The sequence below is a fragment of the Schistocerca serialis genome, chromosome 8 (genome assembly GCF_023864345.2).
Source record: "Schistocerca serialis cubense isolate TAMUIC-IGC-003099 chromosome 8, iqSchSeri2.2, whole genome shotgun sequence".
In the NCBI taxonomy this organism is placed as follows: Eukaryota; Metazoa; Arthropoda; class Insecta; order Orthoptera; family Acrididae; genus Schistocerca; species Schistocerca serialis.
This window is the reverse complement of record NC_064645.1, coordinates 64,300,587-64,372,675: the sequence shown is the minus strand read 5'-3', so window position 1 is coordinate 64,372,675 and position 72,089 is coordinate 64,300,587.

Sequence of the window (72,089 nt, the reverse complement as noted above, 5' to 3'; positions counted from 1 at the left end):
CCACCTAAATGCCGGAAGGGAACCTGATTAATATGCTTTAATATGAACGTGTCCACTTGAATAGGATCTACGAATTCACACAGAACACACAAATCTCAGAATCAAAACGGCGGTACGCAACTGGGCCGAGGTAACATGGAAAGTATCAACTAACCAATCATGTATATCTACAGATTCGGACTGCATGTTACGTGTCAACTTATCAAATGAAAAACTCACAGTACCTTTTCGTGGAACACACCCAATGAAGGATAACAAGGGACCAGCTTCTTGTATAATGTAGAAAGCTCAACTTTTTTAACGATCTTTATTGAGACTAGCTTATTTGCTTGAAAAGTTCCCAGTACTTGTCGAATGCTAAGAAGCTGTAGAGACCGATGACAGCTGACCCACGATTTCAGCCCGTGTTGCTGAGCTATCGTTGCTCCCACGGTAGGAGTGCTGAAGAAGGGACTCCGTAATATGTACCTTGCACAAGATCCTGGCCATCAGGGGTGCGTAGGAGGGTCACTTAGTGCCTGCGACGCGGTCGCGCCAGGGAGCGGAGAGGGTGTCTTCCCTCTCTTGCTTCGCGGCCCCCCAACTAGTTAGCACGTATCTTTTCCGCCATTCTGTAATACAATACGCCCGTGCGGATATTTAACGTCCGTGGTTGGTGCACTGACTCGACTGAGTGTAATTTTTAGCCGGTTCCTCACCTCAGACAACACGTTACGCAAACCTAAATCAGGCAGCAGCAGCCGACCGAGACAGACGCAGCAACAGGGAAGTTACCAATTTTGTGACTTTTACGAGTTCCTAACCAGTAGCGAATTGTATAATATCATCTGTGAGCTCTAATAGTTTAGTTTCTGCGTGTTAATTTAATATCTAACAGGTACAGTTCTCGCGTTTTCGTTTGCGTCGGAAAGAAAACCGATTTTGTGACACATTATAAATTCCTAATCAGGGGCGAATTATTTAGTTACACCTGAGTTCTTCGGTAGTTAGGTTTTTGAATTTCTGCATACTAAGATAATCTATTAGACACAGATGCTGCGTTTTCGTCAGGGTCTACAGTAGAGCTCCGTAGCAAATCCCGATAGTCCGTTTATCACAGAATTTTACTTTTCCACGGTCTTTAGTATGGATAGGGACTGTGATTGTTGTGTGCGAATGCGAGCCGAATTGGTGACACTTCGCTCTTAGCTTCAGGCTGTGATCGCTTCGGTTACACAGCTTGAGGCTGCAGTGGATGGGCACCACTGCTGTGGGCCGGCCATGGTTATCCAACAGACCTAACGCACATCCAAGTCCTCACTGGTGGCCAGCCCAGTTACCGCTCGCACTGAGGTTGCCTCCCCCCCCCCCCCCCCCCCCTGTGATCGAGTGGGAGGTCGCCCAAGGGCGTAGCAAGCAGCGAAAGATTACCTAGGGGGCCGCACTGAATGCCTCGTCGGTTAGTCTGACAAACAGGTTCGGGGTGCTGTCTGTGACTGACACTGTCGCTAGCCAGATGCTGTCGCCTGTCCTGTTTCAGAGGAAACCACTCAGCCTGCAAGATGCGGGCAGTGACAGAGGTTAGGATTATTGACAGTTAGGAGCTTCAACGTTAGGCGCGTTGTAGGGTTCCATAGGGACATGGCTGCCAAGAAGGGGAAGAAAGCCAATGTGCACTCCATGTGCTTACCGGGTGGAGTGATTGCAGACGTGGAATGGATGCTTCCGTATGCCTTGAAGAGCACAGGGTGCAGCCAACTGCAGGTGGTGGCTCACGTTTGTACCAATGATGTGTGTCTCTTTGGATCTGGTTTCGAGCGGCTAACATAAGTGTAAAGATGTATATGTTGATGTAGACAATAACATTCAGAACAAAGTTAACACGATTCGCGGACAGGTGGTGCACACCACTTCCCTGCCGTAGGTAACTGGGAACTGAGGCAAGAAGAACACTTTCCGGTCGCTAAGTTGCATAAAAGTAAAACTGCCAGAGCTTGAGCACAGCAGAGCCCGTATCTAAGACAGGGTAATGCCAAGGAAAATTAGTTAGTTTCTTATTCCCGGGATCATTTGCATTATGATTCGTAATCTGGAACGAGTAATTTTATATTCACATCACAAATTATTTTTTAAATATGGCTACATGCTGATCATTTTCCTAATACACACATGAGTTAGTAATTCCTACCCACTACCTTTCACAGATTACAATAATACAAATACTTCTAGGGAGTAAAAGCAGTTGTCAAGAAGAAACTTTTCCAGTTTTCTCTAGCGTAAAAGAGCCGCATGGTGCGGCTCTTTTGAGCTAGAGAAAACATTACTGTGCGGTAATGTATGTCATTTTCCTCTTCTGGTATGGTAATTATGTACATCATTGTTTGTTTCGAACTGCAGAGGGTTACTTACAACAAACTTCGAGACGGAATAAATCCACTGTGAAGCAATAGTCAAACAGCCTTAATTCCTGAATCAGATATCTACACTCCTGGAAATGGAAAAAAGAACACATTGACAGCGGTGTGTCAGACCCACCATACTTGCTCCGGACACTGCCAGAGGGCTGTACAAGCAATGATCACACGCACGGCACAGCGGACACACCAGGAACCGCGGTGTTGGCCGTCAAATGGCGCTAGCTGCGCAGCATTTGTGCACCGCCGCCGTCAGTGTCAGCCAGTTTGCCGTGGCATACGGAGCTGCATCGCAGTCTTTAACACTGGTAGCATGCCGCGACAGCGTGGACGTGAACCGTATGTGCAGTTGACGGACTTTGAGCGAGGGCGTATAGTGGGCATGCGGGAGGCCGGGTGGACGTACCGCCGAATTGCTCAACACGTGGGGCGTGAGGTCTCCACAGTACATCGATGTTGTCGCCAGTGGTCGGCGGAAGGTGCACGTGCCCGTCGACCTGGGATCGGACCGCAGCGACGCACGGATGCACGCCAAGACCGTATGATCCTACGCAGTGCCGTAGGGGACCGCACCGCCACTTCCCAGCAAATTAGGGACACTGTTGCTCCTGGGGTATCGGGGAGGACCATTCGCAACCGTCTCCATGAAGCTGGGCTACGGTCCCGCACACCGTTAGGCCGTCTTCCGCTCACGCCCCAACATCGTGCAGCCCGCCTCCAGTGGTGTCGCGACAGGCGTGAATGGAGGGACGAATGGAGACGTGTCGTCTTCAGCGATGAGAGTCGCTTCTGCCTTGGTGCCAATGATGGTCGTATGCGTGTTTGGCGCCGTGCGGGTGAGCGCCACAATCAGGACTGCATACGACCGAGGCACACAGGGCCAACACCCGGCATCATGGTGTGGGGAGCGATCTCCAACACTGGCCGTACACCACTGGTGATCGTCGAGGGGACACTGAATAGTGCACGGTACATCCAAACCGTCATCGAACCCATCGTTCTACCATTCCTAGACCGGCAAGGGAACTTGCTGTTTCAACAGGACAATGCACGTCCGCATGTATCCCGTGCCACCCAACGTGCTCTAGAAGGAGTGAGTCAACTACCCTGGCCAGCAAGATCTCCGGATCTGTCCCCCATTGAGCATGTTTGGGACTGGATGAAGCGTCGTCTCACGCGGTCTGCACGTCCAGCACGAACGCTGGTCCAACTGAGGCGCCAGGTGGAAATGGCATGGCAAGCCGTTCCACAGGACTACATCCAGCATCTCTACGATCGTCTCGATGGGAGAATAGCAGCCTGCATTGCTGCGAAAGGTGGATATACACTGTACTAGTGCCGGCATTGTGCATGCTCTGTTGCCTGTGTCTATGTGCCTGTGGTTCTGTCAGTGTGATCATGTGATGTATCTGACCCCAGGAATGTGTCAATAAAGTTTCCCCTTCCTGGGACAATGAATTCACGGTGTTCTTATTTCAATTTCCAGGAGTGTAGTTGAGATGATGGCTGCTGTATTGGCGATCTTCGCAACATCGATCGACAACCGTTCGGGCACCTCTGCCACGCGTGCAGCCTAGGCGACCCCTGCACGACTCAGCATCACCAACTCGCCGTGTCGCAGTGTGCGCAAATTGAGACGCGTACAGCGCGTGTGACGCAACACGACACCATAACGCGACGCGCACGTTCCGCGCGTGTCGCACTGGTCCAACGCATATTGCGACGCGTACACACACTCCGTACGCACCGCTGACAGAATCACTGAAAATATTTGATTTTTGTCTTACTTGTAGCGTTATATGCCAGCTTCGTGGCGAAGTGTCCATCATCTCGCTAATGGCCATGCTTATTGTGATATATACATTTTAGTAAGACGCTACGCAAAACTCAAAAAATGCGATGAAAAATAGGGGTCGCTACGATTTCCTTTTGACGCGTACTGCACCATATGTTGCTGCGTATGAAATTTAGCTAACGTACTGAATTTTGGTTTAGGCTTGGGAGGAGGTCTCTATCTGCCTCCGATCTCGAGGAAATATATCCTATGTAGTGCATTCAATCCCGACCTCACGCCCACGTGAATGAAATATTCTTACATCCCTCGTATCTCCTAAACCGCTCGAGACATCGAAACGTTATTTTGGCGAATGATGACACACAAGGAGGGGAGTATTTTGCCACTTCGTAAACACACTGAACTTTATTAGCTATGACGATGTATCAAAACTTGTACTTTCTACTTTATTTTTCTCAATACAGTGACTGTAATTCTTTAAGAGTTGTCGTTAGCTAGTGAGACAAGAGTTTCCTAGTATGAAAATAAACATGAAATTTCTTCTCTTATGTTACCACAAACCGACACAATGAGATCTTCAACATTTGCAGTCCTGTCTTCCTCAGTTGCGTGTAATATTACGGTATATTGATAATTTTTACTTATGGACCGTCTGACAGCAACTGAATAAAACACAATTTTAGTGCCATACGCGTTTCGCCTTTATTTTCTGCAAGGCATCATCAGTGGCAGAAAAACATTGCATTAAAACAAGCGTTCAGTGCATAGTGCTGTGGAATGTGGAAAAAACCGCAAATTGGCGTTCATAAGATGAAGAACAACACCAAAATGCAACAGGAGCGTAATATGTAGGAAATCGTCCACGCAACCTGCCACTGATGATGCCTTGCAGAAAATAAAGGCGAAACGCGTATGGCACTAAAATTGTGTTTATTCAGTTACTGTCAGACGGTCCAAAAGTAAAAATTATCAATATACCGACACAATGAGGTTTTTCGTAAGCTATTGAGCTCTCTGGTCGCCAATTACTTGTTTAATGAAACACTCTGTTGCAGAATTCTGTCACAATAGCTGCTGCAAAAAATGATTTTGTGCAAATTATAGTGTGTTTTGGCAAAAGAAGTACTCTCAAACTTGTCAACAAGAGAAATATGACCGCTACTCGCAAATGGTAATGCTTCTTCGAATAAGAAAAGGTCAATAATTCACACAAAAATAAATCGCCAATTCTGTTGGAATTTCGGCTGAATCCCAAAACCAATCGTATTTCTAACACTGACCGACTGCATTGGAAACTTACCAAAGGATTTTATTCCTTTTCTTCATCTGAGCAGCAGCAAAGTAATGACGAGCTTGGCGGAATGACACTCACTTGCCTGATGCTGGTCACTCACGTACGCCTTGCCAAACTCATGATGCGTGATTCGCGATTAAAATAGTTGTTATTGATGAAAATAAACAATTGATACGTGGCACAACACAATGGTCAGTGTATCGTCAGCAGCTGAGAATAATGCGCGCTACAGGAATAGGGAAGTTAGCCAGTGTGCTTTGTGAGAGGAAAAGTTCACGTCGTTCGAAAAACATTATCTTGAAAGTAGATCTGCCTTTGTCAGCAAAACATTTCAACAAAATAAATGTATCAAATCACCACACTCTTTCAGGATACTCATTCTTTTGGAATAATACCGACCATCGCTTCATTTGTGCAGCCTGTTGTGTAACTAGTTTATTAATGCTCATATCGTATATGGAACAACTGAAATGCTTTTTCCCGTCACGACGAGCCGATTAAAACATCGTTAGCCTTGAGGGCTTTTCAAACTGTTTCTAGCTTGCAGTGGAAATGTGATGTCCACGTCTACGTAGTATAATGTTGTTGTATGTTGTATGTTAACCGGGGACCTAGAAACGACGGAGAGGCTCTGTCCCCGCCATAGCTCCAGTGGTCCACAACCCCACGACGACTACCGCAGTCCACATCACCCCTCCGCCGCAACACATCGCACCCAGGGTTATTGTGCGGTTCGGCCCCCGGTGGACCCCCCAGGGAACGTCTCACACCAGACGAGTGTAACCCCTATGTTTGCGTGGTAGAGTAATGGTGGTGTACGCGTACGTGGAGAACTTGTTTGCGCAGCAATCGCCGACATAGTGTAGCTGAGGTGGAATAAGGGGAACCAGCCCGCATTCGCCGAGGCAGATGGAAAACCGCCTAAAATCATCCACAGACTGGCCGACTCACCGGACCTCGACACAAGTCCGCCGGTCGGATTCGTGCCGGGGACCAGGCGCTCCTTCCCACTCCGGAAAGCCGTGCGTTAGACCGCTCGGCTAACCGGGAGGGCCACATAATGATAGTCAAACGTATGTGTTTCATATCTCGGACGCTTTTTACCAGGAGCACAAAGGTGTCATACCTGTGGAAATTACGTATTTTCGACTTTTTGTAACAGTTCCTAGAGAAACGTCAGCATAATAGGCAGCAAATACATAAACTTGTTTTACTTTCCTGCCTTGCTTCTAGCTCCCTTGATTTTATAATATTACTTACTTCCTTATTCACTACCCATACGATGAATCGTCTGTCCTTCTTACTATCCACAATGGAAGCAGAAGTTGTACTTACAGTGGCTAATGGCTCATCAGTTACTGAACTATGCATTGTTCTTGACAAAAGATCAAACAAAACAAAAAAGTATACAGTTGTACGTAACTGAAAACTATTATGAACTAACGGAAAGATATGGAGTGCTTAAACGGCGAAAAAAGAAACACTACTGAGTGGCAATAAAACTCAGTATACCTTAAGGCTGATTTTTCGGATGGGCAGTAATTCCGTTGCCCGTATGCGCCATGCCGAAGTGAGCATATGGCAGGGCTGCCGCCCGCACCCCGCCTTACCCCTCTGGCGGTGCTCGCGCGACGCGCGGAGTGAGAAACTGTGCCCCAACCAGAACGCCGCGCGACCTGGCGCAGGTGCGTGTCGCGTCCCAGTCGCGTCGCGTCGCAATTTGCGCGGCCCCTTTTGAACCTGTCAAGTTACAAAAACGCGCGCTACGCCGTGCCACACGCGCTGTACGCGTCTCAATTTGCGCCTAGAACGAACGGACACCAGGCACCGTAGCAGCGTTAGCAAAGGCCGCCACTTCCAAGGGACCTATTCGTGCCCACCACACACGTGACCAGAAAATAGTGCCGCGAGTATTGGGCAGCCGACCGCTATGAAGGTCGGCGCTGGAGCTACAGAGCTTGGTTCTTCAGGCTTCGAGAGCCTCCGGTCGGCTGCTGTTCACCCCATCATAATGACAGACGCCGCTGTATTCAGTCTTCATCGTTGTTCCCTTGGCGCAGTTAGACTGTACCCAGATTAGACTTTTCTGCTCATGTGCTGGTGTTATTCAGGGCAGCTTATTTGGACTTAGAATATTTTCCATACAAGAATATTTGTTCTGTGAAGGTCCTAATTGTGCTAATTTGTCGGTCTCTGGAATCAAAGAAATGGTTCAAATGGCTCTGAGCACTATGGGACTTAACTTCTGAGGTCATCAGTCCCCTAGAACTTAGAACTACTTAAAGTTAACTAACCTAAGGACACCACACACGTCCATGCCCGAGGCAGGATTCGAATCTGCGACCGTAGCGGTCGCGCGGTTCCAGACTGTAGCGCTTAGAACCGCTCGGCAACCCTGGCCGGTTCTCTGGAACCACCACACTGTCAAGTCTTCATATCTGACAGATACTCTAATAGTGATTTTGTTACTATCGTCGATGGTCAGTAAACTTTTATATACTTCGATTGTTTTCCCTTTGTCGGTATGAGCGACACATTAGTTTGCCGACGTTGCAGAAGTTTACTGTCGCGTGTTTTCCATTTAAGTTACCTTACGTTTCAATAGTGTCCCTCCCGCAGCCTTATCAACGCGGAACAGGTAAACTTATCACAAAACCTGCTTCAGTCCGGAACCACGTGACTGCTACCGTCGCAGGTTCGAATTCTCCCTCGGGTATGGACGTGTGTGATGTCCTTAGGTTAGTTTACTTAGTTCTAAGTCTAAGGGACTGATGACCTCAGATGTTAAGTCCCACAGAGCTTAGAGCCATTTGACCGATTTCAACAAAACCTGCTACTTGTCGTTCAACACGGAACATGGAACAATTACAACGAAATGTGGAATTATTGCTTGAGCGAATAACTGCGGGTATCCCTACCCCGATGCCCGCCCGGCTATCCGCTCGGTCTAACGCGCTGACTCCCGAGCGGGAATGCGTGGCGGTCCCCGGCACGAATCCGCCTGGCGGATTAATGTTGAAGTCTGTTGTGCCGGCCAGCCTGTGGATGGTTTTTAAGGCGGTTTTCCATCTACCTCGGCGAATGAGGGCTTGTTCCCCTTATTCCGATTCATTTACACTATGTCGGCGATTGATGCGCAAAAACTGTCTCCAAGCACGCAAACATTTGGGGTTATACTCGTCTGGTATTCGACGTTCCCGAGGGAGGGGTCCTCTGAGGGCCGGGCCGCACAATAATCCTTGGTCCTGTGTGGGGTTGCGGTGGGGTCGGTGGACTACTGTGGCCTGTTGTGGGATTATGAACCACTTAGAGCTACGGCAGGACGAAGCCTCTTCGTCGTTTCTGTGTCCCCAGTATCACAATACACAACCCCTACCCTGCCGGAATTCTTCAATCACCTGGTAGCTCTTTAGTCCACTGCCATAGGATTCCGATCGGCACCTGCGGTATTCCAAAAGTCTGACAAGAAGATGGAACTTTGGGAGAACTACGTTGCCCGGCTGGAGAAGTATTTCATTGCCCACAACATACTGGGGAACAAACAACGGCGAGATTTTCCCTTTTGTTGGACCAAAGGTTTTCCAAATTCTCAAGCAGTTGAACCTTGAAGCAGAACTACATTCGCTCAACTGTGAGCAACTGAAGTCCAGTCTTCTAGACTACTTGGACGCACAAGTCCATCTTGCCACCACAAGGAAAAAATTTTCAGTTGTCACAAACAAGCCAATCAAACATATGAAGATTGGATCGCCAGACTGCAGGGCCTGTCCAGAGACTCCGGTTTCCAAAGCGCTAATCCCACTTAGAAACAGTCGTACGCTTCATCTGTGGTCAGAGGCATGATCCTTGTCCATGCACTGGATGACAATCTTCGTACAGACTTATTCAAATTGAAGGATCCGCCTCTGGAAACATGTCTTCCTATCATCCGAGCATTCGAACAATCACTTCTTTGCACAGTGGCTATTCAAATCCCTCCAACAGTGTTCGTCGCAAATCGGCAACACCCGTGGAGTCAGAAACAAGACCCAGCCCAAAAGCATTCTCCTAACCACCATCGTCGACGCTCGAAGCAACATTCGCGGCAGCGATGACGATTCAGACAGACGAAGTGTAACGAGTGTGGCAAGATGGGACACCAAACTAAGGCCTGCCAGTCGCGACATAAAATATCAGTGGACTGTAAAAAGTGGGACGAAGCCGATCATGAATCATTGGGTGACGACACGCCCTACCCACCCATCAGATTTGTTCAGACTATGTTGCCTGATACTATCAGTCCCATGCACTTCTCACTTCAACTCAACGGTCATCCTGTCAATTTTCAGATTGATACAGCTACCTCATTGATCGGGCCACATCCTCCACTTTGGGAACACCGACTCTCCAGCCATCTGCGGAGCTACACTAATGATACCATCCACATCAAAGGACTGTTTCAGGCCACATCCTCGTACAGCTCACACACCATTCAAAACCAGATGGTAATAGAAATAACAGCATCAAGTCAACCTTCTGGTGATGGCTTATTCTCCGCTCTAGGAATCGAGATCCATGATGCAGGACCTGCCATCCACTCGGTGACTACAAACTCTTACATCACACAGTTGTTGAACAAATTCGCGTCTGTTTTCCAGCCTCCCAACTCCTGAGCTACAATTTCGCAGCGCGTATAGACCTTCTTCTCTCGGCCCAACCGCGCTTCTGCAAACAAAGCCTGCAATGTTCCTTTTGCCCTTAAAGGAAAGGACGGGACGAATTACGCCAGCTTCAAGGCACAGGCGTCATCACTCTAGTGGCCAACAGCCAATCGACATCGCTCATAGTTCCGGTGGAAAAACCAAATGTTGCACTATGAGTTTGCGGAGATTTTAACTCAACAGTTAACGCACAATCCATTGTGGATCCAATTCCCATGATTGACGATTTGGGCAGGGGGCAGGGGGCAAAATATACGCCATAATCGACCTTAAGGATGCCTACTTACAGCTCCCTTTGGAGGAGGCCTCCAAACGAGTTTTGATTATTAACCCCCGTTCTGGCTTATTCCAATACAATCACCTTCTATTCGGAATTGCTAGTGCTCCCGTCATATTTCAAAGGTACATGGAGCAACTGGATCAGCCACTTCCTGATGTAGTCAACTATCTGGACGACATACCAGTCGCAGGCAAGGTAGCCTCAAGTATGCATCCTACACTATCCAGTATCAAACCACACCAACGAATACAATCCAGCTTCAATCCAAACTGGGATACCTAAACTAATATAAGCATTTTATCCTACATGCAACTGCCATGGCAGAACCACTACACTGACTATTGCAATAAAAGTTCAAGTGGGAATCGACAGCGGAATGTGCCAAGGCACTCTCAAAGCTCAAACAATCACTTCTGCTTCCCAAATGCTTGATGACTTATAACCCGCAATACCCACTGGTACTGGCAGTGGACGCCTCAGATTATGGTACAGGGGTTGTTCTCTCTCACATCGCCAATGGGGTCCAATGGCCAATTTCGTTTCTGTCCAAAACTCTATCTACACCATACCACAATTACAGCCAAATAGACGAAGCAGCCCTGGCCATCATCTCCGGTGTAAAGAAGTTCCATGATTACATCTATGGCCCCCCACTTCACACTCTTGACTGACCACAAACAGCTTCTGGCGTTATTCAATACTACGGTCACTATTTCCACTCGCACTGCCCAGTACTTTCAGTGGTGGGACCTTCTTCTTGCAATCTACATATTTGAAATTCGGTATCGAACCTCGCCACATATGCTATCACAGACCTGCTATCATGCCGACCTGTGGGCAACAACAGATTCGATGACGACCCTGAGGTGTGTCTTTCACTTGGACACCGCAGCAGCCGAGACTCAGTCACCTTCCACTCAACACAAACTCGTTGCACAACACACCAGCAAGGATCCCATACTTAGGGCAGTTTACATCATGATGGCCTCACACCGAAAGGCATCAGCATTCAAGGATTCTGGCATCTCTGACATGACCTCTCTTTGCTGCATGGAATCCTCCTCATACAAGGCGACTCTGGCACAACACGAATAGTTAATCCAACAATCTTACAGCAATGGGTATTGCAGCTCCTACATGAAGGCCACTGGGGCATCAGAATGACTAAATACCTCTTACGGCAGGACTTGTATTGGAAAGGCATGGGCACAGTTTCCTCCTGGCAAAGCAAAGAGGCAGCTCCACCTCGTCATTACTACGCCTGGTCTGACCTATGAATCTTCGTCCCACCTACACATTACTTCACTGGAACCTTTCCTTCGCTCCTCCTGGCTTGTTATGGTCGATATGTGGAGAGGATTTCCCTACAACTCCAAAATGTCAGACATACCCTCGGGCCACACCATCTGTGCTCTTTCACATATTTTTGCCATTGAAGGGCTTCCCAAAACGATTGTTTCAGATACTGGGCCTCAATTCAAGTCTACAAAGTTCACGCAATTTTGCGAGAAAATTTGCATCCAACTGATCAACACCCAGCTGCCAATAGAAGGGTAAAAAGATTTGTCAGGAAATTCAAAACCCTAGTGACCAAACTCTACCAGCATTATCCACTGGACGACGCCCTCTTGTCATTCCTGTCATCCTAGCGAGCCACTCTCTAGACGGCTCCCATCCAGGAAAGAAACTACATGAACGTTCTCACTAGTTTCTCTGCTGCACCCTCAGTCTACAACTGAGCCACTCAGCACCATCTCTTTGCCATTCCTAACGATGTGTTTGGGCCCTTACATTTTCTCGAGGCTGACAACTACAGCTACATGCTGGCTGATGGTGTCACCTACCAGAAGCACATCAATCAACTCCGAAAACGCCTGGGGCCTGATATGCCCGACGTTGATATAAATCCAGTTTCTATTCCAGAACCATTGCCCTCATCCAACTGGACGACCAAGGATGATACCGCCGACTGGGATATGGAAATCACAACCCTGGGCCAGAACCCTGCCACCACAGTGATGCCAGAAGCCATCCCCATGCGCATGTATGCTGCATCACCTGCAGTTCTGCACCCAGATGAAGACGTGGAGATGGACTACAGCCTCGCATCCTTTCCTCGTAGGGGAGGGATGCTGCACCGGCAATCTTCGCAAACTCTTTGGACACGCATGCAGCCTACTTGGGCCCTGCACGCCTCAGCGTCGAGGAATCGCCCAGTCATAGTAACGGACAGACACCAGGCGGCGCTGATAGCTCTAAGAGGGGTCACCACTTCCAAGAGACATACTCGCGCCAGCTACATGTGACCAGAAAATGGCGCCGCGAGTTCTCCAACCCTAGTCTGTATAAGATCGGCACTAGAGCTACACAAGTCAGTTCTTCCGGCTTCGAGAGCCTCTCCTAGCCTCTTGATGGGTGCTATTCACCCCTTCTTCCTAGTACGCTCGCGAAGCCCATCGTAGGGACCGGTGCTGCTGTATTCAGTCCTCATCGTTGTTCCCTTGGCGCAATTAGATTGTACACAGGATAGACTTTTCTGCTCATATGGTGGTGTTATTCAGGACAGCTTGTTTGGTCTTAGAATATATATACGAGTATACAACAATATTTTGTCTATGAAGGTCTTAATTGTGCTAATTTGTCAGACTGTGGAATCACCTTACTGGCAAGTCTTCATACCTGTCAGAGACTGTAATAGTGATTTTGTTATTATCGCCGAAGGAGACGTTTCTTTCTTTGGTCAACAAACTTTTGTAAACTTTGATGACTGTTTTCCCTTTGTTGGTGTGAGCGAGACATCAGTAGTGGCTGAGCACCATATATTTATTTTTGCAACACGTTCTTGAGAAATGAAGATGTTCCTTATTAAAGATGAGTTGTCCCAGAACTTTATTCCATACGGTATTGGATGAAAATAATAAACATACGTCGACTTACTGTTTGCCTCTGCCCTTTATTTTCAATGGTTCTAAATGCGAATGTGGCTGAGCTAAATGGTTTTAGGAATACCAAGATGTGTTTTCCCACTTTCAGTTCTGATCAATATGGACACATAAACATTTTGAATTTTCCACCTTATTTATTATTTGTTCAACATGTGTCATACTTATCATTGGAGTAGTACTTCTAGATGTACAAAACTGAATATGTTGTGTCTTTTTGAAACTGAGAGTGAGACCATTTACCGAAAACCAGTATATGACACATTTTAGAACATTTTTCCATTTACTCATTGTGAATCAGAACGAAAATCTTTTTCATACGAGAGGAACAATGAGCCTTGGGGAACCCCAGTCACATTAATTTCCCCTGTTTACATTGGTTGAGTTGCTAAGTACAACATTCTGCATTCTAGTGGTTAGAAAAACATTTTCTCAGGTAAGTTGTCTGGTCATGGTTGCCTTGCTTGTTTCTACATTTCTCTGTAGTCCAAAGTGATTTGCCCTGAACTCTTAATTTTCGAGTGCTACTAAAGTTGCTCTTTACCAAAACCACGGTCTGGTTGGTTGTTTTGGTATAGTACATAAATATCGGAGTAAGAGGTAGGATTACCGGTAGTACGGGCAGCATTGGCAGGGAAGGAAACATAAAAGTACGTGTTAGCGAGAAACTGATAGCCAGGGGCTTCTCTTTGTTTCTGGATTGTTTGTTTTGCGCATCATGAAAAATGAACATGATTCATTGGTAGTCCACTGTGTATTTTGTATACTTACAAGACATAAAATGCATTTTTAAGTAAAAAAAGTTAGTTAATCTCGCAATCTCTGCGCATCTATGTAAACAAAGCAGTTACTTTTGATGGAAGAACAGTTTACATGCACAAACATAAAAAAGTCTGTATAATTATTATTATTATTTTTTACCGAGCAGAACGTTCTTCATCATGATCAAAGACAAGAGTTTCCTATTATTACTTATAATTACGAAACTTGTTCACGAATAATAGAAAGACGTTTTATATAAGCTTGAACGAAATACTGAAGCTATGTTTGATATGATTTTGTTTACAGCATTTTTAAAATTTTTGTCTCTTTTGTGGAAATTGACTTTGCTAGCGCTATATGAATTTTTTTTAATTTTTACTACGACATACCTCTGTTTCAAGTAACAACCCAATAATTTTCTAATAAAGCTTAAATTAAACGTTGAGAATTTCAGTTTTTCTATAAATTCTGCGTATTTTTAGGTAGCAGATAGGAGGATACATATGTACAAAGAAATTGTTCCGTATGTTACGCGGCCCAATTCATAGCCTCACTCAGTTCCTAGACAGTTCATCATTCCGGTTTCTAGTAGAGTCTGGTAAGTCACTGATAGCGTGTGCAAACAAAGTGAGCGAAAATAGGTGACGCTCGATAGCTATGCAAGACACCTAACGTTCAGGTAATGCGGTTACGATCTTAACTGACCAAGGCTGCTAAGAAAACTGCCGTGGTGTATTCTTACTTATGACAGATTGCCGGAAAAAAATTAGTTGGTACTTTTATGTGTTTCCAATTCACTCAAGATTTATTGTTGGGATAGTGCATATGGAGTACATGTAACGGTTACATTCACAGACCAACAGCACAAGCGATTCTGAGGTACAAGATATCGACCCACGCTGAAAACACCCATATTAGCAGATGGTGTAACCTCCACAGGCAGCAATGCAGGTGCTGACTCTGGCGTTTCGCATGAGTCACTTCTTGTCCGATCATACCCCACACGTGCGCGATTGGAGGCAAGACCGGAGATCGTACTGGCCAGAGAAGTGGCTGCACGTCTTGAACAGTACGTGGAGTTTCGTGGACGGTGTGTGGAAGAGCATTATCCTGTGGGAACACCACATCACCTTCCTGTTGCAATAATGGAAAAAGAATAGGTCTAACAACCGAGTGCCGGCCGAAGTGGCCGTGCGGTTAAAGGCACTGCAGTCTGGAACCGCAGGACCGCTACGGTCGCAGGTTCGAATCCTGCCTCGGGCATGGATGTTTGTGATGTCCTTAGGTTAGTTAGGTTTAACTAGTTCTAAGTTCTAGGGGACTAATGACCTCAGTAGTTGAGTCCCATAGTGCTCAGAGCCATCTGAACCATTTGAACAACCGAGTGTTGGTTAGCGCCCCTTCCAGAAACATCAAAAGTGAACGGTAGTTGTGTGATCTTAGGCTTTCCCAGCTAATTAACTGTTTGTACTGTTCTCGGTCCAGCCGGGTGCAGTCGTTTTCAAACCACGATATTTCGACTGCGTTCCTTGCCGTCATCTTCAGGTGATACCTGCAGATTGAGCGTCTCCGCTGAGTCTCCTGCCCTTTATACTCTGATCGCTCCCCACCCCTTACCCCGCGTCATGCCGCACTCGGAACTGCACGGAGTGGTGGCGGGGAGGGGCGGGCTGTTGGCTGCTGGATGCGAACTTTGAACCATCAGATGTCCTGTGGTCTTCGTAGGGCGCGGAAGTCGCTGTGTTTTTAGTTGGATTAGTTCTGGGTCCCAGGCTTTGCTGAGGTTGAACCGGGCGTCTCTGTTGATCAGCCCATCAGCTACACGTATTTCAATCGCCTCCCTCAGAACACAGTCCCGAAAAGAGGAGGCCTGCCGTAAAACTTCCGTTTCCGCATACTCTAGTATCTCCAGTATCCATGTAATTATACGAAGGCGACAGGTCGTCTGATGGTCCACAGTTCGCATCCAGCAGCCATCAGCCCGCCCCTCCCCACCACCACTCCACGCAGCGCTGCGTGCAGAATGACGCGGGGGAAGGGGTGGGGAGCGATCAGCGTATAAAGGGGAGGAGACTCAGCGGAGACGCTCAGTCCGCAGGTATCACCTGAAGATGACGGCAAGGAACGCTGTCGAAATATCGTGGTTTGAAAACGACTGCACCCGGCTGGAGACCCGAGAACAGTACAAACGGTAGTTGCAGTTGTTCGCACCTCAGAGGAAAAGACCTGAGGTGTGGCAGTGTGTCTTGGTCGAATGCACTCTACGGGTCAGCGGTCACCAGACGTAAGTCATACACCCAAACGACCATCACTTGCATTCTGGTGGAATCTGCTGTCATCGCTGAAGATCACGGTGTGTCATTCCATTTTCCAATCCGCTGACGGCACCAGTTAAGCGGTGCATGTCGAGGCTGCGGTGTGAGTGGAAGATGGGCTAGGGGTCTGCGTGCCCACAGTGCCACTGGTATAAACCAGTCCATAACAGTTCGTGTTGACACGTCTGGGCCAACAAGCCCCTTACCTGTGCTGTGGTAGTTGTACAACGTGCCTCTTCTGCAGACAGGACAATACGACGATAATGGTGGGCGTCTGTGCTACGTGGACGTCCACAACATCGTCTAGGAGTGTCAGAATGTTCACATGACCACGAATACCAGCACCGTTGCACAACTGACGCAGCACGTCCAGCGTGTGTGGCAGTTCTGCGAAAGGACCATCCAGCCAAAATTTGACCCCTTTCAAACTCGCTCAGTTGGCTGTAGGAGGTACGTTTTCGTCTCTGTGGCATGGCTGTCTGCTTGCTTCACACTGAATCTTGTGGCTGTGAGCACTCCCCTACACAGGGCACACACAGATGGCGCTGTAGTAGCCATGCCGCTGTGCCACCTGATGGCGGGCGACGTTGAAAGAATTATCAGCACACGTAGTGGCATATGGCGTCATACGATCTAAACTGACGTCGTCTTTCGAGACTTACTAATTTCTTTTCTATCAATGTAGTCTACGGTAGCGTACGTTAGTCTTACAAGTCTATGCGCAGCTACAGTGCCTTTCATGTGTTTCGGGACAAACCGAATAGTTTCGTATTTACATTGAGAAACCTCAGATAAACAATTAAACGTATTCTGTTTGTTATTCCAACAGACTGAATGATATTCACAGAGCAATTGTTCAAATGGGTGTGAATTTCTAAGGGACCAAACTGCTAATGTCATCGGTCGCCAGACTGGCATACTTAAAAAAACTAACTTACACTAAAGACAGCACACACACACCCATGCTCGAGGGAGGATCGAACATCAGGTGGGAGGGGCCGACAGAGCAATAAATTGAACATTTTACTTCATTTACTGCCAAATAATTTCCTATTTATGTGAAGTAACTTAGATTTACCTTTAAAAAAGTTTTGGGACAAATTGCGGAGATAAACCCAAAACTAGGAAATAATGAGGAATTAGTACAGTGTACGTTGTAACACTTGTGTCAGCCGTTTTGGCATACTTTGTACTTCTGAAGACTGAAATTCTTTGATTTTCCCATTCTTATTTCTGTCGTCTTCTGACGTCTTGTTTGGACTGCATGGGGACTATTCGAATATTTATTTATAACAAATTCTCTAAGGGATTTATGTCCGGACATTGGAGGGGTATTGACAATTTTTGGACAGTTGTACAGGAGCCACAACCGTACAATATAGGCCGTATGTATGCGACCTTCTTCAAATTGTTCCTTAGTATCTCCAGATGTACATTTTTATCCATTGTTTCGTCAATTAAGACCAGCTCACCCACTCCTTGGACCGACAAACAGCCCCAAAACATGCCATGTTTCACTGTAGCTTGCATATTTTTTTCTTCCAGCTCTTTGTTGGTCTGCCGCCAGACCATTATTCGTCCATCCAGTCCTGATATGTTAAATTTTGATTCATTCGAGAAAAAGTACTTGGTTCCACCACTCCATGCTCTTGTTTATGTGTTTCCTTGCGAATAACAGGCTCTTCTTCCTATTGGCAGGACTGGTGTAAGGCTTCCTTCTTGCGGTTCTCTGTACAGTACTTGTCTGATTGTGCTGGGAGATTCTTGGATCTTTCTTGACCTTTTGTACTATTGCCTTCTCTTCTCTCCTCACAAACAGTCTTGGACGGTCTGAGTGTGGCAGATTTTCTATCCTGTCTTTATATTTATATCGACGGACGATGTTCTCGACAGTACTTTTCTTCATACTTAGTAACGTTGCTACTTGTCGGCACATTCTCCCGTTTTCGTGGTGGAATATTACTAACTGCTTCTGTTCAAAAGAGCTTTTTTTACCTCTGTTTACTATTGTATAGTCCGCCACTGGTAGCTGAGTGGTTAGCGCGGCGAAATGTCATATCTAACGGCTGCCGGCACTGTAGCTCAGCGTGTTCGGTCAGAGAGCCGGTTGGGCTCTATAATAAAAAAAACTGAGTTGAAGGATCAACAAACGAACTCTAACGGATGTCATGTGACGTCCGCAACGACCAAACAACGATCAACAACGGAAAAAACGGCCTGGGTTCGATTCCCGGCTGGGTCGCAGATTTTCTCCGCTCAGGGACTGGGTATTGGGTTGTCCTTATCAATATCATTTCATCCCCATCGACACGCAGGTCACCGAAGTGGAGTCAACTCGAAAGACTTGCACCAGGCGAACGACCTACCCGAAGGGAGGCCCTAGCCACATGGCATTTCCATTTTTACCATTTTATACAAACATACTTGTGTTTCCTTTGAGTTCTCGACAGGTAATGACTGACATCGCAGGAAGTAACGAATAACAGAGATATTCACACTGACACTGTTTCCAACACTTGTCCCAAAACTTTTGAAGTGCAGAGTTTCATATGTCGCAGTGAGAAACAGGTGCTGTTCCGTTGTAAAGACTCAAACATACGTGATTGGATTTTTCATCGCCCATAATTACATGTACAACTTGCAGACTTACATCTTTATTTCTTTTTTCTTTCTTTCATACTCAGACATGCTGTGCACAAGGCTTGTCACAAAACTTATGAGAGGCACTGTAAAAGCGTCGCAAGTCGAAATTCAATGAAAGGTAGGTGTAGGAAGTGGTTAGGGGAGAGGTGGGGTGGCAGAAAAGCCTGCTATCAATTACAAGTGCGACCCTGCTTAGAGCAAGTTGTTCTACTCTGATTCCCCATTCTCGGTCCGTGCGTGACCTGGTGGGACTCGCGCCGACGTCAGCTACGGCGGCGTCAGTACCGGCAATCGCCGCTGGCGGCAGCACCTGCCGGGCTGCTCTCGCGGCGCACAGTGCGTGCCCGGTAGACGTCAGGACGTCAGGCGTCGGCCGGGTCTCAGCGTTATTGCCGGCGCGTCGCGTCGCGGCGCCGGGTGCGTGGCTGCTCCGGCGCGGCATATTGCACCGAGGGCCTGGCCGCCCACTCCACTCTAATACACTCGGCGCCAGATGAGATTTCTGTTTTAAGCGCGCGCTCGCGCCGAGGCCCGGGCAAGATTGAAAGCGACGCCGCGGCAGCGGCCGTGAAATTGTGAAGGGCGCCCGCATTGTCCCCGCCTCGCCCTGCGCCGGCAACCGCGGCGAGCCGTGGTGATCTCGTCAGAGTGTTTTACACCGCTTGCTTCCTCCCCTTCTCGATAAGAAGACGCGTTGCAGCGTCATACACAGGACGCTTGCCCCAGAGCGAAGCCTGTTTTACTTTTCGTAATGTGACAAATGGCGAAACAGAGCGCATTCGAACGCATCACTGCCTTATCAGCAATTTGATGCCCTTCTTCTACTGCGTTAAGACCAATTACCATGCATATACCTATGTTTTAATTTTCTTTCAGGTCATCAGTCTTCTTATTATTTTAACATGGTCCTGCACTGTTTACTCTCCTACACTACTGTCTTCCAATTGGACGAACACTCAGACTCAACATCCTCAGTAACTTCATGACTATCTTTATTTCATCTATTACAGACTGAAATACATCCATCAAAAACAAACTACATGAATATCAAAATAAAAGTGACGTCGAGCAAAAAAGTGGAGTCTGCAGCATCCAAAACTGTTAATCAGGAATTACAGAGAAAGGATGAGTCAATGAAATTGTGGTACCACATATCGATACCACACCACAGGCGTCATGGTTTGCAATGGGATTGCAAGATCCTATCAGAAGCCGATAGTGGTCGCGCAGGATCTGGTCGACCCAATGGCGCGCGCCTACTGAGGCACCCCTCCAGCGGCTCCGTGCCACGAGCGCCCTCTACCGTCGCGATACAGGATAGCTAGCGGCAGCCAGATGGCCCGATCACACTTGTGGAGCTTCTTCGCTATGTGACGCTGCGGCTCCGGCACCATTGTTCATGCTTTAGTGCAGAGAGACTCATCCTTGTTCTTACTGTATGAAGTGTTCACAATGAGGATGGAATAGTATTGTAGGAACACAAAGATATAAGAGAAAATTGAAAACAGTACACTCGAAAGCTGTATGCAGCAAACAATAAAGTTCTGGAACTTGAGAACGCTGAGGAAGTCGATCTGGAAGAAGACGAGACAATATGCTGCGTGATGGGTTCAGTCTTGCAGTTAGGCAACTAAAACCTGGGAGAGCCAGTGCAGATGATGATACACCATCAAAACTCATCATGGCTGCTGGAGAACAACTACATGAAGAACTGCTCCATCTCATACAAGTTATATGGTGTGATTCTGTGATGATGTTAGAAGCTTTCAACGATGTTAGAGAAGGGTAAATGTATCAATTTGACGTATGGATCCCTGGTCCAGATACGACCGAGTCCAAAGTTGTATGCGAAAATCGTTCTCACACTTCTGACAGGGAAACGCATACACAGCCACTGTTATTTCTAAGACTGTTGGGTATGCAACTTTCAGAGCTAAACAAGAAAAAAATGTCTAGAAAAAGAAAGCTCTAAAATGGACACCTTAAGAGCTATGACCACTTGCCCATCTCTGTTTCTGTGAAATACATCTCTTCTTCTGAAAAAGTGTTTATAGCTCTTAAGGAATTCATTTGTAGCCCCTGTTTACTGGACTTTTTTTCTTTCGTACGTACTACCTTCTCCAAAAATATGGAAACCAAGAAAAGAAGCTTGCAGTAAAACAGATGTGTTTCACATGTAACCTCCCCACCGTAATTTTAAAAGAAAGAAAATTGACAATACTTAATAGAAATGTGGAGCCAAGTGTAACCTCCCCACAAAAATTTTAAAAGAAAATAACGATACTAATTAGAAATGCTGATGGACATGGCTCTATGCGTAACCTGCCTACAATCAAATGTACTGACAATGGCAACAAATGTGAAATTCGCAATCTGACTCAATTATAAATCCTTCAAAAAATTAAAGTCCATTCAGTGACAAGAAAATTCAATTAAACCGAAATATCGGTTTTTGGCCCTGTGTAAAAACAATCAGAATTAAAGTCTTACCTCAGAATAAATGGATGTCACATATCTGCTCTTGTTGTTGCGCACCACTTGGAGGAACTACATTGCAAATAATAATATTCTCCTTTTTTTTTGTAATTCTAGTGAAATTTTTCTTCAAAAAGAAGTGGAATGAAATGGGAAGTGCAACGAGATCTTTAGTTCAAAAAAAATTAAACTTTTGAGAAAATGCTTTTGAAATAAAAAATTATTATTGGGAGACTTGTTGGAGAATAATTACAATAAATAAAATTTTTCATTATCTAATGATTATATTAATTAACAGTATACCTTATTCCTCATCTTGACCATTGTTGCCGACCGCCTACATCACACAACCGCACTGGGCTGCTACTACTGACCGACCGCTCTGCATGACGACTACAGACTGAGTACTGCTCTCAACTAGACAGAGCTACAGACTCGCAACGACTGACTGACTGCTACTCTGCATAGCGACAACTAACTCGCAAAGACTACTACTGACTGAGAACCGCTCGCAACACTCGCGCGGTCAAGCGCATACTCTCTGGTCACAGATGCTACAATGCCTCGCCATCGCTGCTGCGTTACATACGTGTTTCATAACCCTCCACTCGGGGGGCAAAAATTTGGCAGCGATGGTGAGTCATTTGGACTTGCCAAGCGCGGCAAAATTTTTCTTTAATTAACAAAATCCTACAACTTACAGAATATTTAAATGTTGTGCACACGCACTAAGTACAAAATATATCAGACAAGGACAAAAATGTGAATACTAAACATAGTAGCAAATCAGAAAAAAGTATATACAAACTTTTTGACAGATAAAGTGCACAGGCACTGAAAAAATTCTTTAGCATATGCAGAACAAATAAACAGACTGGCAAGAATAATTAGATGTAGTACATAAAGTAAATGTTGTGCACACGCACTAAGTACAAAATATATCAGACAAAGACAAAATGTGAGTACAAAACATAGTAGCAAATCAGAAAAGTATATACAAACTTTTTGACAGATAAAGTGCACAGGCACTGAAAAAATTCTTTAGCATATGCAGAACAAATAAACAGACTGGCAAGAATAATTAGATGTAGTACATAAAGTAAATGTTGTGCACACGCACTAAGTACAAAATATATCAGACAAAGACAAAATGTGAGTACAAAACATAGTAGCAAATCAGAAAAGTATATACAAATTATTTGACAGATAACAAAGTGCACAGGCACTGAAAAAATTCTTTAGCATATTCAGAACAAATAAACAGACTGGCAAAAAATATTATGTTGACAAGTGTACATGCACTGAAAAATGTCTTTAGCATTTTCACAACAAATAAACATAATGGCAAAAAAAAAAATTCATGTCCAAAGTGCACATGCACTGAAAAATGTCTTTAGTATTTTCACAACAAATAAACATAATGGCAAACATCATGTCGACCAGTGACATAAGTGTACTCACACTGGAGTTTAGCGAATCGAAAAATGTATAACCTATGAACATAAATGATGTTACCAAAAAAAATTTTTTTCTTTATGTGACAAGAATCAGGATAGGAAAGGGAAGGATTGCATCATGGTTGTAGCACTTTAGATTGCACACAGCTGCTCTGAAAGTCCATATCTTTCCACAGTAGTACAACACCAAGTGACACAACTTGAAGTTCTTTTCCCATCAGAATTTATCAGTGTAGCCAAGACACTGAACTGTCGTAGTAATGTTCCATGTTTTCATTTTGGCAGTACATTAGGTACACCAAACAGTGGGACCATAATAATGTCTTCATCGCTCATGGTGGTGGACAGCATGTCGTGTCAACACCACACTCTTACAAGGCACACCAACGTAGAATTAGTGCAAAACCAAATATAGTGCTCCATGATCACTGGGATAAACAGGACAAATGGACATTGCAGTAATTCAGGGTAGTCAGCTTATGAGGTGAAGGATATCAAGTCACATAATATTGACAATTACAGTCTTCATTGATAGTTCGTGGCATTCATAGCCCAGTTATTGAACATTTCTGTACCAAGTATGTAGTATTACAGAAAAATGTTCATTAATTGTTTTACATAGAATCAGTAGCCTTCTTTTCCTGGTTACAAAATATTATGAAATAATCGCATTCTTTTCAGTTACAGAGTATAATTAAGAATCATTAACCTTCTCCTAATTACAGTTAATTAATCATTTGTCATTCCAATCTATTAAGAATCATTAGCCTTCTTCTAATTACAAAGCATTATTAAACAATCACATTTATTTCCAATTACAAAGTATGAACATTGAAAACAAGAGTTAATTAATGGCATAATTAATAACAATTTCGTTGATTGACATTAATTATTGGCACTCAGTGGCCATCAAGTATTGAATAGAATAAAACATAGTTCATCATTCAGTATTATTCAGATCATTACAAAGTCATTATTAAAAATCAGTTAATTACAGTCAAATCATTAGTAATCACAGGCATTACAATAAACAGTGGCAGTTATTAGCTAGTGACAAAGCATTATTTTGAATATAGTCTCATTAAGAGGTCATTACTCGAGTGACATGCTATTCAGAGTTGATCAGTATTATTCAGAATTATCATAAACTAGTGACATTATGTGGGACTGGTAATACATTTTTTTGGTAGCAATGCATTGCGTTGGGATCGATAATTAATTGCTGAGGCATAATACTTTTTGCTTTTGACCTATTGCTGCAAATGAGGATAGGTAACGTCATTCGTCATGAGTCAGCTGTAGCAAGATTATGTAACAAGGCAGTACATGTGATCACATTTATAAATGATAAACACAAATGGGTAAAAAATATAAAAATGCAAGTACTAGAACAGGTATAATAAGTAACAGGTTTAGTAAGTGTCATGAAAAACTTCTCCTGGAAAAAATACAAAAACGGATTATTGACCTGAAAGAAGAAACGCACACTATGCTGAAAAGTAGTGAACTTCGAATTAACAGGTAGTGAAATGTGTATAAAAATGTGTTTCATAGCTGTCCTTTCCAAAACTTTCAGTCATCCTACTATGCAATGTAACACCTGCTGTCAAAGCAAACTGCAACAAATACTTAAATAACTACGTAGCATAAATACATAACTTCAACATTATCCTCATCTGTAAAGAAAAAACTTCATTATCCATCACTTCATTATCCATATTATCATAACTTCATTATTATCACCACCTGTAAAGAAAAACTTCATTATTCATAACAGCATATCCTTCATCATTATTCATCAGTATTCATTATCATCTGCAAAAAATCACTTCATTACTCATTACATAACTATTCCTTATCTCTAGCATATTTCATCACTAAAACTAAGATGTGTAGTTCAGTCTGACAGCCTGCATCAATCACCTTGTAATCTGAAAGAAAAAATTAGTTAAGACTGCTATTCTGTGATGAGTACAGTATAGTCTTGTTAATGCTTGTTAATCCTGATCCCTTTACTCTTCCTCATAAAGTTATTGCATCTCCTTTCGTTTATTCCGTAGGTGAAATTCCCATTTATGTTAAATTTATTTCTTAGAATCATCATTCCTTTCTGAAATTGATGAACAAAGATTAATGTCTTGCATTTAAATCCTATACCCACTAAATAATGACTGGTTTATGGTGACACAATTAACCATACAGCATAACATGACAGAAAACGTAATATGTCCAAGACATTGACAGTGTTCGGATGCGAAAAAATGTACACAGAATAATACAATGCAGTAGCAAAAAAAATGTGAAACAGTCACGATGTTGAGATGTCATAAGGCAAAAAAAAAAATGTCAAAGTCGACTGGTGTGTGTTATATCTTAACTATTTCATAGTGCATACAAACAAAACTGGAGTACAGTCATATACACAAAAAAATGGAAAATGTGCACGGTCTGATGTGTAACGACAAGAAAAGCGACCTGCTAACCTTACCTTGCCGGGCACTTGCCAAGAAAAAAATACGATAATCATCAATAATTAGTCAGGTGAATTAATTGCATTAGTAAATGGCATCATAGTGTGTTGAATCATACAGTGGTTTCACTCAATAAACGGTTTAATGTTTGAGATATGGTGATTGCCTTTCGATTTTCTGGTTCTCAAAGTTTCGACGTGTACAACATTGGGGTGAGGGATGCTGCGAATCCGATACGGACCTGCGTATAGAAGTTCAAATTTACTGCACTTACCTTTTAATTTGCTGGATAAATAGTGTGTACGTACTAATATCTTCTGTCCAACGTGAAAGTCGCGGCGTGTACAAACCTGTTTTTGCTGTCTTCTCCGGCGCTCTGCGGCACGTTTGATGCTGTTCAGCGCAATGTCAATTATTTCGTGGTGTCGTAGGCGACGATTTTTTGGGGAATTCTATTAATTCTTTAATTTTGTTCGGTGGTTCAACGTTTTTCAGTATAACAGTCGGAGATAGCATAGTGGATTCATTTGGAATGGAATTAATTACATCTTGGAATGAGAGTATGTGTGTATCCCAATCAATATGTCTTTTGTGGCAGTATATTCTGCACAGCTTACCAATTTCCTTCATTAATCTTTCACAAGGGTTCGAAGAAGCGTGGTACTTGGATATATAGATCGGAGAAATGTTTCTAGCTCGTAACATGCGTGTCCATACACTACTACGAAATTGAGATCCATTATCAGAAATTACTTTCATTACATGCCCTACATGAAATAGAAAATGTTTTACAAATGCTTTCGAAACAGTTTTAGCAGTAGCTTTGCGTAACGGAGTGAAAGTAACAAATTTTGAAGTGAGCTCAACAGCGACAAAAATGTAGCAAAAACCTCTGTTAGTTCTCGGAATCGGACCAAAAATATCTACTGCGGCCATGTGTCTTAATTTCACAGGTATAATGGGATATAAAGGAGGAATATGTGAAGTAGTGTCTGATTTAGCTTTCTGGCAAATTTTACAAGACGCTAAAACTCGTCGTATACGTTTTTCCATGTTGGTAAAATAACAGTTCTGTCTCAGTATAAGAAAACATTTTCGTGCTCCGTAATGTGCGTAACTTAAATGAGTGTACCAAATTAGTTTGTTAACCAGTTCGTCAGGAATGCATAATAACCAAATGTTGCTGTCAGGATGAGAGCGGCGAAACAGAATGTCATTGCGTACAGTGTAGTGGTTCCTAATCGTAACATTTTTCCTATCTTGCCAAAGGTGTTTAATTTCTTTCCACACATTGTCCTTATTTTGTTCTTGTGCTATGTCCTGTAATGACGATGAAATAAAATTTTCAAATGCAACCTGCTGAATGTACATGACACTGAAATTTGCTTTGCAGAAGTTGGTTGCTACGTCTTGCTGATTGTTACTGAGAGAACGCGATAGTGCGTCTGCTATAACATTTTGCGTACCGGGAATGTGAACTATTGTAAAATTAAATTCCTGTAAATATAGTTTCCATCTGCTTAACCTGTCGTGAGTGAATTTAGCTGAAAGTAAAAATTGTATCGCTCTATGGTCTGTGTAGACGGTGGTATGTCTGCCGTAAAGAAAGTGCCTAAATCTCGTGAAAGCCCATACAACACATAATGTTTCAAGTTCTGTGACGGAATAATTTCGTTCAGCAGGTGACAAAATGCGACTTGCAAATGCGATGTTTTTAATTACTGTAGAACCATCTTCTTCTATTTCCTGGAAAATGTGTACGCCTAAAGCGGTGTTGGAACTGTCGGTAGCAATGGAAAAATTTCTAGTAAGATCTGGATGCGATAAAAGTGGTGCATTCAACAAAGCATGTTTCAGGTTCATGAATTCAGAGTGTGCTTGCTTATCCCAAGACCAAATACTGTTTTTACCTGTTAATTGGCATAGTCTAGGCGTGTCTAAAGCAGAATGATGAATAAATTTACGAAAAAAGTTAATTAAGCCCAAAAAACTGCGTAATTGCTTCTTCGTCGTAGGAACAGTAATGTCACGTAGAGCTTGAAGTTTTTCCGGATCAGGTGCAATGCCTTCTGCTGAAATTACGTGTCCAAGAAATTTTATAGAAGTTTTGCCAAAGTGCGATTTACTGAGGTTAACTGTGAGTCCTTGTGCATGAAAAGTTTGTAACAGTTGTTCAAGAATCATATTGTGTTCAGACCAGTTAGCTTCTGCGATAAGAATATCGTCTACATACGTCGTAATTCTGTCTTTAAGTTCTGTCGGAAGTATTGTGTTCAAACCGCGAATAAAAGCTGCAGAAGAAATAGTTAAGCCGAACGGTAGTTTGCAAAATTGATAACAGTCGCCGAAACAGAGAAAAGCTGTATATTTTCTACAATTCGGATGAAGTTGAATTTGCCAAAATCCCGATTTCAAATCTAATGTGGAATAAATAGCTGTACCGTGAAATTTCTGTAAAAGTTCCTCTAATGTCTGTGGTCGATCTGTTTCATTAATAATAATGTCATTAATGTGACGTGAATCAAGTACAAGGCGAAGTGAGCCATCTTTTTTCTTAACAATATGTAGCGGATTTATGTACGGACTAACTGCTGGTTCTATAATTCCTTGGTCGAGCATATCCTGCAATTCTTTTTTAACCTGTTCTCTGTGAATGTATGGAATAGGATAATGCTTTGCTTTAAATGTGTCATGCGGTTTGACTTGAAATTCATACATAAAGCCGGACATAGTACCAGGAATGTTGTCAAAAACTGGAGCTTGCTGTAAAAGAATTTTGTGTAATTGCGTTCGTTCGTCGTCTGTAATTGCACTACTCTCTTTAACTTTATCGGAAATCATTTGTATTACGTCGTAGTCCATTTCGTCTGGAGTATTATAGTTGTGTACGTACGTATCCGTTAACAATGTGGGATTACAGTCTATGTCACGTGTTGCGGAAATGACCTCTGTGCGGTTAATTGTTTGTTCTTCCGCAGATAATGAGTGCTGAAATTCTAAAGCAAGTTGTACATTTTCATCCTTTAACATTAAATAAGAATTCTGAAAATCAATGACTGCTTCGTGTTGTACCAGAAAATTCGTGCCTAAAATAACGTCTGTTGTCAATAAAGGAACAATCCAAAAATTAGAGTGAAACGTGTGACCTGCGATACAAAATGATAAATGTGTCTGTAATTTAACGTCTACTCCTTTACTCGATACTGCTCCTTTCACTTTTGTTTTGCCTAAAGGTAATGTCGGATAAGTATTCTCTTTGTTGCACTCATTAAAAGTCTCCTCATTTATTACTGATATAGGTGATCCGGAATCAATTACTGCTGAGAATTTCGATGAACCAATTTTAATTTCGATAACAGGATGTGAAATGGTTTTCTGAATAACTGGTCTTTCCTGTAAAAGAGTGTCTCTGATGTCGTCAAAAGTAATTACATTTTCGTGAACAACATTTTGCGTGTCTAAGGTAGTGCTTGTATTATTGCAAGATGCGTCCTGTACATTATCTAGTCAGATTCTATCTGACGTGTTATTATTATTAGGAGGATTCTGTGGCATTTCGACTATTTGAACTGTCCTATTACTTCTTCCAGGCGTGTTACGCTATGGATGACACCTATTGTCTGTTCCATTCATGATTATTTGTTGTTGCTGGTGTTGTTGCTGCTCATAAGATCGACTGTTATTAAATGTACGCTGAAAATTGTGCTCATCATTTTTTTTTTTTTTACGTCTGTCATGATAGTAATTTCTATACGGCGCATTGCGATGTGAGTTGAAATGGTGTGTTGTCTGTACGTAGTTATTTCTTTGCTGCCATGTGTTACTATTTGTTGGAGCTGGGACTATACGTGCACGCGGCGGAACATTAAAGTTTGGTTGACCTTGTAGACTGCATTGTTGGTTACGTATGCTAAGCGGTTGACTTTCATGCTATTGTGGTGAAAAACATCTATTGTTACCAAAAAATGCGTTTGCTGTTAATTTTACTTTTACACATACTGATGATTACGATTTTATCTGTAATTAAAATTACGGCGGTAGTTGTCATTACGGGAGTGCCTACTGAAAATTGTCACATTCGGTAAAAGTTTGTCACATCGGATATTCATTACATGTTTCTTAATACTACAAAGAGCAATAGTTAAAGAGCAGTTTGGATAGATATAAAGGATAGTAGAAGAAAAGGCAGCAGTGCAGAAAACTAAAGATGAAATAGCACTACTACAGCTCGGGGCCCTATGCTCGCTACGGCACATATTCATTAAAGCGTAATGAATCCCCTGAGGTCAATTACGCACTGCAAATAAATTTTAGCTTTCGCGTTGCACGCAATAGCGGTAAAAATTCAAAAGCAAATAGTTGTATCCATGTTAATTCAAATTTCTGCATTATAGGCGATGCTGATGAAAATACAATAGCAAATTGTCGCCTCAGGTTCAAAGCTAGTTTCTGCATTACACGTAATAGCGGTGAAAGCATAAAAACAAATTGTCGTATACAGCTCAAAGCGTGTACCTGTGTTCTGTCATTATTAAATTCTTTACATTTTCTTACAAATGCAAACTGCTTATTATCAACGTTCTCGTCACTGAATTTGAGAACACGTTCGGGTTTGTGTGTGAATCTGTTCGTCTCTGTCATTTCGGTTTTCAAGTTGCGTAGCTTTTCAGATTTTAATTCGCGTGGCTTTTCGGATTTTAAGTCGCGTAGTTGCTGTAAATTGCTCACATTATACACGCTGCGTGAGTCTGACAAATGTTCATAAAGTGGCGTCTGTTGTGGTATGTTATTAACTGAAATGTTTTTCATCTCTGTTACTTCTTGTTGTAAATTTGATAACTTCCGACGTAACGTGTTGTTAGATGAATCGATTTCATTAATTGTCAGCTGTAAATTTTGAAATTCAGGTGTTTGGATAAAAGAAACCGGTGCAGTATCGTCTGATTTATTGTCATTAGTATTTTCGATAACATCAATACGACTGGCCAATTCATCACATTTTTCAGTCAGTATTTTAACCTGATCATCGGTTTTAGAATCAGACGCATTAATCTGTTTTTGCAACTTGCGCGTAGTTTCGCTCAGTTTTTTAACATCAGCTTTGATGACATCGCAATCCTGTGTTAGATCTAGTTGTTCGAATCTATCTGTCACTGTTTGAATATTTACTGTGTGTGTATCCGTTTTTGCTTTAAGATCAGAAATTTCATCCCGTAATTCCGCGTTCAATTGTTCTATGGTATTAATTTTGTCGGACACTGTAGTAATATTATTGTCTACATACGTCTTCGCTTTCGCGAATATTTTACGTTTGTCCTCTTGTCTCTGTGCAGTGATTGTTTCCATGACTTGTCGTTTTACTTTGTTTTGATCTTGAATAAATCTGCGGAAACGCGTATCACTGTTCTGTATGTGCTGACTAAAGCGCTCGTTAATCTGAGTGTTCTGCTGTTCGAATTTCGCGTCTATCTTTGCGTCCATAGTGCGCGAAAGTTCTACCGTCATTGCTTTAAACTCGTCCCTTAATTGTGCAGCTTTTTCAGAGCATTGTTTAGCGACTCCGCTAATTTCGTCTCTGAGTGTTTCTGTTGCGACTGTTTGCATTTCTCTTAATTCTTGCGCAACAGATTTAATTTCTTCGCTATTTTTTTGTGAACACGCCTCAATTTCCGCGCGCAACTGTTCCTTAGTGTCATGGCACTGCGCGGCAACGGCTGTAATTTGTTCACTAATTTGTTTGAAATTTTCGTCATTATTGTCAAGTTTTTCATTTAAGTGTTTGTTATCTTCCCTAAGTTGTTTGACCTGTTCATTGAGTTGTTGTTTAAGATTTTCGTTATCTTGTTTGTTCTGTTCCCTAAGTTGTTTAAAATCTTCACTCTGTTGTCTGAAATTTTCCCGCAAAAATGCCATAATTGGATCCGAGCCAAAATTACCATTTCTATTATCTGTACTGTTCAATAGTGGATCTGGAATTGTTTCACTTTCTGTAACCATTTGGTCATTCTGAAATTTACAAAAAGGTTTGTCAGTCAAATGTATACTATCAGTCATTGTTTCGGAATTAAATACATCTGTCCTACTTTGTGTGATCTGTTCATTTTCATTAGACAGATTTGACTGTACATTACTTGAATTTTCCAAATCGGGTGTGTTAAGCTCTACAGCGCTCATTACCATAGAGCATTCTGCGTCATCAATTGTCGTCAAGTTAACAGACGAGACAATTGAGTTCGTTTGTTCATCATTAAGGTGAAAGTCATCATTAGTGGTTGGAATGCACTGATTGTTAGTGAACGCAGGATTGTCATCATTACGTTGCGTATCACAATTACTATCGGTCACGTTGTTTAAGTCGGTAATTTCATTCACAATACTTCGCGATACACTATTCACAGTCTTTCGCGGCATTTTTACAATAGTCAAAATTTTTCACAAAGCAAATAAGCACCATTGTTCATGCTTTAGTGCAGAGAGACTCATCCTTGTTCTTACTGTATGAAGTGTTCACAATGAGGATGGAATAGTATTGTAGGAACACAAAGATATAAGAGAAAATTGAAAACAGTACACTCGAAAGCTGTATGCAGCAAACAATAAAGTTCTGGAACTTGAGAACGCTGAGGAAGTCGATCTGGAAGAAGACGAGACAATATGCTGCGTGATGGGTTCAGTCTTGCAGTTAGGCAACTAAAACCTGGGAGAGCCAGTGCAGATGATGATACACCATCAAAACTCATCATGGCTGCTGGAGAACAACTACATGAAGAACTGCTCCATCTCATACAAGTTATATGGTGTGATTCTGTGATGATGTTAGAAGCTTTCAACGATGTTAGAGAAGGGTAAATGTATCAATTTGACGTATGGATCCCTGGTCCAGATACGACCGAGTCCAAAGTTGTATGCGAAAATCGTTCTCACACTTCTGACAGGGAAACGCATACACAGCCACTGTTATTTCTAAGACTGTTGGGTATGCAACTTTCAGAGCTAAACAAGAAAAAAATGTCTAGAAAAAGAAAGCTCTAAAATGGACACCTTAAGAGCTATGACCACTTGCCCATCTCTGTTTCTGTGAAATACATCTCTTCTTCTGAAAAAGTGTTTATAGCTCTTAAGGAATTCATTTGTAGCCCCTGTTTACTGGACTTTTTTTCTTTCGTACGTACTACCTTCTCCAAAAATATGGAAACCAAGAAAAGAAGCTTGCAGTAAAACAGATGTGTTTCACATGTAACCTCCCCACCGTAATTTTAAAAGAAAGAAAATTGACAATACTTAATAGAAATGTGGAGCCAAGTGTAACCTCCCCACAAAAATTTTAAAAGAAAATAACGATACTAATTAGAAATGCTGATGGACATGGCTCTATGCGTAACCTGCCTACAATCAAATGTACTGACAATGGCAACAAATGTGAAATTCGCAATCTGACTCAATTATAAATCCTTCAAAAAATTAAAGTCCATTCAGTGACAAGAAAATTCAATTAAACCGAAATATCGGTTTTTGGCCCTGTGTAAAAACAATCAGAATTAAAGTCTTACCTCAGAATAAATGGATGTCACATATCTGCTCTTGTTGTTGCGCACCACTTGGAGGAACTACATTGCAAATAATAATATTCTCCTTTTTTTTTGTAATTCTAGTGAAATTTTTCTTCAAAAAGAAGTGGAATGAAATGGGAAGTGCAACGAGATCTTTAGTTCAAAAAAAATTAAACTTTTGAGAAAATGCTTTTGAAATAAAAAATTATTATTGGGAGACTTGTTGGAGAATAATTACAATAAATAAAATTTTTCATTATCTAATGATTATATTAATTAACAGTATACCTTATTCCTCATCTTGACCATTGTTGCCGACCGCCTACATCACACAACCGCACTGGGCTGCTACTACTGACCGACCGCTCTGCATGACGACTACAGACTGAGTACTGCTCTCAACTAGACAGAGCTACAGACTCGCAACGACTGACTGACTGCTACTCTGCATAGCGACAACTAACTCGCAAAGACTACTACTGACTGAGAACCGCTCGCAACACTCGCGCGGTCAAGCGCATACTCTCTGGTCACAGATGCTACAATGCCTCGCCATCGCTGCTGCGTTACATACGTGTTTCACACAGTATCTAAGACAAACAATTGCTCATAGCTTAAGAAATGCATTTTAGATCCCATGTTTACAAGAAATTTTTTTCTTGATTTCGTCCATACTACACTCTGAAAGTTTTCTACTCTACAAACTTATCAACAACAATACTGGTACTTCCATTGTACTGTCACAGTTACGAGAAAGATTTTCGTCTATACCTTTCGATTCGTTCGTTTCCGGTCCGGGGTCCCTTATCTCAAAATGATGCATTTACCCTCCTCCAGCATCACTCAACGTCTGCAAAATCATCATAGAATCACTCTGTATACGAAACTGGGGAGCTCCCAACAGACTTGAAAAAATGTCAGTGTCCGCACCAAAGAAAGCACTCCCAAACAGAGTTGAGCAATGGAGGACCCTCAATTAGAGTAACACACACTTCCAAGATCTTCACTCTAAGGCTGATCGAAGGCAGAGTAGATGAACTGATTACAGACGGCCAGTTTAGAGGAGATATAGACACACAAGAAACACTCTTGTGATTAGGATTAGTTATCGAGGAAAGCCCAGAGAAAGCTAAAGATACACAGTGCGCAAGTAGCAGCATTACTGCATTTACTAGGCAATCTTGTATTTTAATAACCGTTTAAATTTTGTGTCGAATTGTTTGTGCTCTCTGTAGATTGGCTCAGACGTTCTTTGCACAACAGTATTTAGCATGGATAGGTACTGCGACTGCTGTGTTCAGATGCGGGCTGAGTTGGCATCCCTTCGTTTCTAGCTTCAGGCAGTGTTGGCTTTGGTCTCACAGCTTGAGGCTCTTGCCAATGGGCATCACTGTGGGGGTCCGGATGGGGTTTTGTCGAGGACGGACAGCACGTCCCACACATCCCCCGATCGGACTACGGCTGTGGCTGCCCGGGATACTGCCAACATTGAAGCTGACCCCTCACCCGTGGTAAGGTGGGAGGTCGTCTCGAGGTATGGCAGGGGGCGAAAGACATTCCGGAGGGCTGAACGGAAGGCCTCTCCAGTTTGTCTGACGAACCGGTTTCAGGCTCTGTCTCCGGCTGATATTGATCTTCGGCCGGACATGGCTGCTTGTCCCGTTCCAGAGGTTGCCCCTCAGTCTGCAAGATCCGGGCAGTCGCAGAGGGTGGGCTTACTGATAGTTGGGAGCTCCAACGTCAGGCACGTAATGGGGCCCCTTAGGGATATGGCAGCAAGAGAGGGGAAGAAAACAAATTTGTGCACTCCGTGTCCATACCGGGACGAGTTATTCCAGATGTGGAAAGGGTCCTTCCGGATGCCATGAAGGGTACAGGGTGCACCCATCTGCAGGTGGTCGCTCATGTCGGCACCAATGATGTGTGTCGCTATAGATCGGAGGAAATCCTCTCTGGCTTCCGGCGGCTATCTGATTTGGTGAAGACTGCCAGTCTCGCTAGCAGGATGAAAGCAGAGCTCACTATCTGCAGCATCGTCGATAGGACTGACTGAGGACCTTTGGTACAGAGCCGAGTGGAGGGCCTGAATCAGAGGCTGAGACGGTTCTGCGACCGTGTGGGCTGCAGATTCCTCAACTTGCGCCATAGGGTGGTGGGGTTTCGGGTTCCGTTGGATAGGTCAGGAGTCCACTACACACAGTAGGCGGCTACACGGGTAGCAGGGGTTGTGTGGCGTGGGCTGGGCGGTTTCTTAGGTTAGATGGCGTTGGGCAAGAACAGAAAGGGCAACAGCCTCAAAGGGTGTAAGGCAAAGGCAGGATATGCGAGGACTAAGCAGCAATCGGTATTGTAATTGTAAACTGTCGAAGCTGCGTTGGTAAAGTACCGGAACTTCAAGCGCTGATAGAAAGCACCGAAGCTGAAATCGTTATAGTTACGGAAAGCTGGCTGAAGCCAGAGATAAATTCTGCCGAAATTTTTACAAAGGCACAGACGGTGTTTAGAAAGGATAGATTGCATGCAACCGGTGGTGGCGTGTTTGTCGCTGTTAGTAGTAGATTATCCTGTAGTGAAGTAGAAGTGGATAGTTCCTGTGAATTATTATGAGTGGAGGTTACACTCAACAACCGAACTAGGTCAATAATTGGCTCCTTTTACAGACCTCCCAAATCAGCAGCATTAGTGGCAGAACAAGTGAGAGAAAATCTGGAATACATTTCACATAAATTTTATCAGCATGTTGTAGTCTTAGGTGGAGATTTCAATTTACCAGATATAGACTGGGACACTCAGATGTTTAGGACGGGTGGTAGGGACAGAGAATCGAGTGACATTATACTGAGTGCACTATCCGAAAATTACCTCGAGCAATTAAACAGAAAACCAACTCGTGGAGATAACATCTTGGCCTACTGATAACAAACAGACCCGAACTTTTCGACTCGGTAAGCGCAGAACAGGGAATCAGTGATCATAAGGCCGTTGCAGCATCCCTGAATATGGAAGTAAATAGGAATATAAAAAAAGGGAGCAAGTTTTATCTGTTTAGCAAGAGTAATAGAAGGCAGATTTCAGACTGACAATGTTGAGTGTTTATGGAAAAAGTTCAAGGCAATCGTAAAATGCGTTTTAGACAGGTACGTGCCAAGTAGAACAGTGAGGCACGGGAAAACCCACCGTGGTTCAACAACAAAGATAGGAAACTACTGCGAAAGCAAAGAGAGCTTCACTGCAAGTTTAAACGCAGCCAAAACCTCTCGGACAAACAGAAGCTAAACGATGACAAAGTTAGCGTAAGGAGGGCTATGCGTGAAGCGTTCAGTGAATTAGAAAGTAAAATTCTATGTACCGACTTGACAGAAAATCCTAGGAAGTTCTGGTCGTTAAATCAGTAAGTGGCTCGAAACAGCATATCCAGACACTCTAGGAGGATGATGGCATTGAAACAGAGGATGACACGCGTAAAGCTGAAATACTAAACATCTTTTTCCAAAGCTGTTTCACAGAGGAAGACCGCACTGCAGTTCTTTCTCTAAATCCTCGCACAAACGAAAAAATGGCTGACATCGAAATAAGTGTCCAAGGAATAGAAAAGCAACTGAAGTCACTCAACAGAGGAAAGTCCACTGGGCCTGACGGGATACCAGTTCGATTCTACACAGAGTACGTGAAAGAACTTGCCCCCCTTCTAACAGCCGTGTACTGCAAGTCTCTAGAGAAAGGTTCCAAATGATTGAGAAAGAGTACAGGTTGTCCCAGTCTTCAAGAAGGGTCGTCGAGCAGATGCGCAAAACTATAGACCTATATCTCTGACATCGATCTCTTGTAGAATTTTAGAACATGTTTTTTGCTCGAGTATCATGTAATTTCTGGAAACCCAGAATCTACTCTGTAGGGATCCACATGGATTCCGGAAACAGCGATCGTGTGAGACCCAACTTGCTTTATTTGTTCATGAGACCCAGAAAATATTAGATACAGGCTCCCAGGTAGATGCCAGTTTCCTTGACTTCTGGAAGGCGTTCGATACAGTTCCGCACTGTCACCTGATAAACAAATTAAAAGCCTACGAAATATCAGACAAGCTGTGTGGCTGGATTGAAGAGTTTTTAGGAAACAGAACACAGCATGTTGTTCTCAATGGAGAGACATCTACAGACGTTAAAGTAACCTCTGGCGTGCCACAGGGGAGTGTTATGGGACCATTGCTTTTCACAATATATATAAATGACCTAGTAGATAGTGTCGAAAGTTCCATGCGGCTTTTCGCGGATGATGCTGTAGCATACAGAGAAGTTGCAGCATTAGAAAATTGCAGCAAAATTCAGGAAGATCTGCAGCGGATAGGCACTTGGTGCAGGGAGTGGCAACTGACCCTTAACATAGACAAATGTAATGTATTGCGAATACATAGAAAGAAGGATCCTTTATTGTATGATTATATGATAGCGGAACAAACACTGGTAGCAGTTACTTCTGTAAAATATCTGGGAGTATGCGTGCGGAACGATTTTAAGTGGAATGTTCATATAAAATTAATTGTTGGTAAGGCGGTTCCAGGTTGAGATTCATTGGGAGAGTCCTTAGAAAATGTAGTCCAGCAACAAAGGAGGTGGCTCACAAAACACTCGTTCGACCTACTCTTGAGTATTGCTCATCAGTGTGGGATCCGTACCAGGTCGGGTTGACAGAGGAGGTAGAGAAGATCCAAAGAAGAGCGGCGCATTTTGTCACAGGGTTATTTGGTAAGCGTGATTGCGTTAAGGAGATGTTTGGCTAACTCAAGTGGCAGACTCTGCAAGACAGGCGCTCTGCATCGCGGTGTAGCTTGCTGTCCAGGTTTAGAGAGGGTGCGTTTCTGGATGAGGTATCGAATATATTTCTTCCCCCTACTTATACCTCCCAAGGAGATCACGAATGTAAAGTTAGAGAGATTCGAGCGCGCACGGAGGCTTTCCGCCAGTCGTTCTTCCCGCGAACCATGCGCGACTGGAACAGGAAAGGGAGGTAATGACAGTGGCACGTAAAGTGCCCTCCGCCACACACCGTTGGGTGGCTAGCGGAGTATAAATGTATATGTAGATGTAGATATTGCCACTTAGAAATAGCCATTGTCAGGGTAGATTGGCGACAGTATTTTCTATACCCAGTTGAATGATCGTTTCAGTGTCACTATCCTACAGTATAGAGCAAAGTGTGAATATTACACACTTCGTCCTGCCTAGGAAATTGGAGCAAATCCGTTGGTTCTTTTTGCATTTGATGTGGTCTACGATAGGCTTGATGGGACTTATGGAGACACCATTAGTTTATGGGCAGTTCCTCGGAAAACTCCACAAAAAGCGTTTTTCACTACATTTTCGCCATCACCAGCGAAACAAAACCCAGCCGAGGATTCCAAGACGGCTATGGATAGGAAATGCATGAAATTTTTTCAATATATTCCTGATCCCTATCTGGAAAAGCCCTGAAAATTTTCTCGATATCTTTATCCGTTTCGAAGATCTAGAGGTTCGAAGTTACCCTATTTCTACACGTAAAATTCGCTATGAGTCAAATGTCAATAATAAATAACCGCAGAAAATTGCTTAAAATTCTGTGGGTATTTAGCTATAAGAGCCAGTCCCTCGTTTTCAGAAATATTCATCCGTTATCAAGAGACACGTCAAAATCTTGTTTTTTTGGTACCAAAACCCAGCCGTTTATTCCGAGACAGCAAATTGCTGTAATTTATACTATGTGTTCCTAAGATCCCGATACCGTACAGATTTGCAAAACTGTATTCATAACTTTATCCGGTTCCGAGATACAGAAGTCCAAAGTTACCCTGCTTGTACACGTAAAATCCGGTGTGAGGCGGAACGCAGTTTGTAAAGAGACGTAGCACTGAGTAATATTCCGTAAAGCGTCTTTGTTATCACGTTGGGAACCCCACTTTATAGCGCTGAAGCACACGCATTTTTTCTTTTTTTTTTTTTTTTGCAGTAAAATGTATTAAATTAGTTTTGTGTTATATCATTTTCGCATAAGTAAACTATCTAAATTTTACTGACCAATACATTTCTTTTCGTATGAGTTACATGCCCTGCTGCAGGAGGGAAAAGAAGGGAACCAGGGGAAAGATACTCCTATTAGAGTGCAAAAACGCGGGTATGTTCCCTCTTCAAAAGAATAAAACGACTGAAAAGTACCAGCTGCGTCACTGTACTTTCCTCAGCACATTTAAAAATTTTCCCTCAAATTTTGGGAAGCACAGAGCGAAGAAGAAGTGGCAAGGCGACGGGATCTAATCAATACTGGACGATAGTAGGTGGTGGTTGTGTTACAGAAAGAGTGATGGAGACAATGACAACGTGAGAGAAAGAGAGGGAAAGAGAGGGACACAGTAGCAGTGGAACATTATTGTCAGGACAGTGACACAACAGTGCTAGGAAAAGAGCGAAGGAGACAGTATCAGAGGGAAAGGAATAAAGAGAAAGAGAAAGAGGAAGTGGGTGAGATCCAGTGATAATGAGAAACAGAAGAAGCTGAGTAGCGCAGTTACTGTGGTGTGGTGGTATGATACAAGACTGTTGTATGGAGGGTCGTGAGTTCAAAACTCACCTGAACAGTAAAATTTCGGTTTCTGTATTCGGTTCGAGTACATTCTAGAAACATCAACAAATGTCAAGAATCATTGTACTGGAATGTTCTGTAACTGTATATATACCGTATGTGTTTTGGCTGGAGGCAGTCCGCTCTGCGCTCTTGTATGTGGAAGTCCTGAATAAACCTTCGTTAAGTGAAGTTAGTGTTCGTCATTCATCTACTTACACCTTCTTCTACGTGACATTACTCTTGTGGAGGCGCTGGGTATTGGAACTTGTGATAGCGCACATTATCGACGACACAGTGGCTCCCATCAGGCCACGACAGAGCCGCCGTTTACGTGGCGAGAAATCAGATTTCAAGCCATATTCAGCAGATCGCAATCTATCGGGGACAGAAGAAGAAGAGGACGTTATTATGACAGAAACTGTATGCCACCAGATGAGACATCCTTCCAGGTTCTCTGCTGACGATGGCCAAGATCCAAACAAGTGGCTGAAGGTATATGAGCGTATAGCCAAAATTAACAAATGGGATCACACCGTGTGTTTGGCTAACGTATTTTTCTACTTGGAGGGCACTGCCAAGCAATGGTATGAGAACAACAAGAAGTTCACAAGTTGGGAAGTATTCCAGGCGGAACTGCGCAAGTTTTTCGGCGACACACAACGACAGAAGTGCAAGGCTGGAGATAAATTAAAGTGCAGGGCACAGCGTCCAGGAGAAACTACAGCATCCTACATTCAAGACGTCTTGGAGCTGTGTAAAATAGTGGATCCTAGAATGAAGGAGGAAGATAAGGTTGCACATCTCATGAAGGGTGCTGCTGAGGACATGTATCAATCCCTACTTCTGAAGGAGGTTTCGACAGCAGACGACTTCATAAAATGGTGCCAGTATATCGAGACAATGCATCAAAAAAGAATTACACGCAAGAAGTTTGAACGGCTTCCAAACGTTGTATCGATGTCTGTGATGGAGGAAGGAACTGATTTCACGAGTATTCTTCATCAGATAGTGAGAGAGGAAGTTCAGAATTCACTTGGATTGCACGGCGAGCAAAACCCCGAGACGCTTCAGGAGGTCATAATGGAGGAAGTGGAACAGACATTGAACCCAATCTCTCGTCCTTCATTTCCCTTTAAAACAATGAAAAGGCGAAGTTACGTTTCTACAATGCCACATGAGGAACCTGTCTGGGCACCAAGGAAGACTGACGTCTGGAGGACGCCGAAGCGAAAAATCTTTCGCCGTCGATCACTACAAAAGCGATAGGAAACTACGTCGATATCCTCATGGATGGCCGACCAGCCCAAGCTCTTGTGGACTCTGGAGCATCATATTCAGTCATTTCGGAGAAGTACCATCGCTAGTTGCAGAAAACCGTATTCGTTTACAATAAAACATCTCTGCTGAAGGTGGCTAATGGGAAATATGTAAAACCTACAGGAAGATGTGTCATTAATGTGGGTATAAGTGGCTATACACAGAATTTATCGTCTTACAAGAGTGCAGTCATGACGTCATTCTCTGATGGGACTTTTTAAAAGCTTATCAGGCTACTATAGATTGTGGTCGCTCGAAAATTATGTTAGACGAGATGAGATACTGTGGACAACAAGTTGCGCATCCGAGTGTGTAGAGACTGTGTGTGCTGGATGAAAGTGATCATTCCTGCAGTCAGAGCTAGAAAGGTAACTGTTATGAGTCAAGCCATGCATCAACCCATGGATCTTGTAATGGAATGTAAGAGAAGCATACCACTGAAGAATTATTTGGTCATTCCAGCTTCTGTCGTCTCGTTTAAGAACGGATTCGGTGAATTGTGGATAGTTAACTGTCGCTGAGAACCGCAGATCCTTCCAAGACGCATGTGTGTGTAGCAAACACTGAGCCGTTAATAGCAGAACAACTGATCATCATAGAAACCTCCCATGGCGAGTCTGTGGGCGAAATTAGAGCTACCACTACGAGACAAGATCTTCTAGCTCGACTATCACCAGATCTCCCTAAGGAACAACAGAAGAAGCTACTTGCCATTCTTCAAGAGTTCTCTGAATGCTTCAATCCACAGGTGAAGAGCACATTAGACGAATCGATGGTGAAGCACCGGATTAGCACTGGAGACCATCAACCAATAAGCCAGAGAGCATACTGTGTGTCAGCAACGGAACGTCGAATAATTCGCCACAAGGTAGAGAAAATGATGAAGAATGACATCATTCAGCCTTCGCAGAGCCCATGGTAGTCACCAGTGGTTCTTGTTAGGAAGAAGGATGGCAGCTGGGGCTTTTGTGTTGATTACAGGAAGCTTAATAAGATAACTAAAGACGACGTTAACAACGTTCCACGAATTGACGATACACTAGATTGTCTGAATGGGGCTAAGTTTTTTTTTTCAACCATGGACATGTGCCAAGGATACTGGCAAATCGAAGTAGATGAGGTTGATCGTGAGAAAACTGCATTCATCACACCTGAGGGCCTGTATGAGTGTAAGGTAATGCCGTTTGGTTTGTGTAATGCACCAGCAACTTTTGAACGGATGATAGATAATATTCTAAGTCATCTGAAATGGACGATGTGTCTTGAATATTTAGATGACATTATAGTGTTCTCAGAGACATTTGACAAACACGTAAAAAGACCGAGGGCCATTCTTAAGTGTCTCCAACAAGCCGGACTGAAACTTAATCCAAGAAAGTGTCTGTTTGGAGCAAAAGAAATCAAAATACTTGGAGACCTTGTGTCAAACGAAGGTGTGCGGCCAGACTCAGAAAAGGTGAGATCTATAACGGAATTTCCTATTCCTAAAATTATTAGAGATGTGAGAAGCTTCCTCGGATTATGTTCTTATTACCGTCGTTTTATCAAAGACTTTTGTATCAAAGACAGGCCATTCCAAGAGTTGTTAAAAGCCGATGTTAAATTTACCTGGGATGGTGCTCAACAAGATTTTTTCAATGTGCGAGTACCTACACACAGATGCCAGTGGGTATGGGATCGGTGATGTTCTGGTGCAAATTTCGGATGGAAAGCGAAGGTTATAGGCTATGCTTCTAGGACACCTACAAAAGCCGAGAGAAAATCAACAGCTACAGAAAGAGAATGTCTTGCTGTGATCAGGGCCATGTGCATATTCCGACAGTATCTCTATGGAAGACCATTCACAGTTGTTGAGTTGTTACAGGCCATCATTCCTTTGTTGGTTGACAGGTCTTAAGGATCCAACAGGACAACTCGCCAGGTGGGCACTACGTCTTCAAGACTATGACATTACCATGGTGTACAAAAGTGGAAGAAAATACCAAGACGGCGACTGTCTCTTAAGAAACCCTGTACAAGACCATCAAGACTTTGCTGAAGATAGTGACTGTCTCGCTGCACTCGAGGATCTGTCTGCTGAGGAGAAGAAGGACGCCAAAATATCTCAAATTATGCTTGCGTTAAATAGGTCAGAATATGTGAAAGGACAATTTAAGGTGGTTAATGGATTACTTTGCAAGAAAAACTTTGATCCGTTTGGAAAGAGGTGGCTACCAGTGCTTCCTAAACACATGCGCTTAGTTGTTTTACAGAAACTCCATGGCACACCAGAGGCCGGACATTTAGGATTTATTAAGACATACGATAGGATCCACAAGAGATTTTTCTGGCCAGGATTATTTACGAGTGTCGCACTCTCGAGAGTCCCAGAGGAGAAAGACAGTTCCTCAGAAACCACCTGACCGACTCATACCAATTCCACCAGCCGAAACGCCTTTCCAGCGCGTTGGGATTGACCTCCTCGGACGATTTCCAACATCTGCTAATGGCAATAGATGGATTATTGTTTGCACTGATTATCTGACACGGTATGCCATTACAAAAGCCGTGAAAACAGCCAAAGCATTCGAGGTAGCGAAATTCATCGTGGAAGACATTGTATTAAAACACGGTGCCCCAAGGTCGTTAACTACGGATCGAGGGAAAGTTTTTCAATCGAATCTTGTGACAGAGATAAACCGTCGTTGCAACATTACTCATCTCATAACGACTGCCTACCATCTGCAAACTAACGAGCTTACTGGACGCCTTAATATGACCTTGGCCGACATGCTATCAATGTTCGTCAATGTTGAGCAGAGCAACTGGGATGAGGTACTACCTTTCGTGACGTTTGCCTGCAACACCGCCAAACAAGAGACCACAGGATTTACGCCATTTTTCCTGGTGCATGGGCGTAGGCGACTACGACGATGGACACTGTGTTTCCGTTACATCCTGATGACGTGGACGACGACTACATCGGCCAGGTGTTAACCAGAGCCGAGGAAGCTCGGCAGTTAGCTCGACTCCGCCTGCTGCAGGTTCAACAAACCGATTGCCGTAGGTATGACGCGAGCCACCGCATTGTTGTCTACCAGCCTGGTGGCCTCGTCTGGATCTTCACTCCTGTTCGGAAGGTTGGTATCTCTGAGAAGCTCCTGAGGCGCTGCTTTGGACCTTATAAGGTTGTAAAACAGTTGTTTAATCTTACATATGAAGTTGAAGATTTCGACCCCAACACAAGACGACGAAAGATCAGAGATACCGACCACGTCTTTCGAATGGTTCGAAAGTATCCTGAAACCCAGGGTAAATTCGAAGTTCCAGCGACAGGCAACAAGCGGCAAAGGAAGTTCTAAGAAGACCACCGTCAGGGCGAACATCAGTCACCGGGAGTCGGAGTATGCAGGACCGATGACCAGTTCCCGGTTAGGAGAACGTAACACCGAGACGCTGTTCTCTTGAGGAGGGAGCAATGTCGCAGAAGAAACTGAGCAGCACATTCATCGTGGTGTAGTGGTTATGATACTGACCTGTTGGCTGGAGGGTCGTGAGTTCAAAGCAACCCTGGACTGTAAAACTTTAATTTCTGTATTCGGTTCGAGTACATTCTAGAAACATCAACAAATGTCAGGGATCATTGTACTGGAATGTTCTGTAACTGTATATATACAGTATGTGTTCTGGCTGGAGGCAGTTCGCTCCGCGCTCTTGTATGTGCAAGTGCTGAATAAACCTTCGTTAAGTGAAGTTAGTGTTCGTCATTCATCTACTTACACCTTCTTCTACGTGACAATATCACAACGATAAAGAGAGAGATAGTGAAAGTGAGAAGAGAAGACAGCAATAAGAAGGAAGAATGAGTTATTAGCAGTAAGAGAGAGCAAGAGGTTGGTTGACAAGTGACAGTGAGGGGAGATAGTAGTAGTAGGACAGAACGAATGGGATTGTGGGAGACAATGACAGAGAGACGCAAAGAAATAATGGCAATGAGTTGGGCTGATTGAGTGAGTGAGAAAGAGCAGCTGGGTGTGAATGGGTATGAGTGTCTCACAGCGATGGACTAGTAGGGGTGAGTGAGTGACAATTAGGGGAGCGGGTTGAACTTTGAGGTGAGCTGCATGTTAAAGAAAGTGTAAATATGTTCCATTGCCAACATTTTTTGGGAAAAACTTTAAAGTACATTAGGAAGGTAGAATGAAGCAGATGGTACCCCATACCGGTCACAGTCTTTTAAAACAAAAACATTCTCATTGTTTGTTCTTCGATAGGTGCATTTTTCTTCTTGTAAGTGTAAAGCTATAGTAAATAGTTACACTTAGTTTTCTTAGTGGTTGAGTATCGATTATGGGTGACGAAACATAAGTTGCTCCAGGATTGCCAGGTCACAATTCCTACATAAAATGACAGATCTACTCAAGGTGACATATTCCCAACATTTAATTTTAAGGGAGTAGGTGGTGAGTTCTTAGGGTACGTCATTCTGGCTGTCGCAGAACATGGTTGCATCAGTGATTACATTAATATTTGTGCCCATTATAATTACCCGGGCTGTTATGCCGGTAGTCAGTAGCGAGCCAGTGAGTGTGTTGGACCTTCCATCGAGCTACGGACCCCCTTGAAGATGTCTCCCGCAGTCGGAGACGAAACGTTGGGAATTGACACAGAATTCATCAACCGACCACGGCATAACAGCCCGGATAATTATAATGGGCATGATATTTCCGGCCGTGAAAGTCTACATTTTAGTATTAATATTTGTACAACTACAATTTGTGTTATAAAAATGGTTCAAATGCCTCTGAGCACTATGGGACTTAACTTCTGAGATCATCAGTCCCCTAGAACTTAGAACTACTTAAACCTAACTAACCTAAGGACATCACACACATCCATGCCCGAGGCAGGATTCGAACCTGCGACCGTAGCGGTCCCGCGGTTACAGACTGTAGCGCCTAGAACCGCTCGGCCACTCTGGCCGGCCAATTTTTGTTAAAGAACCAGAATTAAGTAACGAACTTCAGGTTAGTTCGTTAGTGGCAATAAATAAATAATTCCGATCTCTGTATTCCGCTACAATTTTTGCTCTCTACGATCCCATTAGCACCGCAAAAACCATTGCCTAATGTCTTAACAAATCCATCAGCCTCTCCCTTCCGGTTGGTGGCTTTTAGATATTTCTTTCCTCGCCGATTTTATGATGGATATATATTCTTATCCTGCCTGCCCACTTAATTTTCTCCATTATCCTGTAACATCACATCTCAAACAATTCCATTATCTTCATTCCAGGTTTTCACACAGTCCGTTGGTCACTGATGTGCATGCACTATTTTACTTCCAGTTGCAAACTCCCTTCACTTAGTTCACACTGAGGTGACAAAAGTCATCAGCTACCTCCTAATATCGTGTCGCACCTCCTTCTGCTCGAGTAATGCAGCAACTCGATGTGGCATGAACTAAACACGTCGTCAGGCGTTCCCTGCAGACGTATTGACCCATGCTGCCACTATAGCGGTCTATAGCTGCGGAAGTGTCGCCGGTGCGGGATGCTGTGCACGAACTGACCTCTCGATTACGTCCCACAAATGTTCGATGGGGTTCATGTAGCGCTATCCGAGTGCCCAAATCATTCGCTCCAGTTGTCCTGGATGTTCTTCAAACCAATCGTAAACAGTTGTGCCCTGGTGACGTGGTGCATCTTTGTTTGCGAACATGATGTCCATGGATGGCTGCAAATGGTCTTCGAGTAGCCGAACATAACCATTTCCAGTCAATGATCGGTTCAGTTGTCCAGAGGACCCAGACCATTCCTTGTAAACACAGCCCACACCACTACAGATCCAACACCAGCTAGCACAATGCATTGTTGACAACCTGGGTTCATGGCTTCGTGGGGTCTGCACTACACTCCAACTCTAGTCAGCTCTTAGCAACTGAAATCGGGACTCATCTGACCCGGCAACCGTTTTACAGTTGTCTAGGCCCAACCGATATGGCCACGAGCCGAGGAGAGGCATTGCAAGCGATGTCCTGCTTTTAGCAAAGCACCACCTTCGGTCGTATGCTGCCATAACCAGTTAACATAAAATATCTCTACACTGTCCTTAAGGATACGTTCGCAGTACGTCCTACAATGATTTCTGCGATTATTTCATGCAGTGTTGCTTATTTGTTAGTACTGACAACTCTACGCAAACGCCGATACTCTCGTTCGTTAAGTGAGGGCCGCCGGCCACTGCCTTGTCTGGTATTCTCGGCACACTCTCAACATTCTGTATATCGGGCTATTGAACTCACTGACGATTTCCAAAGTCGAATGCCCCCTGCATCTAGCACCAAATACCACTCCTCACTGAGATTCTGTTAACTCGCATCGTGCGGCCATAATCACATCCGAAACCTATTCATATTAAGTACAAATGACAGCTCCGCCATTGTACTGCCCATTTATACCTTGTGTACACGATCCTACCGCTATCTATATATGTGCTTATCGCTATCCCACGTCTTTTATCAACTCAGTATATAACATGCTCCGCGGTATTGATGTTAACATTGCTCCAAATCTCTTTTCATTACAAATAACAAGAAGTAAAATTTCATAGCACTATCAGCTCCTTCGCGCTATCCGACGTGAAGCAGCCTCCATAATGTTTCATTCGACGCCGTATAGTGACGGCGAAAGTCTGGGGGGCTGACAAATATGAAATGTAGGTGGGTAATTTTTACCCATTTATTGCCAAGATAACAGTACAGGGTATTGGAATGAAGAAAAGAGTACCATCTATACAGAATCGGTAGCAAAATAAATGAATGGGAAACACTGAGAAGAAGACGTGGCTGGATGATAGGGCTTGTGTTAAGACTTCAGGGAATACCTTCGGTGCTGCTTGAGGGAATCACAGAGGGTAAAACCCGTAGGGGAAGACGGATATTGTAATATAGCCAACGGTGCTGCTTGAGGGAATCACAGAGGGTAAAACCCGTAGAGGAAGACGGATATTGTAATATAGCCAACGGTGCTGCTTGAGGGAATCACAGAGGGTAAAACCCATAGGGGAAGACGGATATTGTAATATAGCCGACAAACGATTGAGGACGTTGGCTTGAAGTGCTTCTGAGCTACTCTGAGGTGGAGAGGTTGTCACTGGAGACGAAGCTTTGGCGACCCACATCAAACCAGTGAGAAGACTGATGACACGAAAAAAAGGCAAAAAAAGAAGAATCTCGGAATTTGCGCATACTTACGAAATGTACTCTCAAGAGCCAAAGAAACTGGTACACCAGCCTCCGCGAGCACGTAAAAGTGCCGCAACACGATATGGCATGGACTAATGTCTGAAGTAGTGCTGGAGGGAACTGACACCATGAATCCTGCAGGGCTGTCCATAAATCCGTAAGAGAACAAGGGGCTGGAGATCTCTTCTGAACAGCAGGTTGCAAGGCATCCCAGATATGTTCAGTAATGTTCATGTCTGGGCAGTTGGTTGGGCAACGGAAGTGTTTAAACTCAGAAGTGTGTTCTTGGAACCACTTTATAACCATGTCACATTGTCCTGCTGGAACTGCCCAAGTCCGTTGGAATGAGCAATGGACATGGATGGATGCAGGTGACCAGACAGCATGCTTATGTACGTGTCACCTGACAGATTCGTATCTAGCAATATCAGTGGTCCCATATGACTCCAACTGTTCACGCCGCACACCATTACAGGGTCTTCACCAGCTTCAACAGTCCCCTGCTGACATGCAGGATCCATGGATTCTTGAGACTGTCCTGCCGTTCGATACAATTTGAAATAAGACTCGTCCGACAAGGCACCATGTTTCCAGTCATCAACAGTCCAATGACGCTGTCGATGGGCACAGGCGTGGCGTAAAGCTTTGTGTCGTGCAGTCATCAAGGGTAAACGAGTGGGCCTTCGGCTCCGAAAGCCCATCTCGATGATGTTTCGTTGAATGATTCAAACGCTGACACTAGTGGAAGACCCAGCATTGAAATCTGCCGCAATTTGCGTAAAGGTTCCATTTCTGTCACGTTGAACGATTCTCTCCAATCGTCCTTAGTCCCGTTCTTGAAGGATCTTCTTGCGGCCGCAGCGATGTCGGAGATTTAATGTTTCAGCGGATTCCTGATATTCACGGTACACTCGTGAAATGGCCGTAGTGGAAAATCCCCAACTCATCGCTACCTCAGAGATGCTGTGTGCCATCGCTCGTCCATCGAGAATAACACCACGTTCAAACTCACTTAAAACTTGATAACCTGCCATTGTAACAGCAGTAACCGATCTAACAACTGCACCAGACACTTGTTGTCTTATGTAGGCGCTGCCAATCGCAGCGCCGTATTCTGCCTGTTTACATATATCTGTATTTGAATATGCATGCCTTTACCAGTTTCTTTGGTGCTTCAGTGTAGTTAACATCGTTGATCGCTTCGGTGCAAAGGCAACCTCCACTTAAGATGGCCGTGATTCAATGGTAGTAATGGAAGTGGTGATTCACACAATTACATCTTAATTAGCAAAATATGAATTTTTTTAAAACAGTCGGAATGCTGGACGGCTGAAATTATGCAACATAGTTTTAAATTATTGCAAGTTCTAAGTTTTCATAAAAAATTTGCATATAATGCTTGCTCAATTAAAAAGCTGAAGCAAAATATATTTAATTATTGCTATTGAACAAGGTAAAAACATGCCTGATCAGTTTGGCACATTTCAAATAAATTCTCACCAGTACTTGTTTCACAGTGGTCTCGAAATATGATAATCTTATAGTACTATTTGATGAAAGCACGGATCCTGAATTAGAGAATCGTGTCTAATAATGTGGCTCACCACCTTGTTTTCCTTATGTGGGTTGTGACGCATCTTAGCCACACCGCATGATCTGCATAAGACACGGAAGTATAGGTCCAGTTCTTGGAGGGGTGACGATTTTACAGTCCCCTCCCGTCTCCATACACGCACACACACACACATATACGATAAAAGCTTTCCGTACAACATGTGGTATGATCCACAGATAGTGGTAGCAGGCCAGAGTTGGCAACACATTTAGATACCAGAGACGTTACGGAAGCCTCACTGCAACATTGCAACGACGTGTGGGAGGCGCTCCTGAAGATCACGGTTCCCCTCTCTCCATAGCAGCACCCTCACGCTTAGGTCAATGTAACGCTGATCATGCAAGAGTTCAGCCGAGTTAATCGACATCATCATTTAGGGCAGTGACAGTTACCATTTAAGTAAATGTCGAACGTTGCACTTCAGTCAATACAACAGAAATCCTGTGGCAAAGAACTGCATTAAATTTATGTAATCCTTTTATTCATCTATGTAATTAACTAATACCTCATGTGTTCTAGTTTGATGAGGCTTCTTCCAGAGCAATCAAAGGACCCACATTTACGGGTGGACGAAGGTGATTTCGTCTGGTGACAGCGAAAGACGACGGCGACCGTTGCTTTATCTTTGCCTGACTGTGGACTAGTTGCACAAGTTTTCTTGCTGCTCCTGTTGTCTTCTATTGTACTGGCGTGTCCTGATCATGTTCACCATGTCTGAGCCGCCACAGGATACCTCTCTAAACGGAACTGCACAGTTTTCAGGTGCAGCGGGTTAAACACCTGCTACCCACTGTCAGACAGTTGACGTCATACTCACCAAGTAAGCAGCACCGTCACCGGTAGCTGCTCCAAAATTTCGCCTACATCATAGCCAAGACGAAGAATGGCTGGACTAAAGGGCACAATCAGAGGCACACTTCGCCGTCTGTAAAAAAACTGGTATGGAGTGCAATGCTTAATTTTTTTCCACCATCTAAGTGTGAAATCGTACGCCGAAGCTGCCCCTGAGAAAGTCACATACAAAGATGTTTAAATGTCCATTTGGTTTAAATGTTCATTTGGAATTAGCTATGGTGAAGTCACATTGTATGATGCTATAACGCAGAATAAGCGTGCATTCGCACTGCAGTTGTCAAATAACCAAACCCTTACTTAAAATCAGTTATTATGATTTTATTTATTTTGTAGCTATCAGTTTTGGAGCTTCAATGCACCATCTTCAGGCCTCTATGCTTAAAACAGTAACGATAGCATTATCAACTTATTAATCATGCAACATAAAGACAGATTAAAAAATGAATGAAAATCAACCAAAAGATTCTACACCTGAATTTACAGCAAACATTTGACAGAACGAGCAGATACGTCCATTGTCATATACCTAAAGTATACCGTAACGAATTTCCCCATTGTACAATTATAATATTTATTAATAACTTCCTTAAATAGCTATTCCATGATTTTTATTGGCCAGTCGAACTTACATTATCTCCACAACCCTGAAATAACCTACTGAAAGATAACTGTAGAAGGTGATAAATGTATGAAGGAGAGAATACTTCATAAAAAAGTAAAGATAAGGGACATGACCTGTGTGTCGTGTCAAAGTATGAAATTCTGAGTTGTATACAGTTGAAGGCCATACTTATGTCATATACACAAAATGAATGTCCAAGAGGTGTCAGAGGGCCAAATGTAAGACCCACCTCAGATCATAACATATGTAGAACATTCATGTGCAAATGCATACGCCCGGGTGCCCGAGTTCGATTCCCGGCGGGGTCAGGGATTTTCTCTGCCTCGTGATGACTGGTTGTTGTGTGAGGTACTTAGGTTAGTTAGGTGTAAGTAGTTCTATGTTCTAGGGGACTGATCACCATAGATGTTAAGTCCCATAGTGCTCAGAGCCATTTGAACCATTTTGCAAATGCATCCAAATATCACTTACTACCAAGAAACAATCACACATCCGCACACTAAGTAGCCGTTGAGGATGCAGTGCACCATAAAGGATGACTCAACAATATGTATACATGAAATATCAGAAAAGCTTTCTGACTAGCAAATCGCTCAAAAAGCACTCGTATGTGTTAAACATAAGCGATCACATGGAATTAAAATTTCAAACGAAAATACCAGTCATACAAATCGTGTAAATGACAACCCATATTAATTGACCAACGAAGAGACCACACAACATGCCAATAATTAAATTATAAGTATTTCTAATGTGTCTGTTAAATGTAAAACCGTGAACGCGTGACAGCACTCTATAAGTTGGTAATACATACACTATTACAACAAAAACACTCGAATGCTACGAGTCGTATCTAGCGGAACTTAAGTTAGGGTAATGTACGTCCACGTAAAATTGAAGACAGGTACATAACCACTAAATGTGTCACATATGACTAAAGTAATTGCATGTTAAAGAGTTGGAGGCGCTCAAAGATATCTAGATACAATTGTAGGGCTAACATACACAGTTCTACCACCAAACATCTAACTAGAGGCCAATGGCAGCAATGTTCACACCAGCTAGCTTTCTGACCAGCAACGGCCGTCGTCCCCAAGACCCCCTGTAAAAGGGATGGACATATAAAATCCGTCCTCTCTAAAGTGGAATGTCAAACAACTGTGGACTCAACAGGGGCTGATTTTGAGGCTCCTTGCTTTTCAGTTGTTCATAGTGCACCAGAGTCTCATGCAGAGAACTGTGTTCAAGTAATTAAAAATGCTGCTCAGACGAACAGTAAAAACAGTAAGAACGTTAGAAGCACAAACTTCCAGTCTCATAGCACACGGCGTGAGTGACAAATCTGTGAGAGGAAATCGTGTCCTGAGTGTTTTTCAATGCATGATCGGAAAGACTGTCGATGTCATAATGTTAACCTTTCCGCTGCTGTGGACGTGTGTACACGTCACGCTATGTCGTTCCATGGATGTTGTGGACGCGTATACGCGCTCCTTTTGCGTTTTCATACAGTGCTACCTTTCATCTGGGGGAAACCTCGTTTGATGCCTTGAATCGTTTATGAGAGGACGTGAACGGGCCCATCGGGCGCAACCGACCTTCTGGTATAGAACCTAATAATTCGAGGACGGAATGAGATATCCTTCTGCTCTCAATTTAAAATAAAAGTCCGATGTCTTACCTACATTGCATTCCTTTCAAAATATCAGCTAAAATCGACCATACGCAAAGCTTACGAAGTGCTTTTTACCTCTGCAAAGTCTTTAAAATTTCGCGCAATGTTTGATGCAGCACATTGGTTAAGGCATATAACACAAAGAAATTCAGTCCCTTATCCAGTGAAGACATCAGACTGTAAGATGTGTAAAAATCAAATTCCCTTTTTTACGTAACAGTTTTTTTTATGGAAGATAATTATTTCATAGCAGCCGCGAGGATGCAACTGCGAGCGTCGCAGCCGTCTGCCTCTCGGATGCAAAACCCTGCAACTCGAGAGCGACATGAAATATCGTCCTGCTCTCAGTGTTAAATAAAATTTAGATATCCAATGTAGCGTGTGAGCGTGAGGACTATAGGTGATCTGGGTCTAGTTATCCAAAAGCAGCTTAATACGCCGTTGAGCGGTAGGGCTGGGCCAGAAGGCAAGAAAGCAGCGTTCACAGACGAAAACATATTCAACATTCACATTGATTTCGCCAGTCCATTTGGAACAAGCCATGGTTATTAGTGGTGCATGCTAACAGTAGTTTGCTATGTTGCCCCATGTCACCCACCACTCTGGCAATTACGGTATCGGCTTTGTCTTCTGTTTTTGTCTTGAAGGCCTTTCTGAGATCATTGTCTCGGACAGTGGTCCACAATTCACGTCAGCCGGTTTCCAACAATTCTTTTGTCGCCAATGGCAGACACCATGTGACCACTGAATCTTTTTACCCACAGTCTAGCGACGATACTCAACGGTTCGTTCAGACGTTTATAGCGAACATGGAGATACTCCGTTCCTCCCACACACGGGACCAGGCACTGAAAATTTTTCTATCCTTCTACTGCTCCTTGGCACGCCACAGGAAGTCAAATGGTTCAAATGGCTCTGAGCACTATGGGACTTAACATCTGTGGTCAGCAGTCCCCTACAACTTAGAACTACTTAAACCTAACTAACCTAAGGACATCACACACATCCATGCCCGAGGCAGGATTCGAACCTGCGACCGTAGCGGTCACGCGGTTCCAGACTGAAGCGCCTTTAACCGCACGGCCACACCGGCCGGCCACAGGAAGTCGCCAGAAGAATTGTTTCACGGTCAAAGGCACCGTACCCTGTTACATATCCTGCGGTTGCCGCCGAAATAATCCATTCAGCCAAATCGGACCAAGCTTCAGTCGCAGGATGTCTTTCACAAAGTCTCTAGTAAGCAAGAGCGTTGGGAGCGTGGAGTCACTAATAAAGCAATCTGATGTTCGTCTTACGTCGTCCCCGGTTCTGCTGGTCTGCGGTGCCCCCGAAACCAGCTGTGCCCGCCGCGAATACGTCTGTGTTAGTGATTCTGGCGCAGAATCTTTGTTCACAGACGCAGCGCGTCGCTGGAGTCCACACTCGCAGTTGCAGCTGTCTCTCCGCCAGTCAACGTCGGCACCGTCCACAGCGCTGCCCACGGAGGTGGACACCACTGCTCACGTGTGTGATGTGTAGGGGAGACGTAATGCAGTACTTCCAAACGCACCAACGACCTCCCAGCATTTTCAGCGGCATTGTTGGAGGAATGGTAGAACTGCTTACCAACCTTGTGGCAAGCATAGGAGGGCGTTTCAAAGCATACATTCCCTGCTGTTGTGATCACACACCCTATTATGAACCACGTCCCGCCTTCGTAATATCCAGCGTACCATCACGAATCGCAGTGACGTAAGTGTCATTATTGTCTTTGAATAAAAGTGTCAGTTTTGTTCGTCTCACTGTGTATTTCTTTCAGTTACTTCTATCTACGATCCAAGTTTCAGCGAGCTATGTTACTTGGCAGCGACACATACGAAACTTACTTTCGTCTTTAAGTTTTGCACGCTATTGTACGTCTATCAGTGCTGAATATTAATGAAATCCACCTATAAATGATTCCCTGGAAGTTGTTCAGAGATTTCGGAATTGCAGCCGGTCGTCGTAAAGTACACTCCATGATTTTTCTACTGGGCACCTACCAGTCATCTTCAGGTGAACCATCGAAGACTGACGAAGACGTTCTCCGCTCCGTCTTATACAGGGTGGTCCATTGACAGTGACCGGGCGAAATATCTCACGAAATAAGCATCAAACGGACAAACCAAAATGAACGAAACTCATCCAGCTTGAAGCGGGAAACCAGATGGCGCTATCGTTGGACCGCTAGATGGCGCTGCCATAGGTCAAACGCATATCAACTGCGTTTTTTTTAATAGGAACACCTATTTTTATTACATATTCGTGTAGTACGTAAAGAAATATGAATGTTTTAGTTGGACCACTTTTTTCGCTTTTGATAGATGGCGCTGTAATAGTCGCAAACGTATAAGTACGTGGTATCACGTACCATTCCGTCAGTGCGGATGGTATTTGCTTCGTGATACATTACCCGTGTTAAAATGGACCGTTTACCAATTGCGGAAAAGGTCGATATCGTGTTGATGTATGGCTATTGTGATCAAAATGCCCAACGGGCGTGTGCTATGTGTGCTGCTCGGTATCCTGGACGACATCATCCAAGTGTTCGCACCGTTCGCCGGATAGTTACGTTATTTAAGGAAACAGGAAGTGTTCAGCCACATGTGAAACGTCATCCACGACCTACATCAAATGATGATGCCCAAGTAGGTCTTTTATCTGCTGTCGCGACTAATCCGCACATCAGTAGCAGTTAAATTGCACGAGAATCGGGAATCTAAAAAAGTCGATGATGAGAATGCTACATCAACATCGATTGCACCCGTACCATATTTCTATGCACCAGGAATTGCATGGAGACGACTTTGAACGTCGTGTACAGTTCTGCCACTGGGCACAAGAGAAATTTCGGGACGATGACAGATTTTTTTCACGCGTTCTATTTAGCGACGAAGCGTCATTCACCAACAGCGGTAACGCAAACCGGCATAATATGCACTATTGGGCAAAGGAAAATCCACGATGGCTGCGACAAGTGGAACATCAGAGACTTTGGCGGGTTAATGTATGGTGCGGCATTATGGGAGGAAGGATAATTAGCCCCCAATTTATCGATGGCGATCTAAATGGCACAATGTATACTGATTTCCTACGTATGTGCTACCGATGTTGCTACAAGATGTTTCACTGCATGACCGAATGGCGATGTACTTCCAACATGATGGATGTCCGGCACATAGCTCGCGTGCAGTTGAAGCGGTATTGAATTGCGTATTTCATGACAGGTGGATTGCTCGTCGAAGCACGTTCACCGGATCTGACGTCCCGGGATTTCTTTCTGTGGGGAAATTTGAAGGATATTTGTTATCGTGATCCACCGACAACGCCTGACAACATGCGTCAGCGCATTGTAAATGCATGTACGAACATTACGGAAGGAGAACTACTCGCTGTTGAGAGGAATGTCGTTACACGTACTGCCAATTGCATTGAGGTTGACGGACATCATTTTGAACATTTATTGCATTAACGTGGTATTTACAGGTAGTATCACGCTGTAACAGCATGCGTTCTCAGAAATGATAAGTTCACAAAGGTACATGTGTCACATTCGAACAACCGAAATAAAATGTTCAAACGTACCTATGTTCCGTATTTTAATTTAAAAAACCTACCTGTTACCAACTGTTCGTCTAAAATTGTGTGCCATATGTTTGTGACTATTACAGCGCCTTCTATCACAAAGCGATAAAAGTGGTCCAACTAAAACATTCATATTTATTTACGTAATAAAAAATGGGGGTTCCTATTTAAAGAAACGCAGTTGATATCCGTTTGACCTATGGCAGCGCCATCTAACAGGCCAACCATAGTGCCATCTGGTTTCCCCCTTCAAGCTAGACAAGTTTCGTTCTTTGTAGTTTTTTCGTTTGACTCTTATTTCGTGAGATATTTGGTCCGGTCATGATCAATGAACCACCCTGTATATCGCCCTGGGAATATTGCCGCGCATGCGTCAGAGTCAGAGGGACAGAAGGATCTCATCGCCAGGCGGCAGCGCCCTCGCTGGTGGAAGTGCAAGGATCATCTGTCTTCGGCATTGCCGCTCACCGTAGCCATTACAGTATGCTGGTGTGTCCGTCTGGAGCAAATCTCGGAGATTATGGGATTCCACGCATTATCCAGCCAGTAGCCGCTGTCACAGTTCATTAGATTTTCCACGTTGAATATTTCAACGGATTATTTTATAACAGCGTCCCAAGAAGATGTTGCTGTGGCCAAAATTAATGTTTTGTCATACTACATCGAAATTCCGTTGAAGATACAATGTTCTGCAACTGAAGACTTGCTGGGTTGCAAAAGACGGGGCAGCGTTTATTTTCTGTGCAGCGTTCTGCCACTGTACATGCTGTTTGTCCTACATAGGCCACACCACACTGGCAAGGTATTTTATAAATTCCCGCCTACCGTGATGACAAATTATTCTTCACTGATCCCAGCAGGTCAGAAATCTTAGATGCAGGGCGGAAAATTTTGCAGAGGCTACCAGCTAGATATTGTGTGAAATCCCGTCATCTCCGACATTTCCCCCAGACGAAGACGCCAGACTACTTCGATGGCTGCGGCGAGCTGCAACGCCGAAGACAACTGACCTTAACAGATCCAACAGCGAGGGCACTGCCGCTGGGAGGTGTGGTCCTTCTGCCGCAGTGACTGACACATGCGCGGCAACACTGCCAGCGCGCTATATAAGGCACAGCGGAGAACGTCTTCATAACCAGCACCAACTCCTTCCCCTTACCCAGTGTGGCATCCGGCCCTCCTCCTCAGCCGACTACCAGCTCCTTAACCTTACCAATCTTCTTTCTCTCCAACCCGTCGCTCCGCTATCTTTGTTTCCTTCGACTTCCAGAACGCCTATGACCGTGTCTGGCATCCCAGGCTCCTCTTCCAATTGCAGACCTATGCTCTCCCTATCAGTTTCCTTCCTCTCCCGTCGTCCCTCCTATGCCACTATCCACAATTCCAACTCCAGTACTTTCTATCCCTCCACTGGCGTGCCCCAAGGCTCCGTCCTTTACCCTCTCCTCCATCTCTTGTATACTGCTGATTTGCCCAAACCTGCCCCACCTGTTCATCTCCCCCCATTTGCTGATCAGACCCCCTTCCTGACCCTTTGTTCTACCCTTCAATGGTCCCAACGTACCCTCCAACCCCACCTAGACCAGTTCACCACTTGGTGAAACCAGTGTTTCCGTCACGTCAAGCCCTCCAAGACCCAAGCGATCCTCATAGGCCGCACCACCCGCCCCTTTCGTCTCCATGATTTCTATCTAACCATTTATAGTCATCCTATCGACCTCACTCCTACCCTAAAATACCTTAGTCTCACCCTTGACCGCCACCTCACCTGTACTCCCCACCTCCATACAATCCAACAAGAAGCCCATAACAGACTCCGCCTCCTAAAACTCTTGTCCAGCCAGACATGGGGATTGAATCCTTCCACCATTCTTCACACGTACAAATCCTTGATCTGACCCATCCTTTGTTACGCCAACATCACCTGGATTTCCGCCACTCCCAAATTCTATAACCCCTCCAAATCCTAGAATGCCATGCATTCAACCTTGCCATCTTTTTCTGCCTTCTGTCCTCCACACACATCCTCTATGACCTCATCCCTTTCCCCCACTATCTTCTTTTCCTTGAACACATCTGCACCCTGTATACCGTCCACCGACTTGATCGCCCCCCTCACCCCCTGGTGTCCCCCTTCCTCTCCACACTCAGCCCACTGCCGCTCCTTTCCCATTGTATCCCGCTCTCTCTCTATCTCCACGCCCTCCACCTCCCCTCCCAACGCAATTTCCAGCACCTACCCCTTCCAGATGATGAGCTTCGCCCTGACAACTACCCCTTCTACCAACTTAAACCCCACATTCCTCCCCCTACTCCTCAGGTTTCCCTCTCCTCCCCCTCCCTTCCCCTGAGTGGCTTTCCCCCTCCTACACCTCCTCCCCCTCCTGTGGCGACCTTCTCTGTCTCTGCACTCCCTCCTGCCTTGTCTTCCCTCTTCATCTCCTGCCTTGCCCATCTCGGGCCTCTTGGTGCACCTCCTGCCCCCCTTTGTCCTCTTCCTCCCGCCCCTCCCCCACAGCCCCCACCGCACCTTCCTCCCCTCTTTTTCCCTCCTTTTTGGCCTCCAGTCCATCGGCAGGTCCCTCTCAGTGTGACTGTGGCCAACTTTTAACTTGTGATTTTAACTTTTAACTCCCAACACCTCCATTTACTGCGTTTCTTATGTCCCCCTTTTATCTCCTCCTTTTTATGTAAGAGTTCGACTTTGATGTATTCTAGTAAAGCCATTTGGCTGAAGAGCGGTGGAATGTGCCACTGCCAGCCCTCTGCAGCCCATATGGGGCAGGGGCATGAAATTACAATAAAGAAAAGAAAAAGAAATTCTTCGTCAGACTTTGATGGCTCACCTGAAGATGACTGGCAGGTGTCCAGTTGAAATACAGTGGAATGAAGTTTATGATCACCGGCTGCTGCCCCAGGACTCTTCGAGCATTTACTTTTTCAGGAAAAATTTTTACTTTCGCACAATTCCCTGGCAGTCTGCCATGCAGTACATCACGCAATTTGTCTCTCACACAGCTCATTGCAAGTACATGAATTCTAGCCATGGAACGGTTGGGATGGACCAGGATGGATGAAAGGAACGTTCCACATTCACTGCTGATGCTACTGAAACTTCCAGAAAATCCACCAAAGCATCACATAAAATGAGAAGAGGCGACCTTCAAAGAGAATCGTGTAGTGCAACATCAGTACGCCTCTTACAACCAATCCATCACTGAGGTAGCTTATTGTTCAGAAATAGCCATTGGCCACGTCGTGTTGGATACACGTGTTCTCGTCCTACTACAGAAGTTAAACAGCTTAGGGGCCGGTTTAGAACACAGACGCGTGACAGCCTGTGTACACTCAGTGCTGTTGGCTCAGGGGCACAGAAGTCGCCGCAGTGGCTTCAAATTGAAAGATTGGTAAACTGTTAATTTTCTTTCAAAATCTTTTCTTAAATAATTTACTTTATTTACTGGTGATTCATCAAGAACATTAAAACATTTAATCACACTATGTGAGCGTGGAAGTAGCTGCCAATGGTAACTGAAGAAACAAATTAAACTTTTTCAATAAATGGAAATTTTATTCCTAAAAGCCCTTTTTTAAACAGATTTAAAAATTATAATCAGAAAGCACCCTGTAAATATTACGTTACCTATTTTTTTAATGGTATGAGCTTTCGGGCTGAGAACCTTGTCATTCCCTTTTAACACGGCCGTAGTCACGACCGCTCACACCAACCTCTGAAAGACTACACTGGGGCGAATCTGCAACACACCAGTTTACTTTAAACTAAAAGTTTTAACAACTCACACAAACACATAAACTATGCACCCCGTAAGAGGGATGGAAATGGTACAAACACTCACATAAAAAATTATTTGCCATCGAAAGTGCAACTTGTTTTTAAAAGAACTCTTACGGTGGAAGAGTAGCAACTTTGTATACTAAAAAGACCATTTAAATGAAATCAATGAAATTCAGACTTACATAAAATGTACCAACATGCTCTACATTACACATATACCACCTCGCAAGATGATAGGCAAGATAAAAACATATTTCAGGAATTCGGCCTTTACACCTTAAGCAATAAATTCGTTAGCAACGAATCCGACAAACATGACAGAGGCAGCTATTTACGTACGACAGACCGACAGACAGACACTAACTGCCTAACAAATGCGGATGGGAGACAGACGAGCAAGCTGGGGACGAGAGACTGACCAAGAAAACAATTAGAATTTAACAAGTAAATAAAACAACATATCACGAATCACTTAACTTCTAATAAACTGCGATGCCTAGCGAAGACCTGGCGCAGCACGCCAAAAACGCTCTCACGAACCGTCCGCTGCCAGCCGCTTCAACAGACGCAGGAAGGCGCAACGATCTCCTGTCTCACGGCGTCACAGCTCACGTGGTGACCTCACATGCGCCGACGCTCAAGACGGACCAGTCATCCTGTGTCCCAATGCGCGACCGACCAACCGATCGATCCGACCGCCAATGCCCATTGCCTGAACAAACTCGAGCAGACTGGCGACCTAACACATACTAGCACTTCGGACGACAGACAGACACTGACTGCCCCACACTGACCCGGCTGACCAACTGGCCAGACTCGCCGAGACTGACAGACTGACCCCCCGCCGAGTTTTTTTTTCCTTTATTGAGTTTCGATTCCCCCTAAAGGGGGCGGGCTGGCAGCAGCTTATTACGCCGCTGTTCAGCCTACAGAATTTGTTGTAAAAAGATGAAGATAATAAAAAATAATAACAGTTGGCGATAAAATCGGTGACTTAAAGGTAAAATGGCAGAAAATTCTGGAGCTTAAAACATAAAACACAGGGTTGATGATACTAATAAAATACACAGGAAACAGAAAAATATTAGACAGACAATTAAAAAACACAGCGACAGTCTGGGTTCTGTTTGCAAAATATATAAAATGCACACACAGCGACAGCATGATTTCTGTTCGCAACACTGTGGAAAGACGCACAACACTGAACACTCACTTAAACACTGCACTAAAAAGTTGGCACAAATATGACATACCACACCCGAGAGCAGGTGGGGGGAAACTGGTCAGATGACAGGGAAAAAAGGGGGGGAAGGAGAGGAAAAGTGAAGGGGAGGGGGGAAAGAAGCCAATGGAAGATGAGGATCCATAATACGGGTGGGGGGGGGGGTGCTGAGCAGATGTGCCAGGGAGTGGGGAAGGCAGAGAAGGGGAGTACAAAAGGACTCCGGGGGGGGGGGCGAGAAAGGAGATAGGGAGAGGGTAGGCGGGGAGAAAACACAGGATGGAAGGGGGGAGGAAGAGGGAACCCAGGCAAAGGACAGAGGAAAGGAGGGGAGTGAGGATCAGAGTTGATAGGAGGGATAAATGGAGGGAGAGAGGGCACCATCCGGGAGGGGGAGTTGATGGAAGCCACCTTGGGAAAGGAGATGTAGGGTGTAGAGATGGAGGGTAGGGGGGATACAACAGTGAAGATGTGGCAGGGGGTGGGGACGGGAGAGGAGAGGAGCAACCAGGTGGTGAGGGGGTTCAAGGTGGTGGGAGGTGTAGAGGATGCAGATATGTTCGAGGAAGAGGAGCAGATGGGGGAAAGGAATGAGATCATAGAGGATCCGCATGGGGGATGGGAGGCGTATATGGAAGGCGAGGCGGAGTGCATGACGCTCAAGGATCTGGAGGGACTTATAGAATTTGGGGGGGGGGGGCAGATATCTAGGCAGGACTGGCATAACAGAGGATGGGACGAATTAAGGATTTGTAGGTGTGGAGGATGGTAGAGGGGTGCAACCCCCATGTCCGTCCAGAGAGGAGTTTGAGGCATCGGAGGCGGTTGTGGGCCTTGGATTGGATGGAGCGGAGATGAGGGATACAGGTGAGGTGACGGTCAATGTAGGTGATGGTGGGGGTAAGGCGGTCAGGACGGGCGCAGACAGCAAGGGAGAAATCCATGAGCTGGAAGGAGCGAGTGGTACGACCTACGATGGTTGCCTGGATCTTGGAAGGATTGATTTTCAGGAGCCACTGGTTACACCATGCAGCAAAAATGTCAAGGTGATTCTGGAGAAGGCGTTGGGACCGTTGGAGGGTAGGAGCGAGGGCGAGGAATGCGGTGTCATCAGCATATTGCAAGAGGGGTACTGGAGGGGGGGTTGGGGCATATCTGCCATGTACAGGAGGTACATGGCAGATACAGGAGGTAGAGGAGAGGGGAGAGCCCTGGGGCACACCCACAGAGGGGTAGAAGGTGTGGGAATTGGCATTACGGATGGTAACATAGGAGAGACGGCGGGAATGGAAGGAGGCCATCAGACGGATGTAGTTGATAGGAAGGGCGTAGGTTTGGAGTTTAAACAGGAGACCGGGATGCCAGACATGGTCGTAGGCCTTTTCGAGGTCAAGGGAGACAAAAATGGCAGAGCGATGGGAGTTAAGCTGGAGGGAGAGGAGATGAGTGAGGCGGAGGAGTTGGTCATCAGCAAAGAAGGAAGGTCGAAAGTCACGTTGGGTGTTGGGGAGGAGGTGGTTTTGGTGGAGGTGGTGATGGATGCGCCGGGAAAGGATGGATTCCAAGAGCTTGCTGAACACCGATGTGAGACAGATAGGACGATAGGAAGAGGCATCAGATGGAGGTTTGTTGGGTTTGGAGAACATCAGGATACGGGAGGTTTTCCACAGGTCGGGATAGAAGCCAGTGACAAGGATGACATTGTAGAGGGTGGCAAGGATTGAAAGGAAGGAGGGAGGGCAGTGTTTGAGGTGGCAGTAAGTAATGCAGTCGTGGCCGGGAGCAGTGTTGCGTTTAGTGCGGAGTGTGAGACTGATGCCCTGTGTGGTGATGGGAGTGTTAAGTTCAGATGGTGGTGTGTGGCCCAAGTACTGGAAGCTAGGAGCAAGGGGAGGAACCGAGGTATTTGTACGGTCCAGGACGTCAGGGCAGAGGGAATAATCAAAGTGGGGATCATCTGGAAAGGATAAAACATTGGAGAGGTGAGAGGCAAAGTGGTTGGCCTTACTGAGGTTGTCAGGAAAGGGACAGTCAGTGAGGAGGAGAGGGTACTGGGGGGTGGGGCGGGTCCCAGTAAGGCGATGGAAGGCAGACCAATACTTGGAAGAGTTTATGGGGAGCGTGGTGTTGAGTTGTGTACGTGTCTGGCGCCAAGCACGGCGTTTCTTCGCTGTAAGCAGGTTGCGGATGTGTCGTTGTAATTGCCGGTGGCGGGTAAGTGTATGCCAGTCACGAGTGCGGAGAAAAGAGCAGTAGAGACGGCGGGACTCTCGAAGGAGGAGGACGGCCTGTGGAGGCAGGGCGGGGCAGTGAGGGTGGATGGCTTTGGTGGGGTTATGGGTGGCGATGGCGTCAGACAAAGTCTGGTGCAGGAAGGCAGCAGTGCGAGAGATGTCATCAGGAGATTGGAGGGTAAGGTCGTGGCCGTCAACCTTGGTGTGAATGGAGTCCCGGTAGGCATCCCAGTTGGCACGGGAGTAATCATGGACAAGTCTAGGAGGGATGTCAGGGCGAGGAGCGTTGCGGGGACGGCGACCATTAGAGATAGCGAGGAGAACAGGAGCATGGTCACTGCCAATGAGGTCAAGGACATCTGCGGTGATGCGCCCAAGGAGGTTGGGAGAGGCAAGGACCACATCAGGAGTGGTGTTGGATTCGGGTCAGGTGTGCTGAGGCAGGGGAACCAGGTCTCCCTGGAGGGTGGTGAGAAACTGATGCCACCGCTGGAGGTCGGCAGGATCACGGCTGTGGATATTGAGGTCGGCAGCAATCACGTAGGTGGAGAAGGTGCGGTCAATGTGGGCCAGGAAATCGTATGGGATGGGGGTGCGAGGGCGGACATAAATGGTGGCACAGGTGATGGTAAGGGTGGGGCAGAAGAGGCTGAGGTTGAGATGCTCGGCAGGTTTGTTAAGGAGAGGTTGGGGCCGGACAGGGAGGTGCTTGAGGTGGCCTATAGCAACTCCGCCACGCGCCAGAGGATACGGGTTATTGGTGCGGTGTAGGGTGTAAGGAGCCGTGGAGATGGAGATACGGGCTTGAAGGAAGGTTTCATTTAGGACGAAGGCATCCACGCGGTGCTGACGGAGGTTGTGGAGGAAGAGGAGTTTGTGGGTGGGCAGGGAGCGAATGTTGTGGTACAGGATACGGTAGGGTTTTTGTACCATGGGAGGGGAGAGTTAAACGAGGGTGGTGAGGGGGGTGAAAGTGAAGTGGGCCTGGTTGTGGGAGTATATGGCATAGGTGGTAAGATGGAAGATGGAATGGGCAGCGAGGGCGCCCCGCCGAGTTCACAGAGCCCCTTAAATGCACGTGAACAGGCAACTTTTCCCCTTTCCCACCAGAGGGAGACACCAAAAGCTTCGATTGCCACAGCGGCGCCACCGCCAGAATTGAAGGCAGCTGCTTTACACTACGCACTGCGGCGCGCTCTTCAAAACAGCAAATTTTACCACGGCTCAACTGGCACAAGTAGGCCACACCAAACTATTGTTAAGATATGCTCTAATTCGGAGATCACACTGGAATGGTGCTCCATTCTGTTGAAGAGTGAAATTTTTGGCAAATTCTCGGAAATGTGGAAAAAGTCAGCTCTCCAACATATTCGAGGACATACTTTCTGTAACCACCTTTTCCCCACAAAAGAATGGGCCGTAGATCTTTTCTTGGGAATGGTGAAAACATATGAAGTTTCGGACAATCTCCATCATGTTCGACTGTACTACACAGATGCTGCGATCCTCATATTCTTACGTTGTGCGTGTTCACTTTTCCACTTAAGTGGAACATAATCCCGCCATTGAACGTTGGAGCTCTCTGTGTTGTAATGGAACTGCTCACCGCACCTCTCTTCATCACGTATTGCAGAATATGACACACATTTAACTTTAGGATTCGAACCTGTTAGTATACAAATTATAATTTAATCGTAAGTGTAGTTTTTGAAACATAACTGAAATAGTGTTATACACAGAACACAATTACTTTAACATCAAATTTGGTACAAATGAAACGACACCAGTTCGGAGACTTTACTCTAAACCACGTTGGCACAGAGGTTCACAAAATTGGACGCATTACTATGGTACGCCTCCCTCCTAAACCGGATTCTCAGTGCCTCCCCCGTCTATTTCAAAGTCCACAGGAGTGGCAGTGAAAATTTGGATCGAGAAAGGAGGCATGCCAGAGTAATCCGTCCAGTTGTGTGAACTGCTGCGCCAGGATGGCTTAGTAACTAATGCACTTACCTGGTAAGCAAGAGACCTGGGATCGATTCCTGGCCTTGGTGCAAATTTTCATTCACCACTTCAGTCTATATACACAAAATTCTCCGAAAAAAATTATTTTAATGTCTTCGATGTATTCCAAATTTGTAAAATAGCCTTTGAAATCACTGACATGTATTATTATGTTTTTATTTAATGTTTCCATAATAGTTTTGAAAAATAAATTAAAAAGTATTTTTATGAACAATTAATCATATGTACGTTTCCCTGGGTGTAAATAATCAATGTGTAATTGGAGCATCTTTGAGCGACTGTGTGAGTTGTTGCACGGCTGGTGACTGTGCTATGAAGGGTTGCTGTTGTGTTGTGGCATTAAGAACTGGTCAGTTTGTTGAAGCTTGGTAAATTTTACTTTTTGTAAGAAGTATAACTTATCATACGTATGAAAACAAATTTTAACACACAGGTCCCTATATATGTGCACACGCACACACACACACACACACACACACATACACACACACACAACCACACACAAAAATGTATATACGAGGGTTGGAAGTTAAATAGTGGCAGCTATTTATCCACAACCGATACAAAAGAGTTACATGTTTGCACCTGTTACTGTCCTTCAGAGTAGTCACCAGCGTTGTGTAGAACCCGCTGCCAGTAATGTGGAAGGCGTAGTGTACCGTTAGCAGAGCCTGTCCTGTTGGTGGTGTGAATGGAGCGGTTTACTGCCTCTTGAATCTCTGGAACAGCTCTGAAGCGAATGCGACGAAGTGGTTCCCTCATCTTCGGAATCAAATCAAAGTCACAAGGACTGAAGTCAGGGGAGTATGGAGGATGGTACAGTACTTACCACTCCCGTCGACCGAACAGAACAGCCACAGCTTGCGCTGTATGCGCCCACGCATTGTCGTGCAAAGTGATGCGTGCGTTGCGCAGAAAGTGTACCCGCTTCTTTCGCAAAGCTGGTCGAAGGTGATGCTCCAAAAACGAACAGTAATACGACTTAAGTCCTTGTGACTTTGATTTGATACCGAAGGTGAAGGAACCATTTCGTGGGATTCGCTTCAGAACTGTTGCAGAGATTTGACAGGCAGTAGACCGCTCCACTCGCACCATCAACAGAACAGGCTCTGCTAACGGTATACTACGCCTTCCACATCGCTGGCAACGGGTTCTACACAACGCTGGTTACTACTTTGAAGGACAGTAACAGGAGCAAACATGTGACTCTTTTGCAGCGGTTGTGAATAAATAGTTGCCACTATTTTACTTCCAACCCCCCCCCCCCTCTCTCTCTCTCTCTCTCACTGTATATATAATTCAACAATAAAAGCCAACTTCCTCTCTCACGAAGAAGAAATTACACATCTAGACAGATAGTTAACCAATAATTCATCAATCAGAAAATGTGAACCCCAAGGTAAGTATATACCATTAAGTTCGTTATTCTGTCTGCAGTTGTACATTCTAATACGCGACAAACACAAGCAAAGTAAAATATTCCAAAGTTTGTAAAGTTTTAATGGTACGAATACGATAATTAACACAGCAAGGGGGCAGGTCACAATGCACAGAATGAATTAGTAAAATTTCACACTCAGTTGTTTATCACCATTACGAAGGACTTGTATAACTCAATCCTGTGAGGTTTGAAATACAAAAGCCACAGAGGGAGATGAGAAATATCCTTTTCTCGGCTGCAGCGACAAGCAGACTTCTATGGACTGCGAGTAAAACTTTGTGGAATGCCTTCTGCGTCTTGAACAAGCACACAGCGGGGACCAGTATATTTCGCTTTGCACAAACAACCAGCGAAACGTCTGGCGCCGTTGTCGAATGCTTTGAGCTATACGAGGTGCAACGCCGTGCTCTTGACGCCAATTACGTTGAATAGTTCTAATTGAGTTGCTCGAGCTGAAACGGACAACACAAAACACCTTTGTCAATGTGTTACCGCCATCTCGATTGTACTCACACGAACGATCGTGTGGGCAGGGGAACTAGCTGCTCCAGGGAGTCCCAAGAATCTGCGACATGCAGCCGAAACCAAGCTAAACATTTAGTGCCATTGTGTAAGTTAAAATTCACTCCAAGCGTCTACCTTCGTTGCAGTAGACGATATAGTGGTGTGAAATCGTTTGAATCTTTTTGAAACTGCATTTATTTAGACATTTTACTGCGATTGTGCGACAGCGGAAAGCGCTGTTGATTTTAGATGAAGATAAATGTTCGCGCATACCATGTGTAGCGCAGTGCAAACACGCACTTCGTTGTCCGACTCTGCAGGGTGTAAGATACCACGACATTTAAACTAAATGACAGTGTTGCGATCCCACAAAACTTCAAGCAACTAGAAGTAGATCAACATCCTTCACCAAAATTAATATAATTATAAAAATTCTCAAAAACAAAAGCTCATATGGGTTTTATAGATTTTCACATAGAATTCTGACAAACTGTTCTTAATAAGTAATGTGCTTACTGATATATGTAATGCATCACTGACACAGGGAATTTTCCAGAAAAATTAAAGTACTCAGCTGTTAAATCTTTTCATAAGATAGATCGCAAGAAAGAAGTAACTATCGTACTGTTTCGTTTCTGGCATATTTTCAGAATATTCGAAAATGTAACGCACTAAAGAATAGCCTCACATTTAAGCAGAAACAATTTACTTAGCATGTAAGAGTTTATATTCCAGAATGGTTGCTCGACTGGGACTGTTATTTATACGTTCACTTATCAAATATTACAAGCCTTAAATTAAAAAAATACCGCAAGTTGGTATTTTTGTGATCCATTCCAGACGCTTGGTTGCGTAGACGATATTAACTCTTTCAAAAATTCAATATTTATGGAATTGACAACTTTACACATGCTGGTTCGAGCAGTACTTAACAAACAGGATGTAAAAAGTTGTACTGAACAATTCAAACTATGTTGGAATAATAGAAAATTTTACTTATTGGAGAGAAATCGCTAAGAGTGTCCCATTGTGTTCAATTTTAGGTCCACTCCTATTCCTTATATACGTCAATGAGCTTCACATGAACTTTCAACAAAGAGAATTGGTACTTTCTGCAGACTATACTAACGTTGTAATAAACTCCATTACAGAGGAAGCAGTAAAGAGTTTGTTAATGGTGCTTTTTCAAAAATTATTGAGTACTTCTCTGAAAAAGGGCTATCTTTAAACTTTGAAAAAAAAAAGATTATATTCAGTTCTATACAACAAATAGAATCATACCAACAATTGACATAGCACATGAACAGGCATCATTTAGTAGGATGAAATCCTCCGGCCGGCCGCGGTGGCCGAGCCGTTCTAGGCGCGTCAGTTTGGAACCGCGCGAGTGCTACGGTCGCAGGTTCGAATCCTGCCTCGGGCATGGATGTGTGTGATGTCCTTAGGTTAGTTAGGTTTAAGTAGTTCTAAGTTCTAGGGGACTGATGACCTCAGATGTTAAGTCCCATGGTGCTTAGAGCCATTTGCACCATTTTGAAATTCTCCAGATTCTGGGCCTGCATGTTGATGAAAACTTCTAGTGGGAGAAACCTGTCACTGAGCTGCTCAAACAGTAAAATTTAGCTACTTTTAATCTTAGTATAATTGCTAGTCCTGGAAACAAACGGATTAACCTCCTGATATATTTTACATATTTCCACTCAATAATGTCTTAAGGAATAATTTTCTGTGTTGACTCACCACTCAGAAAAAGTACTGATTGCACAATAGCGAACAGTAAAAATAAAGTTTGGCGTTGACCAACGGACATCATGTAGGTACCTTGTCAAGGAACTAGGCATTTTAATTGCGCCATCAGAGTATATACATTCTCTACTGAAATTCGTCATAAATAATCCATCACCATTTGAGAAGGACAGTGATATCCACATCTAAAACACTAGAGGAGAAAATGATTTTGTATTTAAGTGTAGCTGCATGAATAACACTAAACACGATGTTATCATGATCATGTGTAGACGTCCTGTAAACTGACTCGTTCCACATCATTTTCGTAAAAGAATCATTCAGATGATTTATGGAACATGTAAGTAACTAACCAAAAAGCATACTGGTGCAGTTAGAACTCAGAAATGATTAGTTTCAATTGAAGTTCATGGTAATTTAAGAGAAATAAATTAGTGGGAATTAAATAACTTTAAGTAGAAATAGTTAAACTGAGGTACAGGAATTTAGTGAAAAGTCTAAGCAACCTAAGCGCAATCAAAATTACATCCAGTTAAATTTAATATTTTGCCTGTGAGGAGTTATATTCATGCAACTGACTTCTGTGTGTGAAAGTAGGTCGTGGTTAATTACCCCATGTTACTGACTTCAGTGAAGGGAGTATTATCTTTTTAACCTACATTAAAGTGCCAAAGAAACTAGTATAGGCATGCGTATTCGAATACGTACATAATTTTGAAGTATCTGTATATCAAGCAAGCAGTAAAGGAAACCAAGGAGAAATCTAAAAGGGAATTGAAGTTCAGGGAGAAAAAATAAAAACAACGTAGTTTCTCGATGACATTTTAATTCGGTCCGAGACGGAAAAGGACTTCGAAGAGCAGATTAAAGAAATGGATAATGGTCTTGAAAATGGGTTACAACACGATCATCATCAACAAATGTAAAACTACAGTAAGTTGATAAGGCGTATCTAGAGGCATCAAGGATTTGTCAGTTTGGTAATAGAGGGAAGTGTGAGAGTAAGTATTGTAGAAGAAGACCAAAGTTCGTATACAGGAAGCAGATTTACATGTATATAGATTGCATTATTTACTTGTGCGTAAAGAGGCTTCACAGCATAGACTAGCATGGAGAGCTGCATGAAACTAGTCATCACACTGAATACCACAATAACAACAACACCATGGTGCAAAATTTAGTGCACAGAGCTATCACCTTTGGCACCAAATCGGCTCTAATCCGTCTGGACGTCGAGTTCCACGTAGCTTGGATGAAACACATGTGTACGGCATTCCGTGCTGTTTCAGCTGTATGCCACAGTCGATCAATTGTAGTGGCTGGCGAGTCGTGGCGTGCCAACGTCTTGGAAATCAATGACGAGATGCTTTCTATGGGTGAGGGATATATAGAACGTGCTGGCTAGAGCAGCATTCAGCAACCTGTATGCTGTAGCGCATGGGTGTGCCACCACAAAATGAAAGCTGTGACGTGAACATTTATATATTATTGTAAGAAATTAAGAGACATCGATTTTAGACACACCGGGAATTTTTACGTTTTTAAAGAAATTAAATGTAATTTATTCCCCTCGGTTTTAAGTAAGAAGGTGCTCGTTTATTCTTTAATTATTTAATGCATGCTGATAACAGTTATATTTTCATAGAAACTAAACATAATTTATTTACTCAATACTGTTATCCCAAGTTAATTAATTCTATTCTCGGCCGCACCACTGCACCGGCTATACTGCTAGGGTGAGAGTACTTTGTAACACCGCATCTTCTGTGTACGACTGGCTGTGCGTGTTTTTCCTAAATTTCCGGGGTTTATCAGAAATATCCTCTCCTGTTATTTTTATTGCCTTAATGTCATATTCGTACCACTTTGTGGTCATTTCTTAAACTTGATTTGCTTTTCGTTCGCCGCCAATGCAGCCACATATTGTCAGACAACAATAAGGTATTCACAGCTGTGCTCTGCGGTAGTGCGAATCTTGTGTTTACTACACCAGTATTTTCTATTACAGTGCTAATAAACTATTTTTTACGATACGGACACGTTCATTGTGTGGAGTGGTCGGTCCAGAAGTGCAAATAGTGAAACCATCGAGCGTGGGAAAAACATAAGTGATAATTATTTATCTTTTTTGTGGTGACAAAATATGTCAAGCCCCGGGTATGTCGTGTCTGGTAAAAAAATCAGTAACGTTCCTATGATTCCCACTAAACTGACACGACATTTGTCAACGAAATTTTCCTTTCTCTTAAGTAAAGGTATGAATTATTTTCGTCGGTTGTTGAATGAAAACAAAACACAAGAGAAGCTCATGATACGTCGGCACTCGCATGAAGTACAGGAACCCGTGCTTGTAAAGGTAAAAAAATCATTGTTATGGTCGCATGTAAAGAAATCGTAACAATAGCCCTTGGTTCAGAGGCTGCTACTGAAATTTCAGAAATTCCTCTCTCTACTGACCCAATCAGCTGCCTAGTTACTAACAAGCCCTGTGACATCGGCGACATTTTGTTCTCACTGAAGATCGACGGGTCCACCGATA